Raw genomic sequence first — 72089 nt, 5'->3', positions numbered from 1 at the left:
GTAGTTTGCAAAATGGGGTCACTTGTGGGGGGGTTCCTAAATTTTAGCATCTTATGGTGCCTAGAAACCTACATGGTGCCTAAAAAATAATCTCATAAAAAGGAGGCTCCAAAATCAAGTAGGTGCTCCTTCTATTATGAAACCTGTGGTTTGGTCAACGTGCACACTAGGGCCACATATAGGATATTTATGAAAACAAAAGAATTGGGGGAATCAATTTTTAGTCACATTTCTCTAGTAAAATGTACTGTGTTCCTTAGAAAAATGTATTAAAATTGCAAATCTGCAAAAAAAATGAAATTTTGAAATTTCACCTACACTTTGTTTTAATTCCTGTGAAACACCTAAAGGGTTAACAAACTTCCAAAATGCTGCTTTGAATACTGTGAGGGGTGCAGTTTTTGAAATGGTATCATTTATGGGGGTGTCTCACATACAAGTCCCTCAAAGTCACATCAGAACTGAACTGGTCCCTAAAAAAATCAGTGTTTGAAATTTTCTTGAAAATTTGAGAATTTGCTATTCATATTGTAAGCCTCCTAGTGTCCAAAAAAATTAAAAGGAAGTTGAAATAATGATGGAAACATAAAGTAGACATATGGTCTATGTTAGTTATGAGTGGTATGATTATTTGTCTCACAAGCAGAAAATTTAACATTTTGCAAATTGCTAAATTTTCCATTTTTTTACGACATTTTGGTATTTTTCACAAAAAAACACAGACTGTATCGACCCAAATTTACCACTAATTTGAAGTACAATGTGTCACGAAAAAACAGTCTCAAAATCACTGGGATAAGTAAAAGCAAAAAAAAGTTATCCCCACTTAAGTGATACATGTCAGATTTGAAAAAAAGGGCTCTGTCAGGAACGCAAAAACTGGCTCTGTCAGGAAGGGGTTAAGGTTCTGCAATGACTTCTGTAAATCAAGTGTCCCAGTTTGATTCTTACCCTATGTCCTGGGTTGATGAGTTGGTAGAACATTTAGCCAATAGTCATTATCTCATGACACTTGATTTGACAAAAGGTTGTCGGCAGATTCCGTTAACAGAAGCTGCTAAGGCAAAAACAGCCTTCTCTACCCCAGAGGGTTTATTCAAGTATAAAGAACTCCCATTTGGTTTACATGGTGCCCCAGCAACCTTCCAGAGAGCTATGAATAAGTTGCTGCGGCCCCACAGAAAATATGCAGCTGACTGGGAGTCACACCTACAAAGGTAGAAGCTGTCTTAGAGTCTGCGGGTTTACTGCCAACCCTGAGAAATGTGCCATTTGTATCATTGAGGTCAAGTATTTGGGTTACATTGTGGGCAGAGGACAGGTTAAACCTCAGCCTAGTAAGGTAGAAGCAGTTCTCACCTGGTCTAAATCTAAATGCAAGTCACAACTTAGGACGGCTCCACTAACCAAATGTCTTAAAAAACAGCAAATAGGCAGCACTCACTCCATACATACTGTATAACTGACTTCGGTTTACTAAACCATCAACAGATATATCTTATGTTAATTATAGATATGAGGGGGGTGCCCCCGAGGTTTTGGTTTGCCAATTGAAAATGTATGTGTTGTTATGATGTGGGATAATTAGCTTGGTAGAGGGGTGTATTGGAGCAGTGTCTCAATACTAAATCAGCATCATCAGACAGCTTTTTGGTGAATAATTGAAATAATGAATCTTTATTGGCAGCACAAATGAACAGAATGAACATAAAATAATAAACACCTAGCCTAATTTAGAAGACCTGCTCACTTCTATGCCATTGTGCAACTAGTCTGCAAGCAAAAAGGCTGGGATGTAATAGTAGCGGAGTTAGGTCCGATTTTGGGAAATGTCCACTAAAATCAGACATTTTACAAAGATAGGCAATGTAATGTCATCCGAGTTCACCAAAAGTCAGAAGCTTTTAGCAGTGGAAAAAAAGTCAGATCCAGATGTTTTTACCCATTTTAATTATATAGCTCAAAAACAGTTCTATAAAATCTGACATAATCTGGTTTGTTTGGGTGGGTTATAATAAGCAATGTTATATTGGAGAACATTTGTAATAAATAAACATTTTTAAAATATATTTACTACCTTAAAATATGCAAAATAGTGACTGACCTGCCAACTGCTGCTGATTTATTCTGAGTGCCACCTCTTGCTTGTATTGTGCTGGACTCCCTGCTGAGAGTACATAGGGGACGGGCTCTGGCTGCTGGGTGATTACAGACATCTGGCTGTGGATGATAACAACACTAGGGGGCTGTCTGTTGGTGATATCGGGGGAGGCTAGTAGTTGTGCAGTGCAGGGTGCCAGCTGGTAATCAGGTGCAGGCTACTGGGGTGCTGGCAGGGGGGTAGCTCTGATGAAATTGTGCTGGGGTGCAAGTGGGGTCCCACTGATGTATGGGTGCAGGACAGGGTCAGTTGCAGGTGATTGCAGGCAGGGGTTGTTGGCAGGGTGCTGGTATACATCCCACTTACTGCAGCTGCTGACAGAGAAGGAGTATGCGGACACCGCCTCCTTATCTTAAGTACCAGGAGTGTCTATGGCGCTATTGGTATATCCTGTGCGTACTACATACCAGCTGCCTTTATGGTAGAGGGATGCTGCCCTCTTAACTGAACCAAACAAAACAATACCAATTAGGTGCTGGGTATATAAATAATGAATCAATTGAAACAATTAAAAAACAAACAAATTAATTACACAAGACATACATTAATAAATACTGCTCAAAGAGCAATCGGGCAAAAATAAACACAAATATCCTAAAATCACTGCTGACTCATAGGTGTGATCATTCCACAGAATGAAATTTTGATCCGTGAGCTAGAGTCCAAAGGTCCTTAAGCAATAATTATTAGCAATCAATTATAGGTGAGTGTCCCATTTGAACAAGTTGGTATCCGGGGTGTATCAGGTAGATCCAGATGTGGGTATCAGCATCCACAATAATCCTCCTAGCTGTCATTACTTTGAAGCAGCTAAATGTTTAGGAGGCACCTGGTTAGATTTGCTAAATTTCATCCATACAACCGCCTCCTTATTGTTTGGTGGGGGAACGTTCCCCATGCACTAGAATGATACGTTGGGAAAAATCAAACAGGTTTAAGTTTTCCCAACTACTGTAGTTGGACCAATCGTTTTACCTGTTTTTTCAGCATGTGGGAGCAAACAGCTAATTAACAGCTAATTATTTGTTTGCTACCACACACAGATATCATTCCAACCAAAATATTGGCTGGTTGGAAAAATATCGTTCTGGTGTATGGCCTGCATAAGTCTCTCATATACAGATTCAGCCACCCTCATCTATGCTGTCAATGGTGCTTGTCTCAACAACTTGTCACAGCATGCCTAGTCGCACGGTGGTGCTATAAGTCGCACAGCATGGAGTATGGCGTATGGTTTTACTGGATGAAGGCAATACCAGTGATCATCCACCAGATGTCGCTTTTGAAAATCACCATTGCGCATGCTTCAGATATCTAATTCAATACTATAGCGAAATAATCCACATTGCATGTGTGTGAAGTCCATTACAATGCACTATAAGAACTACTTTACTGTACTATACTGTACTGTACAGTAGGGCGGTGTGAAAAAATTGAGATATTCAAAACCGGCTAGTGTGGAAAAGTTGTGACTTAAGAAACGTGCAAAAACGTTTTGATCTGAGTCAACATCTTCTGTTCTGGCAAGAGACCTAAAGTTTTGCTTTTTAGGTGAAAATAATGAAACCTATGAAGAAGCTCCGATCTAGTTATAATTATGTCAGGATGTCAAGAGTGGTTCATTAATAAACTTTAGCATAGTAAAAGAGAGTACGAGCTTGTCCTAGTGCAAAGTGACTGACTTTGGAGGGAGAAAATAATCCCTGATAATTGACCCATTTTCATGGTCACAATTGTGAATATTGAGTGTTTTCTCCTGAACGTGTTTATAATAAAAGAAGCACAAATACTCTGAATGGAATTTCAGTGACACTGTGTAAAATATAACACTGCATAATGGCCAATAATCAGACCTGATCGCTGTACAAATTTGTTCTCAAAATGGGAAAAAAAATGCACTGCAGGTGGGGCAGATGTAACATGTGCAGAGAGAGTTAGATTTGTGTGAGTTATTTTGTTTCTGTGCAGGGTAAATACTGGCTACATTATTTTTACACTGCAATTTAGATTTCAGTTTCAACACACCCCACCCAAATGTAACTCTCTGCACATTACTTCTACCCAGTACTATTTTTCTAGAAAAATAGGTTCAGGAACTCCAGGTCTGCGGGTGGATCAATTAAATTAAAAAAAACATATATAATAGAGATAGGGAGGGAGAGATACAGATGGGTCAGGGTCCATCTTTGCAGGGGATGGCGCTGGCGTCGCCAGCCGCCATCCCCCGCCAGCGCCATGGCGATGGTGAGAAGGGGACGCGCGCGCACGAGAGGCGCGCGCGTCCCCTTCCGACGGCGCTTCGATCCGTTCCCCCGGGTCCCTGCCGGCTTGCCGGCGGTAACCCGGGGTCCCCGCCGCCTGCCCGCACCCCCCCTAACCCCCCCTAACCCTGTCCGTCTCCCTGAGGCGGAGACGGACAGGGTTTTCCGTCGCGCCAGCGACAGAGACTGAGACGCGCGTGCGCGTGAGACGCACGTGCGTCTCAGTCTCCTCGCTGGCGAGGCTGCTGGCGGGTCGCCAGCGCGTACGTTCTGGCGACCCGCCAGCAAGGATGTGATACATAACATACTGTAGATGTATATATTGTATTTAGAAACAAAGGCACTCACAGGTGACTTTAAAAATAAAACTTATCTTATGGAAAGTACATTTTCAGTTCCTGATGATGTCATATTTAATTAGAGGTTCAGGAACTGAGTTCCTGCTGGTTCCTGCTGAAAAATAGCACTGCTTCTACCCCACCTGCAGTGCAGCATTTTTTTGTCCATTTTGAGAACAAATTTGTACTGTGAACAGGTTTGAATAAGGGCCAAAAGGCAGTGATACAACAGTTCACAGATATCTACAAAGACCTTGCCAAAACCAAGATATCTACAGTCCACAGAATAGCCTCATTACCTTTTAACTAGTAATGTCCTACCAACCTTCTATATAATACCCCTTTTACACCAAAACGCCGGGTCGCACCTGGCTTTTTTAGACCCAGGTTCAAGCCGTGTGCGACCCGGCGTTTAGTGCCATTTACACCGGGCGGACAGCCCGACCCGCACCCGTGCCCCCCCGGAGCTTGGAGATGACAGCGCGATGTCATCTCCAAGCGCCAATCACCGCTGCGCGCCGCCGCCGGACCGGAACGCTGCTGGGGGCAGCCCAGCACTAAGGTAAGCTGCTAGGCTGCCCCCAGTCCCCGCGCACACTCCCCCCACTGTCGCACAGGAGGTGAATGGATGCCGCACACAGGCATCCGTTCACCTCCCTCCCCCGCCGCCGCTGCTGCTGCTGTCTGCAGGGTATAGCAGACAGCAGCGCCGGCTGTCAGTGACTGTCAGGCTGACAACCTGTCCAACTTGCGGACGCTGCGGTCCGCAGGTTGGACGTTCCCCATTCATGTAAATGGGAGCCGGGTCATCCGACCCGGCGTTCCCATTTACACCGCCCTCTACCCAGGTCCTAGCCGTGTTCTACCCAGGTCAGGACCTGGGTAGAAGTCCCGTGTAAAGGGACACGGCGTTAGGGATTTACACCGCCGAAGATCCGGGTCTGACCCGCCTCTGACCCGGATTTTTCGGTGGTGTAAAAGGGGTATAACAGGACAATAGCACATATGGAGTAAAACTGATTATATTTTTTTCGCAACTTTATATGAATTTAGGAATGTTTTGTGATAGTAATGCCAATCAAGTATTAAAAAAAAAAAACCTGCACTGTTTTTGAAATCTATAAATAAAAATAAAAAATACTATTTAGCATTTTTTTGGAGCACTGTGAGTGCGGTATGTTTTGTCTTATCAATAACAGTGTCTGGTTGTTAGAGCTTGCTAATTCCATCCCAGTGAGGAGGTAATTGGATTTATGCTGCTCTCTTTGCAGTTCATATACAAAGATAGACAATCCTGTGTACATAAATAAGAAATAACTGTTGCAGTCTGTTATTGGAAAAACAGTAACTGTTAAAATAAGTATTACACGTAACAGTGTAAACTGTCTAATCATGTATCATTTTACATATCACTTCTGTTTATTGACAGAAAAACAGTTTTGCTTCACGTATGCTGGGAACATGAATGGGCTGCATTACAGCATATAATTATAGTAGTGAATTATGCTACCAGATACCTGGAGGCTATACTCCTGCGTTATATGAAATCTAGCACTATTGCCAGAGAGCAACTAACCCTCTATACATGCCTGTGTACACCAATGGAGGTCTTAACAGACCAGGGTACCCCTATTGTTTCCAAACTTATGAAGGATTTGTGTTGATTGTTGAAGATAGACAGGATTACCAACTTGTACTAACTGCAAACCGATGGCTTGGTAGATTCTCTACAGGGTTAACCCCTTTGATCTCCTCTATGGGAGACTCTGGATCTCTAGTCAGGACTCTAACATTGTTCAGTTTGTGTCCCAATTGTATGGAAGTCTAAGGCAGATTGTACAACTCCTGAACGAACACATGGAAAGGGCTCAACAACATTTGAAACAAAGTTATGATGTCACCACTGTCAACTGGTCCTTTAAATCAGGAGATAAGGGGCTAATGCTTGTGCCCACTACATAATGTAAGATAACACGGAAAAAAAAATGATATAAAACTGGTGCTAGTGGGGAGCAGCTGCGTTTATCCTATGGAGACTATCCACTTCTCCAAAATACAGACAATTATCCTACCCTATTATTCAACATAATGTAAGATGTATGCTCAATGGCGAGGCCCTTATGAGATCACAGAGGCACACCATTCAATTACAAGGTCTGACAGAAGGATAGAAGGAGGGAGGTAAAATCTACCATGTAAACCTGTTACAACCTTGGAAGGGAAGTGCCAGTCAGCCCTCTTTAGTTGCAATAACAGCCTTATATACCTCAGAGGGCTTAATTCAGTACAAAATGCTGCCATTTGGTTTACATTGTGCCCCAGCAACCTTCCAGAGAGCTATGGATAAGTTGCTACAGCCCCACGGGAAATATTTAGACAATGTTGTTATTTTTTGCTCTGAATGGGAATCACACCTACCAAAGGTAGAGGCCTTATGAAAGTCTCTATGGGCACACAGGTTTACAACTGTAGCACTGTTATGGATACAAGGATTAGAAGACTCTTTTTGCACTAATAACCAGAGTTCGCCTGTTCAGAGTAGGGGGATATTACCCTTGGTCCCCAAAAAACGATACGTATACAAGATAATTTATACTCTAAACATAAGCGCTCTCCTTATGGACACACTAGGTGATGTATATACAGAGAATACTTCCCTTCTATGGTGTTTCCAGTGGTTGGTCCTCAATGCTAAAAGATCCGACTTCTCCCAATCTTTTACTCGGGACTTGAAATAGAAATTGGAAAAAACGAAAGAAAAAAAACAAATATGTAGGGTGGTATTTATCCAATCCAAATATTTCATATAAGTGGGTCAACTCAGGCGTACCAGGACTCACTATTGCAAATGATTAAAAAAGCATATCAAGCTTTCTTTAAAAGATAGGGTGGTGTACCCTTACTCACGATGGAATAGGAAACTTCACACCTATAGCGGTTTCTTTATACTTCTTTATTTCACATTCAAAAAAGTTTTTCCGCACACACATTAAAAATTTCATAAATGAATAAAAACTTGAAAAAACTGCTAAGTCCTCAGAGTAGGTGCAGTGTCACCACGGAGTCAACCCATCTGCTGAAAAATCTGGATCCCCAACAGATGTGGACACCCCCATGTACACTTCCTTCCTTCTCAATTAGTCCAAAGCAGGTATAAAAACACTAGTCAGGAGTCAACATGTTTCGAGATCCTTTCTCTTCCTCAGGACTCTGGCTAGTGTTCTTAGACTGATCAGTTTATATAGGTTGATGCTCCTTCTCTTCCGGTTCTCCCTGGCCTGAGTTCTAGCTAGCATCCCCAATTTTTCTCTATAATATAGGCGGAGTTCACAATACTGATGCACAACTTTCCTTATCCCCATATATGGCTCCTGTTACAAGGTTCCCCAAACCCCTCCATGGTTGCATGTCCAGATCTTCTGACGCGCAAACCACGTTGCCGACTGTCCGCTAACTTCCGGTGGCGTGTGACGTATGGCTTAGCGTCACTTCCGGGTCCGCTATCGGGTTGAGGGTGAACGTCATTTCCTGGTCTGGAATTGCTCCCGTTCCCCTGCCGCTGTATACAGGATCTTGTTGTAACAAGTGCCAGTGTTTCTTAAACACTTTCTCTAGTTCCCTGTGATTCTGGTCAAATTGGGTGAAAAAAGCAAATTGTAAACATTTGGTTTTATATTCTTCATCTTAAACTGTAGCACTGTGTCCCTATTTGTTACCAGATTTGGATTCCCAGGTCACGGAGCTTGGGTGATTTTTTTTTGGGGGGGGGAATCCCTTTACACCAAGCCGTGACATGTTAACCTGCCAATAACCTACTTTGTCGGTGTGAAAGTTTCCAATCCAATGATTAGTAGGCTTCCTCCTGTGATGATCACTGGTATCTTTTATAAATATTTTATTTTTAATTATACTTAAATGTGCTTTCAGTAAATTCAGTAGTGGATAATAGAAGCCATCTATAGTATTTACACAGGACACATCCTACAGTATTTGCATATTATAGTAAAGCAGAGCTGCTATACTACTTCCATACAGCCATCCGGAAATTAGCAGCTTACAGCCAGTAACTGCTTGGCTGCAGGGCAGTAGGGAATGTTTCCCAGCAGCTCTTATTTTGTGTAATTCACAACCAAAGCAGACAAGAGAAAAAAGGGAAACAAATGACCAGCGCTGTAGTGGATACCCAATCAAGGTTATCTTCAATGCAGTTTTCTATAAGACTCTCAGCAGATAATCTTCCTGTTGTTATTAGGAAGTAGACTTACAATTAAATTCGTTCAGGGGTGCCCGTAACGGTTTCTTTTCAAACAGCCCTCACACATGCAGGAGAATCGACATGCAGAAATAACGACATGAAATCAACTTACATGAAGTTTCAATCTCGCGTGCACATAAAAGGTTTCTTTGTTTGCCAAGTCAACGCAGACATCAGGGAACAGGTAACAGGGTCTTTATTCTTACACTTTCACAAATCCAACAACGACAAAACGGGGAATAAAAAGTGGAATGGAAGGTCCAGGCTGTGCAGGTGGGCGGATCGCTGGCCACACTTCTCCCTCACTCTGAAGCGTGCTGCAGACAACACCGCAGGTGGAAGGTCCAAGATAGTAGGTAGCGCCGTGTAGATCCGTCTCACTGAGCCTGGTGTATGTGCGGCTAAATCATCAACGCGTTTCGGATATATAACGATATCCTTTTTCAAGATGTGCCGCCATGAAGCCGGGAGCTGTTCTTATAGCACGCCTGAGTCAATCACGTGATCCTCAGCCGGCCAATGATGTATAACCTGTGTCCGGCTATATTCTAATGGCTACATTCTAACCTATCAATTAGGATAAAGTGCTATAGTGCCACAGAATATATATAACAATGTATAATTTAACCGGAGATACAAAAAAGTACAAAAGTATATAAAGTACAAAAGTGATACAAATTTATGAAAGCGAATATATTTAAAATAGATTAAAACAATATAATAAAAAGTTTTAAAAAACATACAATATTGCACACAAGTCATAGCAGCATATATATTGCACTTAAAAAATTGCTAAAACTCATACACAGCCGGACATTTGAGGAAAAAAATAGAGAAAAAGATAGAAGGGAGAGAATAAAACAGAATTAGTGGTATGCTAATATGATACCACCCACTCCCCCATCATATATCATATTAGCCATTTATACTCGTAATCCACGTTTAGTCCATTAGGGACCATGGTATTAAGCGTGAATATACATTTCATCTCTAATCTGGCTAAACGTTCCTCTATATCATTTTTTCTCCAGCTGGATTTACAGATTTTTATACCACAAAATGATTTCAGCCCTTTAACATCACACCCATGTATTTCCTTAAAATGCAAAGAAACATTGTGTAATTCATGGCCTTTTTTTATATTACGAATATGTTCGGATGAACGGTCTTTAAAATGTCTTCCTGTCCGTCCGACATATTGCTTGCCACAATGACATTCCAACAGATACACTACGTTCTTGGAATTACAGGTGATAAAATCATTTATGGTAAAACTTTCATTGTTGGTATTGGACTTATATTCTGTAATTTTTGGTGCAGTCTTACATGCTTTGCACATTTGGCAGGTGCCACAACGATAAAACCCTTTTGATAGCACTCTGGTGGTACGTTTAGGGACTGTTTGCGCACTTCTGACCAGAATATTATTGAGGTTATCAGCCCTGCGGTATGTGAATTTGGGGCGAGGTCCTATGAAATCTTTTAAGAGAGGATCCTTAGTTAGGACGCCCCAGTGCTTACTAATGAGTCTTTCCAATTGTGTATGTTGGGAAGTGTATTTTGTAATAAATCTCACTTCCCTACTTTCAGGTTTAACTGTTTTATTTTTGTTAATGGGAATGATCTCATGATTTTTGTTGTATGCTTCACATACCCAGGACTGATTATACCCTTTCTGGTAGAAGTTTTCTTTCATATCCTCAGCCTGGACTTCATAGTCAGTGGTCTTAGTACAATTCTTTCTTAGTCTATAAAATTGGCTGGATGGGATGCTCTTTATCCAGTTAGCATGATGGTTACTAGTACTACTTATATAAGAGCAACAGTCCGTGGGCTTAGTGTAGTTTTTTGTGCAAATTTTTGACTCATCAATAAAAATTGTGAGATCAAGGAAATTGACCGTGGTGGGGCTGATACTGTAGGTGAGCTCTATATTTTGATCATTATTATTTAAGTATGTACAGAACTCCTCCAGTCTATCATGACCTCCCCTCCAGACGAACAGGAGATCGTCGATATAACGAACCCATAGCACCAGGCTGGCACTCCATGGGTGGTTGGACCAAACTTGTTGGTCCTCCCACCTTGCCATGAACAAGTTAGCATAGCTGGGTGCCAGCCTGGTGCCCATCGCCGTCCCTGCCGTCTGGAGGTAAAAGTCGCCCTCGTACCAGAAAAAATTATTGTTTAAAATCATAGCAATCCCTTCTAAAATAAAATCTTTTTCCTTTCCATCCATTTTAGCCTCAGTGAGATGGTAATCTGTAGCTGCAATGCCATGATGGTGTTGGATTATTGTATAAAGAGCTCTTACGTCGGCAGTCACGAGCAAGTCGCCATCTTCCCATATAACACCTGATAATTTTTCTATGACAGCCGAAGTATCCTTTGTGTAGGATCTGGTATCTCTCACTAAAGGTTGTATCTTAGAATCTATAAAGTGGGATAAATTAGAGGTGATAGATCCCACCCCTGCTACAATAGGGCGACCGGGAGGGTTTACCGTGCTTTTGTGCACCTTAGGTAAAATATAGATAACAGGCACAGCTGGATGTTCAATATTAAGGTATTTTGCCTCCTCTTCTGTAATATTACCTAGAGAGAGGTACAGACTGATGAAGACATCCATTTTCTTTTGGATTTGGGCGGTGGGGTCTCCCCTAAGTTTCCTATAGGTTAGTTTATCAGCCAATTGATTGGCAATTTCCTTATGGTAATCTATTTTATTAAGGATAACTACCCCACCGCCCTTATCCGCCGGCTTGATCACTATATTCTCGTTATCTTTCAATGTTTTTATAGCCTTCCTTTGGCCCATGGTTAGATTGTTTTTATCCTTACTTTTGAAAGACATTTTGTTGAGATCTTCTTTAACTAGATTTTCAAAAACATCGACAAAGCTGCCTCGTTTGTGACGTGGATAGAATTTAGACTTACGTCTAAATACATTAATGGCACTTATTGGAATCTGATCGATTTCTTTATTATTTTCAAGAAAAAATCTTTTGAGGGCTAATTTCCTCACAAATCTTTGTAGATCTGTGAATACCTCAAATTTATCGGTGGTATTGGAGGGCGAGAATTTTAGTCCCTTTTCAAGGAGATCTTTCTCATCCGCAGTGAGGGTATAATTGCTAAGATTGTATATCTTAGAGATATTTTTATTCTTAGTGGTATCAATACTGGGATTTTCTGCATTGGTATTAGAGGGGTCAGGTTGTATGGTATTAGATGCCTGTCTCTTTAATTTTTTCCTTTTATTTTTGGACATACCTAATTTACATCCTGCTCTTTTACCTCTTTTCTTAGCGCCATTTTTCACGTATAGTGATTTCTTTGGGGGCGCTTCTCTAAAAAATAATCTCTATTGGTATCCTTATTGTGCCATTGTTTTCTATTAGTTCTTATTTCAGGTGAGTCATACCATTGATCTTCTTCAAACTCATCTATTTCTTGATGAGTTTGTGTGGGTTCAAAGTGATTGTGTCCCTTTTCTCTCCATATGGGTTGGGGAGCATCTCTGTAATTTTTGAATTTGGGATACGTATTAAATCTTTGTTGCCTAGGGGTATTACGATTATTTCTCTCTGAGACATAGGTTTTTTTATCCTGATAAATTTTATTTTCCTTCCTTTTTTGGGGAGTATTTGACATAATTTTGGTGGTATTTTTTACTTTATTTTGTATAATGGGAGGTTTTTCTCTTTTGGACAAGGACGTTTGTTTCTCTTCTTTATCACTATTTTTATCTCTCTTATCTCTATTGTATTTTTTCTGCTTTTTACTTCTTAGATCTTTTTCATTTTTTTCTATTTTATAAGTGATACGTTTCTCTAGTTCTTTATATTCCTCAGAGTTTTTAAATGGTTGTGCAAGGCTATATAGCACTTCAATTTCTTGTTCTGTAGCTTTAAGAGTTTTTTGCTTTTCTTGCACAATGTGTTCCATAAGAGAAAATGAACATGCGTCCAAAATCTTTTGCCATTCCTTCTACCGGACACAGGTTATACATCATTGGCCGGCTGAGGATCACGTGATTGACTCAGGCGTGCTATAAGAACAGCTCCCGGCTTCATGGCGGCACATCTTGAAAAAGGATATCGTTATATATCCGAAACGCGTTGATGATTTAGCCGCACATACACCAGGCTCAGTGAGACGGATCTACACGGCGCTACCTACTATCTTGGACCTTCCACCTGCGGTGTTGTCTGCAGCACGCTTCAGAGTGAGGGAGAAGTGTGGCCAGCGATCCGCCCACCTGCACAGCCTGGACCTTCCATTCCACTTTTTATTCCCCGTTTTGTCGTTGTTGGATTTGTGAAAGTGTAAGAATAAAGACCCTGTTACCTGTTCCCTGATGTCTGCGTTGACTTGGCAAACAAAGAAACCTTTTATGTGCACGCGAGATTGAAACTTCATGTAAGTTGATTTCATGTCGTTATTTCTGCATGTCGATTCTCCTGCATGTGTGAGGGCTGTTTGAAAAGAAACCGTTACGGGCACCCCTGAACGAATTTAATTGTAAGTCTACTTCCTAATAACAACAGGAAGATTATCTGCTGAGAGTCTTATAGAAAACTGCATTGAAGATAACCTTGATTGGGTATCCACTACAGCGCTGGTCATTTGTTTCCCTTTTTTCTCTTGTCTGTAACTACACTGGGGTTTCTTGCGTTAACCCCTTACAAGAGACCAGCAGCTAATTATCTTTTCAGCGCTGGGTACACACCAATCCTCCTTGTCACAACCAAAGCAGCCGGGCAGCAATCTCTACTAGTCTCACAAGAAACTCATAGGATAAACCCCCTGCTCAAGGGCCCCTAGAATTGTGGGGCCCTAGGGCCGCTGCCTAGTAAGCCCATGCGTTAAGATGGCACTGCTATAATGTACTGGTTTTTGCTGTAAAAATCTGTGGTGGTGCTGTCTAGATAGAGGATCCTTCTTGACTGACTTGGATTCTGATCTGGCACTATGGGGCCACACACAGTGCAATGTAGGGCAGTCTGGTGAGGAAAGATCAATCCTGCACAAAGAACCTGCTTATGTGGTCTGCTTGAAAATCAATCATTGTAAACCAATTAAGCCTTTTTCTATACAGTATATCCTGGAAATGGGGAAACTATCCTTCCTGACTCTGTCATGGCAATCCGATTCTTCTGTTTTTGCCTGTATTTATGTTCTATATTTATGCTCTGGGAATACAGTTGACAGTTTGATCTCTGCTGATTAGTACCAACAACATTAAACAATGTGGAGTTAATCATGTTACACCTGAATTTCTCTTCTCTAACAAGACAGCAAGTGATTTCCTTACTGCATTGCAAGAGATAACACAGTATGGGGTCCATAGAAATTAAATGCCAAAGGACTTATCTCTGACGTGCAGTAACTATAAGCTTCCACGACATTCAGCATTTGCCAAAATTTTACATATTGTAATTCAAAAGCAAAACTGTCTTTGGAAAGCTATTGGTAATTATGCAGTGATTCACTGACACACATAACCTAGCTCATTATTTAGAATGGGCCACTGCTGTTCATGGCAGTTATAGGGTTAATGCATGAATGTACTGTAGAGGAAGTACTACAGATTTTTACATTCTTCTGAAATCACTATTGTTTTCCACGTCAGCTGCAAAAGTCTCAATTAAAACCGGGAGATAAATTAACATGCCCGACTGGGTCCTTATTATGGAAATCTGATATACTGTACTGGGTGTCTGAGAGCTCCAAGTATACATTTTAGATCAGTGGTACATGTAATCCTTGCAGCACAGTATTAAATATACACAATGACATATTCTTGTATTATAGTGGACTTGTTATCTGCACAGAAATAAAATTTACATGGATATAATAAACAACATATTTTCTAGATTGTAATACATTTGTATTTAACATTTAAGCTACCCATTTAAACCTCTACTTAAAGCTGCAGTAACACAACATTTTCCCAAAGGCAGATAGAAGCTGAACAATTGTGTCACACAGGACTTCTTCGCAATGGCATACCTCCCAACATGACCCTCTCCAGGAGGGACACAATGTTCCGTTTCTGGACTTCCCTCTTAATTTATGATTGCAATCACCTGTGTGTAAATACTTTTCTTATGCTGGCCACACATCAGACCAACTTTCATCCAACTAGTCGGTTGGATGGAATATAAATCTGGTACTGGATGGGAGTTACACTGAGCCTCCCTTATGTTCTGGTTATAGGGTAATTACTGAAATGATCTGGACCATACAAGGAGGCTGTAATCCAGGCATTCCCAACATCGGTCCTCAGGGCACACTACTCTGCAAGTTATAGTGATATCCATGCTTCAGCACAGATGGTTAATTCAAAATAACTGAGGTACAAATTAACTCACCCGTGTAAGCATGGATAGCACTAAAACCTGGACTGTAAAGCTGGGCACACACTAATAGATATATCTGCAGATATCTACAGACAGATCAAGCAGCGTGTTTTCCCTTCACACTGCCCTTACTGACATTCACCCGACCATCAGCGGCTTGGTTGTATTGGCGGTCAGTACTTTGCCTGTACACAAACTCAATGCCATAATATATCAGGCATCGGTTGTGTTGCAGAGCCGACGTGATATATTTTGAACTATGCTGTTCACGGATATATTGCTCTTACACACTGGTTGATGGTATATCGATCTATTGACCGTTCAGTCAAACGGCCAATATGTCTGCCAGTGTGTACACACGTTTAAATTGGATGCAAGCCTAAAGCTTTATCTCTCCAATCTATCTGGTGAGAACAAAAATTTGGTAATGTATGGGACCATATAAGAATCGAACATTTTCTCCCAAAAACTGGAAAACAAACAATGGTCATTCAGAAAAATTGGTTAAATCAATTTGATTTAACAATTTTATACAAACAATTGTTTTTGAAAATTTTCCAGCAATTGGGAGCGAATGGTTGATTGTTGCATGCTCCCATACATTCCCGGGTTTTTGTTAGCACCAGATAGATTGGATATATAAATCTTTAGGTATGTACCCAGTTTAAGAGAGCCTTGAGGAACAAGGTTGGAAATACTTGCTGTAATCTCTTCCTGCCCATCTCTGTAGTGGCAGCTGTCACAGACATCCCCAGACGGGACACCCCCTGAATGGTGATGTGCAGTGTACACATGACTGTATTGCCTGCAAATGGCCGCTGCTCCATCTCTGGTCACTGGTGAAAATGGGACACTGAGCAATATGATTGCTGAGCAATATATTGCTAGCGATCATATTGCTCTGTGTGCACACAGCTTAAGTTTACTTTGTGTGCTAATGACAGCGCAACAGTGTACATCTTCTTGTGCAATATTTGTCCTACATAGGAGTGGTAATCCTTGGTGCACACTGTGCAGCAGTCTTAGGGCGCGGTCATATCTATACTAGGGATGTGCACCGGCCACTTTTCGGGTTTTGGGTTCTGATTACCTTGAGGTTTTGGGTTCTAATGGGTTTTTGGCAAAACACCTCCTAAGTGTTTTGTGTTTGGATTTTTTGGGTTCTGATTTTTTGTTAAAAAAGCATAAAAACTGCTAAAATCGCAGAATTTTGGTTTTTATTTTTTGCTCCTACGCTATATTAACCTCAATAACATTCATTTCCACTCATTTCCAGTCTAATCTGAACAGCTCACACCTTACAATATTGTTTTTAGGGCAAAAGGTTGCACCGAGGTAGCTGGATAACTATGATAAGCCACACAAGTGTGTGGCACAAACACTAGACTGATATGGCACACTTAGCATCCCCTCTAGGCTGATACTGCACACCTAGAATTACCCCAGGACTGATATGGCACAGGTAGCATCCCCCCTGGACTGATACGGCACACCTAGCATCACCCCTGGACTGATATGGCACGCTTAGCATCACCCCTGGAGTAATACAGCACACTTGGCAGCACCCCATGAATTATACAGCAGACTTGGCTCACCCCAGGAATTATTTGGCAGACTTGGCTGACCCCTGGACTGATACGTCACCCCATGAATTGGCAGACTTGGCTTACCCCAGGAATTATACGGCACAGATGGTGGCACCCCTGACCTGATACAGCACACATGGAATTATACGGCACAGATGGCGGCACCCCTGGACTGATACGGCACACATGGCGGCAGGCATGGAATTATACGGCAGTAAAAATAAAAATTTGTATTATTTTCATTATAAAAAAGGAGCAGCACACCTTACTTAGCAACACGCCATGAATTATACCGCACTCTCGGCTCACCCTTGGACTACAGCGCATTTAACAGCCCTTGCAGTAAAAAAAAAAAAAAAAAAACACCTATTTTTATTTTCATAAAAAAAAAGGGCAGCTCCCCTGGTCTGATATGGGACAAATGGGGCACCCCTGGAATTATACGGCACACATGCAGGCACCCCAGGACTGATACAGGACACATGAGGGCACCCATGGAATTATATGGCACACATGCGGGCAGCCCTGGACTGACACAGGACACAAGGGGGCACCCATAGAATTATACGGCACACATGCGGGCACCCCTGGACTGATACAGCACACATGTGGGCACCCCTGGACAATTACAGCACACATGTGGGCACCCCTGGATGGATACAGTACAAATGTGGGCACCCTGGACTGATGCAGCACACATGCGGGCACCCTGGACTGATGCTGTGCACTGGCAGCAGTCATTTAAGAAATTATTTTTTTTTGCTGAATTAAAATAATGTAGCCCCCTCTGTAGCACTAGCAGCAGCCCCCTATGCATAAATCACCCCCCCCCCCCCCCAGCATGTCATCCCCCCCACTCCGCTCAGCAGACAGCACGGACACATCCGTGCTGTCTGAAATCACCAGCCTGTTTGAAAATGGCGCCGACCGCCGGGAACTATATATCCCCAGGTCTCGCGAGAATCTGACAGCTGGAAGATGACGTCCGGCCTCGTTTTGAACTCAGAAAAATGGCGGCGACCATCGAACTCCCTGGATCCGGCCTCGGATCAGGTAAGTTCGTGGGGGTTCGGATCTCTAGGATCCGAACCCGCTCATCTCTAATCCATACATATATTTGTTATGACATAGTTAAATTATTATTTTGAATTTCAGAGAGTGTACCAAATAACATTTTAATTACATGCTACTCATGAATCAGGCACTCAGTGGTCCCTTTATTAGATACACGTTCCTAGCACTGATTAGGACCAATAATGACACCAGAGCAGTGTAAATTCTTCATGGCATGGGTTAAACACAAATGTGTACTCACTAACCTAGCCTATAATCTCTCCAAATAGCCTACACTTGTCTACTTTTGAAAAGGAATTTCAGGGAGATTGTGAAGGTAACACCTAAAAGCGTAGACATGTACTGCTATATCTGAGAGGTGTCTTATAAAATGACCATGTAAACCTCTATTATCTTCCAGAAGGTGCTAAATAAATAACAAGTAGATTCTGCTTGGTCACCCATAGCTACATCCCATGTGAAATAGAACACCCATCTTAGTAAATTTTTACCTATAGTACATACATGTCAATAAATAATTCACACTGAGATAAAGGTTGTCTAAAGCTGTGTACACAGGGGGGCTATAGGGGCTGAAATCGCTGGAAATATGGTCGCAGGCGACCATATTGCCAGTGATGGGATAAATCGCCGGGTGCCGCTCCCGTTTTCAGCCCCTTTCTAGACCAGCTGATTACCTCTGCGGCACCGCCGGCAGAGGTTCCCTTTCATCAGCGACCATCTCTGGTCGCTGATGAAAAGGAGAAACTGAGCAATATATTGCTCAGCCATATATTGCTAGCAATATATGGCTGAGCAATATATCTCCCCCGTGTGTACGGGGCTTAAGTCCTGAACACACTGCAATCCTGTGTGTGTGTCATACTGAAGGTGCGTACACACGGGGGCAATTTTGTACAATATCGCGGGAAATATGGTCGCTAAGCGACCAGATTGCCCACGATGGGAGTGTGCACCGGTGATATATCGCCAGGTGCGCGCTCCCGTTTTTACCCCTGTAGTGATCGCTGGTCGCAGAAACATGCTCCTGCGACCAGCTGATAACCACTGCCGGACTCCCCCGGCAGTTTCTTTTTCATCAGCGACCATCTCTGGTCGCTGATGAAAAGGAGAAACTGAGCAATATATCTTCCCCGTGTGTACGGGGCTTTAAACTACTTTGTCAAGTGCCTCTCAGTGATAAGCCTGGAAAGGAGAAGTAGGTATGTTGTGTCAGGGGCGAGGACAGGTGAGTAACGGCATATTTCGAACAGGTTTGAATAATGGACTGGGCTAAAGGGACACAATTAGAATTAGGCTCCAGTCCCCTCCTGGCAGCCCATATATCTATTCTTTTGATCTCCCCATTATGCTCACTTCACTAGGAAGTAGGTGGGATGTGGGATAGGTCATAGGTTCCGATTTATGTTTTTGCTGGTGGGTGCTTAATCCAAAAATATAGGGGAGTGGCTTCATGGGAAAGGGGCGTGGCCACAAAATAATACTGATTTATATTACGCAGCACAGTTGTCTCCAATATTCACATTATAGCAACAGTGCCAAATACATAAATGCCCCCACAGTGCAGGTACATAAATGCCCACGCAGTACCTGTTGTTATGTTGTCTACTATGGCACAAGGAGCAACGGCTGGTAGATAAATGCAGGTGGTCAGGCGTGAGCCCGTAGCCGGGACCGCCGGTTAGGACGGCCACAGCGGAAGCTACTCTAACTCTATTGAGTCCCTGAGGCAGATGGTAAGCCTGCAAACCTAGGCTTCACCTGTGGCCGCTGTGTCCGAAGGAGCGAGTTAGGCCCGCTCCAACCCCGATGCAGCCAGGTCTTATGTATGGACAAGGGGTAAACGATCGCCACAGGGTACCCAAGAGGACTGCTAACTACAGGGCCTAGCTGAGAGTGGACCCCTGACTGCCGGCACCAGGCCAAACCGGGATGCGACCAAGTTGCAGACACAATACAAAGGGAAGAGGAGTCCCCAGCAGGCTACGACCAGGAACGGCGACTCCTCAAAACCAGGATGGCAAATAGAGGATACTTCCTACCTGAAAAGATGTTAAGAAAGACAAAAAGGGTACAAGAAAGAGGGTAAAGAATAAACCCACAGAAGGATTTGGCCACGGCGGACTACAGGAAATAAGGTGAAGGAAAATACTGAACCCACGGAGGGGTACGGCCACGACGGCCACGGGAGGTGTATGAAAGAGACAAGAAAGAACCCACGGAGGGGCACTGCCACGGCGGGCCACTGGAGGAAGGAAGATAGACCGAGGCTCCACTGGAGCACTTACGTGACCCACGAGAAGATGGAGACAGTGGGCCAAACGCAGGCTCAGGCTGAAGCAGGTCTTCGGGTAGGAGCAGGAAGCTGACAGGACACTCCAGGGAAGGCAGGGAGAAGCTGACGCTGGAGACACAAGGAGCTGGACACAGGACTTGTGGGCTGGAAGCCACGGGGACCGGAAAGCAAAGGCTCAAGTAAGCATAAGCTATAACCGGCGTCTGTGCCCAGCAGACGCCGGCTATTTATTTTGAATTTCGCGCCGCCTGACTTACGTCAGGCGCGCGCGTCATCTGCCGCCGGGCGGAAGCTCTAGGACTTTGCCTAGCAACGTCCCGACGCTCCGCTTCAAAGGGAGGCTTGAGACGCTGCCGGGCAACGTCCCCGGCCGCGTCACAGAGAACAACATCCGCCATCCGTCCGGGTGCATCGCAGCCCGGACGGCGGCGTGTAACACCTGTGCCAGCAACAAGGGAGGGGGAGTGCAGTGGGACATGGGCGGGTGGGCCGCTGCTGAGCAGGTGGGTGCTCATCAATTTCCTTGGGTGCTGGGGCACTCAAGCACACACAGAATCGGCACCTATGGGATAGGTGCCTAGTTTTCTGGGGTTGTGGGGCACTACACAAAAAATTTTGTCTTCAGTATTTAAAGCAGCACTAATATAAAAAGTGTTGGGCTTAAACTAGTGTCCATTTATAATATTTTGAATCCACTTTTGCTTCATAATGTACCTCTATGAGACTATTTAGTGCATGTGTCCAGTGGGTTGTTATAAGCGTCAATATAACCCTCCAAAATGACCCATTGCATTCGGTACACAATGCTCTGCTCCTGGACTTCCCTGGTAATTTATGATAGCCAGCACCTGTGTGGAACTAGCTAATTGACGAGAAGGGTGTTTCAACACAGGTGATGGCAATCATACATTACCAGGGACGTCCAGGAACAGAGCATTGTGTACCGAATGCAATGGGTCATGTTGGAGGGTATGCCATTGTTGTCACAGAGGGAGTGCAAACAACTACAGCAAGCACATTAATTACCTTACATTTGGTAGCATTTTGCATAGGAAATAAATTGATGGTAGTCTATCTTCTCTGACCCAATCAAAAATGTCAGTCATCACCATATTCATTCCCATTGCATTACTAAAATGATAAAAATTTCCAGGTTTATGTAAAAGGTATTGGATACCATAAAAAGTGCTCTACTACACAGAGCAAGCTTATGAGGAATGCACTATAGCATATGTTCCCAAACACGGTCCTCAAGGCACCCTAAAGGTCCAGGTATAAAGTATATCCATGCTTGGCCACAGGTGACTTAATTAGTAACTCAGTCAGTCTTAAGGTGCCCACACACGCACCGATCCCGGCGGTGCGATGCTATACGATGGGGTGCGCGCTCCCGCGGCACCCCATCGCACAGTACAAAAAGTATGTGCTGCACATACTTTTTGTACTAGCTCTTTCTAGCATAGCATTGCATCGTATGCACAAGGCATACGATGCGATGCTATGTGTGCTAGTTAAGCCCACAATGCACGCCGGGATCGGTGCGTGTGTGGGCACCTTTATTTCACCATCTGTGCTGAGCTATGGATATACCTAAATACTGGACCATTGGGGTGCCTTGAGGACCACGTTTGGGAACCTCTGCCCTATAGCATGGATGGGGAACCTTCGGCCCTCCAGATGTTGTTTAAACTACACATCCCAGAATGCCCTGCAATAGTTTTAGCATGGCCTAATAGCAAAACTGTACCAGGGCCTGCTGGGATGTGTAGTTCAACAACAGCTGGAGGGCCAAAGGTTCCCCATCCCTGCCCTATAGAAACAGCATATTACAAGATACAAATAATGGCAATATTATATGCAGGCGGTGTAAATACATTGGCAATTCCTCAGACATACATAACTGTACATGTATTACTACTTAGTAATTTGTATTATTAAATAAAGCTGTACGGCACACCCCAGGGTACCTAGTGCCTTTTCCTATAATGACTTTTAATCAATCTTTACAGAAAGCAGGGAATGTGTATGCAACACATTTACTTGCATAATGCATGAGGTATATACAGTTCCGGAGTGAGAATGTGCTAATACACAGCGCCAGATCAAACTTATGCAGCCCACACACGCATCGATTTTAGAATGCGTTTTGTACTTTTAAAGTACAAAACGCATAGTGCGTACAATTATCGGGGTGTATTCGTGCGGCGTGTGCGACGCGATGCTGTGCTATGCGCGTTCCCGGGGGCCGATTTTAGATGTCCAAAAAAGTATGTGCAGCAGGTACTTTTTTGGACATTATCGCATAGCATCGGGCTCAGCATTATACAGGCATACGAGCCGATGCTATACGATGGTTTTTTTTTTTTTTTTTTGGGAAATAATTACATACAAATTGGTATCAACAACTTTATTGCAGGTTTAAAACATGTGAACTCGAACAAAATAAAGGTCAGAAAAAGCCAGTGAAAAAATGTGCTTAAATCGCACAGCATCGCATCGCAGACAGCATAATAACCATCACATCGGGTCATGCTTAATTCTGGCAGAAAAATTGTAAAGAACCATTGTACAGCCAAAAACGCATAGCACTGAGATTGGTGCGTGTGTGGGCACCATAACTAAAATAGAAAACAAAAGTCTACAGAACTGACAAATAAAACAAATCAAACTTCTCTCTGGCCCTGATTCAGAGCTGACACAGTCATCAAATTTGCAGATTACTGCAAGTGGTTAGCCACCGCTAGGGTGACAAACTCATCCCTTTAATCCGGGACACATATAAATTACACAGGTTATGTGGCTGGCTTTCACCTGGTTTTAAACTGCCACACCTCAAGACTCCATTTCACCTGGTTTGAAACTGCCACAGAACCTGTGTAGTTGATATGTGTCCCGGATTAAAGGGATGAGTTGGTCACCATAGTCACCGCCCAGACAGAAAGAAAACCATCCCACTGCAAATTTGGCTATCCCCTATCCTGCTGCACATCCATATGCAATTCACTCACCACAAATTATTTTCCATTTGTGCAAATGAAAAGGTGGCCATACATCTACAGATGGATTGTCAGATTGGGCTGGTTGGTACAAAAACCTGGTAGTAGCTGAATGGCAGTTTGGCAGTTTTCCAGCATTTCAAAGCAAATGGTCAACTGTCATATACTCTCATCCATTACCAGGATTTTTTTCCAACCAGCCCAATCTGGCAGTTGATCTGTAGATGTATGGCCAGCTCATACCTCCCAACTTTATCAATCTGAGAATAGGGCCACTGAAAAGTGGGCGTGGTGTATGTAAATGAGGGCGTGGATTATGCAAATTAGTCTGCGCCCCATTTTCGGTCGCGAATAGAGCGTCTACTCTGTCAGATTGGGGGGGGGGGGGGGGGGGGGAACGACTCCCAACTGCCCCCCCTCCTGCAGCGGGACACTGCCGGCCGCGGGAGGGAAACGGGAACATCCCCAAAAACCGGGACGTTCCCGGGTTTAGCGGGACAGTTGGGAGGTATGCCAGCTTGCGGTCCAGCAGCCAATCAACTGGTGGCTGCTGGACCGCAGGCGCCTATTGGCTAGCGCGTTCCAGCAGGAGATGTGAATTTTAAACAGCAGCACCGTCTGCCGGACACAGCGTGAGGAGGTGCGCCGATAGAGGCTGCCGCTGCAGCGGATCGATGCCTCACAAGGGGAAGGGGACATGCCCTGGGTCTGCCTCTCGCCATCCCGACCCCAATGTGCTGCAGGAGGGGGCAGCGGCAGCGACAGCTACAGGATCTGTATTGCCTCCGGGCTCCCCTTCTGAACTTACGCCCCTGACTCCCACGCTCCCTGTTCCACACTACTCCCTCCCACCCTCACTCCACACTATTACTCCCACCCTCCCTGCTCTGCACTATCACTCCCACCCTCCCTGCTCTGCACTATCACTCCCATCCAGCCTCCCTGCTCTGCAATATCACTCTCACCCTCCCTGCTCCGAACTATTACTCCCACCTTCCCTCCCTGCAAGCAATTTCAGTCCCCATTGGCAACGAGCAATTTCAGTCCCCCTTGGCATCGAGCATGAAGCCCCTGGCATTGAGCATGTAGGTAAGTAGCACTTATGTGTTAAATGTGTAATGGGCATTACGGTTTGTTAAATAGTATGTGATGGGCACTACGGTGTTATATAGTATGTAATGGGCATTAAGGTGTTTTTTATAGTATGCGATGTGCATTACAGTGTTTTATATAGTATGCGATGGGCATTGTGGTGCATTATATAGTATGCAATGGGCATCGTGTGTGGCCTTATGTGTAATCGGCATTTTGGCATGTGGCTTTATGTGTAATTGGTATTACAAAGTTTGCTAAAATGTGCAATGGGCATTACGTGTGTGGTATAATGTTGGGCCCTGCCCACTTTTCACTGTGCAGGAGCCTCACCTACTACAAATTTTCTATGTAATGCCATGTATAGTATATTTGCTATGTAATGCTATGTATAGTATATTGGCTATGTACAGTATATTGGCTATGTAATCTTGTGAATAATGGCTATGTACAGTATATTAGCTATATACTGTATATAATGCTGTGAATATTGGCTATGTATAGTATATTGGCTATGTCATGCTATTTACAGTATATTGCCTATGTATAGTATATTGCAGGCATTCCCAACCACGGTCCTCAAGGCACACCAACAGTGCAGGTTTTGTAGATATCCAGGCTTGGGCACAGGTGACTTAATTAGTATCTGAGAGATCCTGATTAAACCATCTGTGCTGAAGCCTGGATATCACTAAAACCTGCACTGTTGGTGTGCCTTGAGGACCGTGGTTGGGAATGCCAGGTATATTGGCTATGTAATGCTATGTACAGTATATTGTCTATGTAATACTGTGAATATTGGCTATGTAAGGCTATGTACTGTATATTACCTATATACTCTATATAATGCTGTGAATATTGGTTATGTACAGTATATTGGCTATGTATAATATATTGGCTATGTAATGCTATGTACAGTATATTGGCTAGGTATAGTATATTGGCTATGTAATGCTATGTACAGTATATTGGCTATGTAATGCTGTGAATATTGGCTATGTAAGGCTATGTACAGTATATTAGCTATAACTGTATATAATGCAGTGAATATTGGCTATGTACAGTATATTGGCTATGTAATATCAGGTTCAGTATATTGGCTATGTAATGCTATGTATAGTATATTGGCTATATAATGCTGTGAATATTGGTTATGTACAGTATATTGGCTATGTATAGTATATTGGCTATGTAATGCTATGTACAGTATATTGGCTAGGTATAGTATATTGGCTATGTAATGTTATGCACAGTATTTTGGCTATGTACAGTATATTGGCTATGTAATGCTGTGAATATTGGCTATGTAAGGCTATGTACAGTATATTAGCTATACACTGTATATAATGCAGTGAATATTGGCCATGTACAGTATATTGGCTATGTAATATCAGGTACAGTATATTGGCTATGTAATGCTATGTATAGTATATTGGCTATGTAATGATGTGAATATTGGCCATGTATAGTATATTGGCTATGTATAGTATATTGACTATGTACAGTATATTGGCTATGTATAGTATATTGGCTATGAAATGATGTGAATATTGGCCATGTATAGTATATTGGCTATGTATAGTATATTGGCTATGTACAGTATATTGCCTTTGTAATGCTATTTACAGTATATTGGCTATGTATAGTATATTGTATTGGATATGTAAGGCCCCATACACACCAGAAAGATTAATGCAAGATTAGGGTACAATTCGTCGTTCGTAACGACGGTTGTGCATGAATCTTATCACTATCGTTTGTTTTTTACTCACGATTGTGGTCGTTAACGATTGGATGCACGCTCCCGTCAGCTCGTATGTCGCATTGGCGGTTTTGCCTCCTGCAGCAGAATCAGCCGATCCGCCCGCAGATTGTGTGTTGATCATATGCACATCGTTAGCACATTAAGTGTGTTTCCGTCGTCGCGACCATCCATCCGATCCGTGTTTTCGCACGAGTTCCTGGACACTCCTACCGCAGCCATATTGCCCCGTGGATGCAGCAGCGAGGGAGCACACTTCTACTGCGCGCACCTGACAGCAGGTAAGCAGGCCACCGCTGACCTCAACACCCCACCTGGGTCCCCGCTGCCCATACCAGGCCACCGGTGACCTCAACACCCCACCTGGGTCCCCGCTGCCCATACCAGGCCACCGCTGACCTCAACACCCCACCTGGGTCCCCGCTGCCCATACCAGGCCACCGCTGACCTCAACACCCCACCTGGGTCCCCGCTGCCCATACCAGGCCACCGCTGACCTCAACACCCCACCTGGGTCCCCGCTGCCCATACCAGGCCACCGCTGACCTCAACACCCCACCTGGGTCCCCGCTGCCCATACCAGGCCACCGCTGACCTCAACACCCCACCTGGGTCCCCGCTGCCCATACCAGGCCACCGCTGACCTCAACACCCCACCTGGGTCCCCGCTGCCCACCAATAAAGGTGCCCAGATGTATTATGCCAGCCCAGCCGCCAATCTTCCCCTGCGGCCTACCTACCAAATATTATGCTACCACCACTAAATGTAATGTAAAGATGATAAATGTATAGAAATATGATTTATTAAAATTTCTTAAATGTATAAAAACAAAACATTTATTTTTATTAATTATATACAGTTTAATGAAACATATAATTTTAACTACTATTTATATTAACCAAACTATTGACATTTGAAAAATATGTACATAGACTATTGTCAAATTTTTTTTTTTTTTGGCAGGAATGTCCCAGGCACTGGTCAAAGAACAGGAGTTTGTGGAGGCATTCATAGAGAAATACCGCGAACTTGAATGCCTCTGGAAGACAAAGTCGAAAGACTATAGTAATAAAATCAAAAGAGCTCAAGCGCTGCAAGATCTCCTTGAATTTAGCAAGAGCTACAACCCAGAGGCTGATACGGAATGGGTCCGTAAAAAGATCCAGAATTTGCGGACTGTGTTTCTTAAAGAACATAAAAAAATACAGTCTTCCAAAAGGTCCGGTGCTGGTGCAGGAGAGGTGTATGAGACGTCGCTGTGGTACTACCACTTGCTGACCTTCACACTCAGCCAGGAGGTGCCAAGGCGAGGGCTCTGCCTGATGGTGGAAGGCGAGGCGGATGACGTGACAGCGGCCATGGATGAAAGTTCCCAGCCGTTATCAGTAAGTACTGGTCCAATGTGTATATCACCCCTTTGCCCCATTTCTTTCTTTCAATCATTTTTTTGTTCCTTTATCCAAAAAGATTTTAAATGTGGTCTTCCTGCCAGGGGACAGCACCAACACCATTGAAATATGCCTTATATTGGTCCCTGACCTGTTTGGCTCGTGCTGTCCCCCGGTACTGCTGGGCCGGCATCTCCAGGGACACAATTGGGGCAACCTCCCTGGGATCATCTGGGTCCTCCGGCGGTGCTGGTCCTGCCGGGCGATGTGCCCTTTCTTTGCGGCGAAGTAAATTGTGCAGGACGCAGCACGCCATGACGGCCCAGTCAATTTTATCCAGCCGGAGGTTGATGGCTGTGTGGAAAATGCGGAATCTGCTGGCCATTATCCCGAATGCACTTTCCACAAGCCGGCGTGCCCTGGAGAGCCTGTAGTTGAACACCCGTTTGTCGTGGTCCAGTACACGCTTGGCATAGGGCTTCATGATGTGTTCATGAAGCCCAAATGCCTCGTCCGCAACAAATACAAAGTTCAGCCCATGCTTGGTTTGTTGAGCTGTGGGCAAGTGCATGGTGTTGGAGGCGAGCCTGTGGTAGAACTTGGTGTCCTTCAAAGTTCCACCATCTGAGGCCCGACCATTCCTGCCGACATCCACAAAGAGGAACTCGTAGTTCGCATTGACCACAGCCATCAGCACAATACTGAAGTACCCCTTGTAGTTGAAGTAGTACGAACCGCTGTGGGGTGGCTGATTGATCCGGACGTGTTTCCCATCGATGGCTCCTCCACAATTAGGAAAGTTCCACGCCTCATCAAATTCAGCAGCGATGTTTTGCCACTCCTGAACGGTGTTGGGGAACTGAAAAAAAGAGAAGGTGATGTTAACTAATTGTTGTTGTTTTCTTTTCCACAGACAACAAGTACAGAGATAGAGGTGGTCCACACCTCAACCCCTAATCCAACCCCAGAGCCACAAGACTCATCGGGAACAATCTATGGAGTTCCGGAAACCCCCACCCCGCCTCAACTATTTGGCAAAAAGAAAAAACGCAGAACCAAGGCAGTTCCTGAACAAGAAACCGATGATATTCTGGTTCGAGCCGAAGAGGTGCTGCGTAGGCCATCTGATCAGTTTGACACCTTTGGAAAGTACATGGCTGATGGCTTACGGAAGCTACATCCGGACCAACAGATGGCGTTCGAACGCGTCACAAGCGAACTCCTGTTTATGGGCCGACAGGGCCGCCTGTCAATCAAAACCACACTGATGGGGCTTCTTCCATTGCACCAGACGCTGCAACAGATGCCTGCCGTACCCTCACCAGCCATTGCATCATTGCCTTTAAACACCCCGCCCATTAGACAATCCTGTACCCAACCTCAGACCCCACCCCGGTACAGTCACATGTATACAACATTGTTGGGAGACAGCACGAACCTGGATGATACACCGGTTTTGCAAGATTTATGACCGCATCCCATACAATTATTTCGCAGTTGGCATGGAGTAGTATGTAACACGGTGCTTGTGGCGGAGATAATGGCCATGCTGACTTGTTGCATACTTGTAGAACAATGGGGCCGGGACCATTGTATATGCAGTATGCAACAGGTAATCATGAGTCCCTTTCTTTATCTGCGCTACAAGCGCCGTCTCTCTACTGCTCCATACTGCAAGGCAATGAGGCACTGGTTTGGTTTTAAGTTAAAATAATTTTAGTAGTTATGGCACTTTGCCTATGTTTTATATGCTATGTGTGTTCTTTCTATAGGTCCATGCTTGGAGCAGTATGGCACATGGTGCATGTTGTGCAGACAATGAAAGGACCTTCATGCTACAGTGGCGCAGAGTGCAGAGCAATGGGGCCGGGACCACTACTTCTGCACTATGCGCCATGGATGCATGAGGGTGCTTTTGTTGTCCGCGCTACATGCGTCGTCTGCCATACTGTCCCTTGCCGCACGGCAATGAAGCATTTGAAATGCCTTGTTATTTTTAGGGCAATTTGCCTATGTTTTATATGCTATGTGTGTTCTTTCTATAGGTCCATGCTTGGAGCAGTATGGCACATGGTGCATGTTGTGCAGACAATGAAAGGACCTTCATGCTACAGTGGCGCAGAGTGCAGAGCAATGGGGCCGGGACCACTACTTCTGCACTATGCGCCATGGATGCATGAGGGTGCTTTTGTTGTCCGCGCTACATGCGTCGTCTGCCATACTGTCCCTTGCCGCACGGCAATGAAGCATTTGAAATGCCTTGTTATTTTTAGGGCAATTTGCCTATGTTTTATATGCTATGTGTGTTCTTTCTATAGGTCCATGCTTGGAGCAGTATGGCACATGGTGCATGTTGTGCAGACAATGAAAGGACCTTCATGCTACAGTGGCGCAGAGTGCAGAGCAATGGGGCCGGGACCACTACTTCTGCACTATGCGCCATGGATGCATGAGGGTGCTTTTGTTGTCCGCGCTACATGCGTCGTCTGCCATACTGTCCCTTGCCGCACGGCAATGAAGCATTTGAAATGCCTTGTTATTTTTAGGGCAATTTGCCTATGTTTTATATGCTATGTGTGTTCTTTCTATAGGTCCATGCTTGGAGCAGTATGGCACATGGTGCATGTTGTGCAGACAATGAAAGGACCTTCATGCTACAGTGGCGCAGAGTGCAGAGCAATGGGGCCGGGACCACTACTTCTGCACTATGCGCCATGGATGCATGAGGGTGCTTTTGTTGTCCGCGCTACATGCGTCGTCTGCCATACTGCCCCCTTGCTGCATTCCAGTCAATTAATATAATGTTCTTGCAATATTTAAATAAACAACATTACTATATAAGCATTTAGGATAACAATATTTAAATCAACACAAAGCACTTTTAAAAATTATGTGTACTCAATGTGCTGTATGACACATGGTACTTGTGGTACAGACAAAGGACATGGCCACGTGGCACATAGTGCATATCAATGGTGCCAGGACTATTGCATCTGCACTATGCATCACGTGAGGTGGAGGGGACATGCATTATCTGCACAAGCACCATGTGTCATACTGAGATCTACCTCATGTCCGAACAAAGACAATACATTTGCTTTATATTTTTGATATTTGCATAACTTTTTTGGCAATTTTTATATTTATACTGTAAAAAAAAAAAAAAATTATCAGTATTTGTGAAACTCACAGTTACATTATTTAAATAAAAAAGGGGTACTTATGTAGTATCTGGGCTGCCGATTTTGTGATTGTATGCCTTACCTTAAGGCATACAATCAGATGCGATGCGATGCGATTCGATGCGATTTTGCATAGGATTCAATGTTAAGAAGGTCCTGTTCAATTCCCCACTATCCAAGTGGGCATAGAGTTGATTTTATATAGCGTGGCGAGCGCAGCGAGCCACCGAGCCCGAAGCGTGGCGAGCGAAGCGAGCCCCGCGAGGGGACGCATATTTCTTAAAAAGTATTCTGTGTCCCCTCGCGGGGCTCGATACGCTCGCCACGCTTCGGGCTCGGTGGCTCGCTACGCTCGCCACAGGTTTATATCCAACTCCATGCCCACTTGGATAGTGGGGAAAGGAAAAGGACCCCTTTTTCCCATTGAATTCTATGTTAAAATGGACTCAGACCATTTTAACATTGAATCCTATGGAAAAATCTTGACCATCGCATCGCATATGATTTGGTCGCATGCGATGCGATACGATGCGATGCGATCCGATCCGATTTCTAAATCGGAAGCCCAGATACTACATAAGTACCAAAAAAGGTTATCTTTTCACTACAAGTGTGTGGTATATTTTTCCTTACCTTGCAATACTGATGCTGCAGGACCTTCACGATGGCTTTACAGGTCTCCGGGATGATGAGTCCCAACGCTTGCGGGGAGATGATGGATCCAAACTTGAGGTCCGCCAGCGATCGTCCTGTAGCCAGGAAACGGAGGCTCACCACCAGCCGGTCCTCAGCAGGGATAGCCATCCGGTACTTGGTATCCTGCTTCTGGATGTGGGGGGTGACCAGACGCAGCAGCTCCTGGAAGGTCTCATCGTCCATGCGAAGGAAATTGCGATAATCCTGGGGATTATTCTCGCGAATCTCCATCAGCAGGGGCATATGAGACCGCGCTTGTCGTCCCAGGAGCCACTGCTTGGTCCAGCAGGATCGAGCCTTCCTACGCTGGGCCCTCATCCTCCTCACCCTGAGCACAACGTAGGAAAGCAGGAAATCTTGCTGGAACGAATCCATAATTCAAAAAAGCAAAATGGGGGAAAAAAACACACTTTGTTCAGCAATGCAAAAACAAAGCAGCCAAAAATAGCAATGTGCAGCGTTCTGCAGGAATGCAAAAACAAAGCAGGCAAAAATAGCAATGTGCAGCATTCAGCAGGAATGCAAAAACAAAGCAGACAAAAATAGCAATGTGCAGCGTTCAGCAGGTATACACCAAGCCTCACTAGTCACAAAGCAGAAATGAGGTCCTGCAAAATGGCTCCTAGTCTTGTTACCCTCCTCTGCTAGCCCAGCCCATAATTCTTTGTGTTCTTTTGTCCCCCCCTTGTCTCCCCTCTGGTAGCCCGGCCCTTTATTTACATTCCAAAAACGACCGTGACCAGTGCACTCACGATGCACTCACGATCCGCACATCCGACTGTCGTACGACCATCATGTGCGATGTCGTATCGTGAGTACATCGTTAGTAAATCGCATGGAACATAGAACACGATCGTTAGCACATCGTTAAAAGGCCACGGGAGAGCGCCGCAGGAAAGTGCACACAAAATCGTTAGCCGATCGTTAGCCGATCCTGATCTTTCTGGTGTGTATGGGGCCTAAGGCTATGTATAGTATATTGGCTATGTATAGTATATTGGCTATGTAATGATGTGAATAATGGCTATCTAAGGCTATGTACAGTATATTGGCTATGTACAGTATATTGGCTATGTAATGATGTGAATAATGGCTATCTAAGGCTATGTACAGTATATGAGCTATAAACTGTATATAATGCTGTGAATATTGGCCATGCACAGTATATTGGCTTTGTATAGTATATTGTATTGGATATGTAATGCTATTTACAGTATATTGGCTATGTAATGCTATTTTAAGTTTATTGGCTATGTACAGTATATTGGCTATGTAATGCTATTTACAGTATATTGGCTATGTACAGTACATTATATTGGCTATGTACAGTATATTAACTGTATACTGTATATAATGCTGTGAATATTGGCCATGTACAGTATATTGACTATATATAGTATATTGGATATGTAATGATATTTACAGTATATTGGCTATGTAATGCTATTTACAGTATACTGGCTATGTACAGTATATTGGATATGTAATGATAGTTACAGTATATTGGCTATGTAATGCTATTTACAGTATACTGGCTATGTACAGTATATTTTCTATGTAATGCTGTGAATAATGGCTATGTACAATATATTGACTATGTACAGTATATTGGCTATGTAATGCTATGAATAATGGCTATGTAAGGCTATGTACAGTATATTGGCTATATACAATATATTGGCTATGTAATGCCATGTATAGTTTATTGGTTATGTAATGCTGTGAATAATGGCTATGTAAGGCTATACACAGTATATTAGCTATGTACAGTACATTATATTTACTATGTAAGGCTATGTACAGTATATTAGCTATATACTGTATATATAATGCTGTGAATATTGGCTATGTAATGTGGAGTGAGGAAAGATACAGTGGTTACAGTATGTACCAGCAGCTGCATGCAGGGAGAGACATTGCACTCTATTGGAACCCTGCTGACACCTCTCCCAGTGCTGGGGGCAGCGCCTCCTGCCTCCTCACCTCATTCATTAATAGCACGGCAGCACGCTACATAAAGGACACAGGGAATTCAGCTGCTCGCACACTCCTCCAGCTGCAGCACAGGAGGAAGAGCTCCGAGCTTGGCTGGCTGTTACTTTCTGCCCCTGCCTGCCTCTATGATGCCACCTACTTGTACCTGCCATGGTGCCTGAGCATGACCTTTCCTGTGCCACCAGTCTTCTGCCAGCTGACCCCAGCAGTCGTGTATACAGCTGCCTCAGCATAACATGTAAGTTTATTTCCCATCAGTTCCTTACAGTACTATTTAGCATGTATATATTTACTGCATTTTTCTGTTTTATAGCAACGCATGCATGCCTGTGATATAAACATACTGTATACGGTAACACAGTGTTATTGTATTATTAACTGTATATTGTGCACATACAGTAGTTCATCATTGCAGTGAAATAAGTGCTTATACTGTATAGTCTTATCGCTGCACTCATTGTTTTATATTGATCTATGTTAGTTCTGTTATGTTACGATACAAACTGAAGCAGCACACACCCTGCATGCACGAGTGCCGTGTCACTGGGGTAATACCAGAGCTAGTGAGAGTACAATCACTCCTCTGTGGGGGAAAGTCACTGTACAGCATCTGTGTCATTATTACTCCTAGAACCAGTTTATCCCACAGTAAATACACCACAACGTTACAGTTCCACTCCCACTTCTATCTCTGATAAGAGGACATATGTTTTATTATGTGTAATGTGGCACTTCGTCCAACATATGGCAAAATAAAGTATACAAATGATATCATCATTCAGAATAAAAATGTGTGTGTATATGTGTGATATATATATATATATATATATATATATATACACACACACACACACACACACACACACACACACACACATGCTGCGCTATAGAAGAAACTGTAAATAAATATATTTATTTATTTACAGTTTATTATATAGCACAGCATATTACGTTGTGCTTTACAATTGGAATATATATATATATATATATATATATATATATATATATATATATATATATATATATATATATATATGCAGAATTACAATGTGGTGGATAATCAGCGCTAATTAGATCCTTCCATTCCACCTAAAAGGGCCGAAAGAGCAATGACAATCTCTGGCCAAAAGTTCACTAAGTTCAAACAGATTCCAGACTGCAGCTACCGCCAAACAAATCCCAGGACTCGGAGGGAGAACTGATATCTGTTAAAACAGGGAACAGGAGGAGCGCTCAAACCAAGGGCGGGGCTTGGTGACGTCTCCTCCTTCTGTGCCTGGCTCCTATACTTGCATACCTGACCCTCTCCATGAGGGAGAAAATGCTCTGTTCCTGGACTTCCCTGGTAATGTATGATTGCCAGCACCTGTGGGGAGCTAGGTTAGTGATAAGAAAGGTGATTCACCACAGGTGATGGTAATCAAACATTACCAGGGAAGTCCAGGAACAGAGCATTTTCTCCCTCATAGAGAGGGTCAGGTAGGCAAGTATGCTGGCTACCCCACCTGCGTCTGTTCCTGGCTGTGTTTCTGACACACTGCATCCACGGGCTGTGTATGCGGCAGGCGTTTGCGTTCCACAGCAGTGCCCCGGACGGTGGTAGAAGATTTCCTAGTCCGTCAATTTTGGACCTTGTGATAAAACTACTACAGTGAGGAGGCACAGGCAGCTGGGTGGGAGAGTGAGAACACAGGCAGGTGGCAAGACAGCCAGACGTGCTCCCTCTTCAATCTCCTAGACTGGAGTGAAGATGACGCCCGCCTAGCCGTCCCTATATAGGGTTCTGATCTTGCGAGCTCCGGAAAGGTGCGCTTCGAGCCTGGGCGGGAAAACCCGAACAGGCTCGTTAGCGCGTTTGGATTGGGGGTGTTCGGGGGTGCTCGGATTCCCCCAGTCCGAATGCACTCATCCCTAGTGATAACCAGGGTACTCTTTACCTAGCACGGCGCCCGCGATTACAATCGCGGGCATCGGGGGTAAAAAATCGCGGGCATCGCGGGTAAATCAAAAACGGGTGCGACGCGATGCCCGCGATTTTCCCATAGGGATCAATGTTAAAAGTCAGATTGGTCGCGATTTTAGCGTTAATTGGCTCAATGCCCGCGATTTTTACATAGGAAACAATGTTAAATGGGCCACAGAGCCCTAATAGTCCCCCTGAAGTGTGAAATGGCCCCCACAATTTTTAACGCCACCCCACGATCAACGTGAACCCGAAGCGTGGCGAGCGCAGCGAGCCCGCGAGGGGCGGCGGTACGCGTCCTCCGACCTTTTCATACCCCCACTATCCACGTCGGCGTGGAGTTGAGAATAGAATAGTGTGGCGAGCGCAGCGAGCCACCGAGCCCGAAGCGTGGCGAGCCCCGCGAGGGGACGCGGATACCTTCACAGGTAAACGCGTCCCCTCGCGGGCTTCACAGGTGTCCGCGTCGCCGCGGACACCTGTGAAGCCCGTGAGGGGACGCGTATAACTGTGAAGGTATCCGCGTCCGCTCGCCACGCTTCGGGCTCGGTGGCTCGCTGCGCTCGCCACACTATTCTATTCTCAACTCCACGCCGACGTGGATAGTGGGGGTATGAAAAGGTCGGAGGACGCGTACCGCCGCCCCTCGCGGGCTCGCTGCGCTCGCCACGCTTCGGGTTCACGTTGATCGTGGGGTGGCGTTAAAAATTGTGGGGGCCATTTCACACTTCAGGGGGACTATTAGGGCTCTGTGGCCCATTTAACATTGATTCCTATGTAAAAATCGCGACCAATCTGACTTTTAACACTAAAATCGCGACCAATCTGATTTTTAACATTGGTCCCTATGGGAAATCGCGGCCATCGCGGGCATCGCATCGCACCCGTTTTTTAGTGCATGCGATGGTCGCGATGGTCGCCGTGCTAGGTAAAGAGTACCATAACCAGCATACACACACTGATAGTTCACTGCATTCTGTGTTGCCGTTAATACAACTTGGCTATAACATCTCTAATAATACTGAAATCGGACAACTGACAGCTGGGAAGCTATGGATATCCCCCTCATGCGCCCATCCCTAGCTCATCACCATAATTAAGGAAATGACTACGCCACTCACTTGCATATCTGAGCTATATGCAATTTAAAATGCAACATTCACATTTACAAAATGAGCTACTAAGTATAATTATATGTCTTTACTTTTTATAGAGCTAATAAATAATTCTACTGCCTTAATTACATTTTCACTTTCCATATGATTACAGAGAAAAATATGCTGTGAATGTAAGCATGGATGCCACTTTGGAAAGTATTAAAACCATACTTACTGCTACCTGACTCCCTCCACGAGTGAGAAAATGCTCTGCTCCTGGACTGCCGTCACCTGTGGGGAGCTAGGGAATTGATAAGAAAGGTGTTTCACCTGCAATCATACATTACCAGGGAAGTCCAGGAACAGAGCATTTTCTCCCTGATGGAGAGGGTCAGGTAGGCAAGTAGTATAAAACTTTGTGGATATAACCGGTGTTCCTCTGCATTCATGTGATCGGGACTCATACAGAAATAACAATATCTCATGCTTCTTTTTATACAAATTCTGCAATTATAATAAACTGGCTGATTATATCTGTAGTTCAGCACAGCTTACTGCAGGCATTCCCAACCACGGTCCTCAAGGCACACCAACAGTGCAGGTTTTAGTGATATCCAGGCTTCGGCACAGATGGTTTAATCAGAATCCCTCAGATACTAATTAAGTCTCCTGTGCTCCAGCCTGGATATCTACAAAACCTGCACTGTTGGTGTGCCTTGAGGACAGTGGTTGGGAATGCCAGGCTTACTGTGTTTGGAAAGTGTAGGAGGTCCAAATAAGATGTATCACGGTGATTTGGTCTATAGTACAACATTCATATCTGCTTCATTCTCATTATTACGCAAAGGCGGTATTAATCAAAGCCTAAAGAGCGACAATATTGTGAGAGATAAAGTCATGGTTGCCTACCTGACCCTCTCCTTCAGTGCATACTTGCCTACCTGACCCTCTCCATCAGGGAGAAAATGCTCTGTTCCTGGACTTCCCTGGTCATGTATGATTGCCATCACCTGTGGGGAGCTAGGTAATTGATAAGAAAAGCATTTCACCACAGGTGATGGCAATCCTACATTACCAGGGAAGTCCAGGAACAGAGCATTTTCTCACTGAAGCATACTTGCCTACCTGACCCTCTCCATCAGGGAGAAAATGCTCTGTTCCTGGGCTTCCCAGGTCATGTAGGATTGCCAACACCTGTGGGGAGCTAGGTAATTGATAAGAAAAGCATTTCACCACAGGTGATGGCAATCATACATAACCAGGGAAGTCCAGAAACAGAGCATTTTCTCCCGCATGGAGAGGGTCAGTTAGGCAAGTATGCTTCAGTGAGAAAATGCTCTGTTACAGGACTTCCCTGGTAATGTAGGATTGCCATCACCTGTGGTGAAATGCTTTTCTTATCAATTCTAAGCAACCATGGATAAAGTTCCAACCAATCAGCTCCTGTAATTTTTCAATCACAGCTTGTAAAATGTAAATTAGAAGCTTAATAGTATTTTATCTCTCGCAACTGTCTCCCTCTTTCAACATTCATGAATCACTGAAATATCTAGGGTTAAAATAAATGACTAATGCTGCAAAAAACATGTTGGGAGGGGGGGGGGGGGATTTATGAATGCATGCAGAGAGATACATTGGAGCATAGTTGCCGACTTTTATGCTGCCCTCTCCGGGAGAGGGCAGCCAGTCAGCTCACTGAAGTAGGGGGGCGGGACCATCACCGGGAGGGGAAAGGGCAGTTTGGGGCGGAGCCACGGGCGGGTTGCTCTATCGGGGGCGTGGCTATAGCAAAAGCGTCATTCTAGCCCCGCTCACGCAGTGCAATGTCGGTATTTCAGTCATTGCATTGCGGGGGCGGGGCCAAAATGACGCGATCGCGTCATTTTACCCGCGGGTGATGGATATGCTGGAGGGTTGCCCCCCTTTCCGGGGGGGCCGGGAGGGGGACCCGATTTCTCGGACTCTCCCGGCCATTCCGGGAGGGTTGGCAACCCTGCATTGGGAGAGAAATAAAGTACTAAGCATTCAGCTCCTGGTACATTGGAGAGAAATAAAGTACTAAGCAATCCGACTCATTTTTCAAACAGAGCTTTTAAAATAAGTGTTGGAAGCTGGCTGGTTAGTGCGTTATAGCTCTACATTGTATTTCTAGTTTCTACCCATGAATTTATAAATTACCCCCTTAGTATCAATTAATTAATTCAGTCAAGTTAATTCAGTTTGTAAATTAGTAATAAAACTGGGCAACAGAGTTGCAGGTAAAATGGGTGAGTGATCAGTATGGCCCTTGTGTAACTCCAAATACATGTCTAAATTTACCATCATTCTATTATATGATTTTACGGGTAACGCTCATCATCACTGTAAATCATCTCGCCGAGTATAACGCACAAGCATAAACATTGCTCATTTTAAATTCTGCCACTAGACAGTGAGGTGTTCATGAGTTCACGTGTCAACAGGTAAACCGCTTGAGGAAAGAAACATTTTAGGCTTCTGGTGGACCTGGTGGGAATAGCCCTGTAGTCTGCCTGATGGCAGCAGTTTAAACAAGCCATGGCCAGGATGTAGTTGGTGGCCTTGTGCAAGTGCATACACACTCGCCATGGCCAGGATGTAGTTGGTGAACCTGGTGCAAGTGCATACACACTCGCCATGGCCAGGATGTACAGTAGTTGGTGAACCTGGTGCAAGTGCATACACACTCGCCATGGCCAGGATGCAGTTGGTGAACCTGGTGCAAGTGCATACACACTCGCCATGGCCAGGATGTAGTTGGTGAACCTGGTGCAAGTGCATACACACTCTCCGATGCCTGCCCTGAGATGAGCGACGAGTGTGTATGCACTTGCACCAGGTTCCTGACATTGCCAATATCGGCTAGTGTGGATTGGCCGTTAATGATCTGTCCAATCTGTCTGGTGGGAAGCAAAATCTGGTAATGTATGGGAAAAATGCTCCCAAATGCTGGGAAACAGTTAGAAATTATTGTTTGAATACAGTAAACCTGTTAACTCCTAAAACTTTACCGGTAATTTGTCTGAATTACAATTATCTGCTTTGTAGTATTTTGGGAGCAAATGGTTGATTGACCTTTGCTCCCATGCATCACCAGATTTGTGTTCACACCAGACAGACTGGATAGATAAATCTTTAGGTGCCTCTACATTGGGAGGCACAGGCTAAAAGCTGGTGCATGCTTTTACCCTTTCATCCGTACAGATTTGCTTCAGCGAATGGCCTAATTACTAGCTGCACGGATGTAATTAGCTGGCACACTCTGAGGCATGTTTTAGGCCTATATACTTAGCTTTCTAGATAACACTACTACTTTTTGTGTTTATGTGATCCAACTTTTCTGATTTTGTGCCTCTGATTGTTTATTGCTGATTTAGGCTCCCATTTATCATATAATATTTGTGGTTAATTAGTTTTCGGAGGTTAGTCACAAATATTAAGTACAGCACCTCCGGAATGTATGACAGAGGGACCACAGGAGGAATCTCCAATAATGGCTTTGATACCTCCTGTCCAGCTCACAGCCTCACCCCCATAGGTTTCTATGGGGGGGGGGATGCGTTGCTGTCCGATGTACCAATATCCGGAATGTGAAGCATTCCGTATATCGGATACCGGAGCTACTGCCATTCCGACTATGGTCTACTTACAGCAGCTCTGGCCAGGCAGCGCTGACAGAGTGGTGAGCCAGGGACAACACTGAAGGGAAGTGAGGGAAGGGGGGATACTTTGTTCTCACTAACAGTATCAAATGCATATATATAATTTTTTTATTACTGCTATTTTAATCGTTTATTGTAATTGACATTCGCTGCTATATAAATTTGTTATTTCTTAACTAATATAATGAAAAATATTAATTAAACCATTGTACTAGCCAATTGATCCAATTTATAGATTGATAAAGCTTTAGCGCTCCACCACCCCTTTTCTTTTCTGTGTATTTGTATTGTGGACTAGACACCCCCTAGTGTGAGCTGCTTGACCATACATCTCAGGCGCCGGTCTTTTTCCAGCTTTGCTGGGAAATAGTTGTTGTCTTGTTCTATAAGGGGGGCACGAACTAGAAATGGGTCCCGAGCCCCACAATTTCTAGTGGCATCCCTGCTGCCAGGTAATGTTGGCCCTTCCATCAGACCTTGGCCTAAGTTATTAGGGTACTGCTTTCCTAGCACGGCCCCCATCTCAGTGATTGTATGCCTTAAGTTTAAGGTACTTAAGGCATACAATCAACGCGATGGACCCGATTTTTTTCATCTCATGGATCTTATGCATACATAAGATGCATGAGATCCATGAGATAAAAAAATCATGAGCCCCCAATAACCATTGTTAACGCCACCAGCACTATCAACGCCAACCCGAAGCGTGGCGAGCGGCGGCGGTACGCGTCCTCCGACCTTTTCATACCCCCACTATCCACGTCGGCGTGGAGTTGATTTTATATAGTGTGGCGAGCGCAGTGAGCCACTAGCTCGAAGCGTGGCGAGCGCACGCGGACTACTTTACATGTATTCCGCGTCCGCTCGACACACTATATAAAATCAACTCCACGCTGACGTGGATAGTGGGGGTAAGAAAAGGTCGGAGGACGCGTACCGCCGCCCCTCGTGGGCTCGCTGCGCTCGCCACGCTTCGGGTTGGCGTCAATAGTGGGGTGGTGTTAACAATGGGGGGGGGGGGGGGGGCTATTTCACCCATGAGGGGGGGGGGGGTTAGCAATTAAAATTGGGGTTTTGGGGGCTTTTTAAATTGATTCCAATGTAAAAATCTTGTTGATTGCATCATCTCATGCATCTTATGCCGCACAAACACATGAGATGCATGAGATGCTTGAGATATCAGCCCCACACATACAATCTAGATCGTGGGCGCCGTGCTAGGAAAGCAGTACCGTTATTAGTTCCCCCCCTCTCTCAGTGCCACTGTACAGATCACGCATGCGCAGACACCTGCATTACATGGACTCAGAGGCGGATTTTCCACAAGGCAACCTAGACACTTCTCTAGGTTCCAAGAGGCCCTAAAAAAAGATATGCTGGCTGCCCAAAAAATTCCCAGAGGAGCATTGCCTGACTACCACGTGACATTTTGACATCATGTGGACCTGCGTGCACTCTGAAAGTCCCTTTAATGTTCTTTTAGAAAAAAATGTTTGCTAACATACAGTGGATGAAACCATTTTTTGTGTCCAATCAGTTTACATGTGACACAGGTATTAGGCCTACTTCCAAAAGAACGAGAAGCTGATTTAGATTTGTACGCAATGCCCATGTTCACACAACTGAGCATTTATAGGTAAACTGCTCGTGCCAAGGAAAAAATATAGTGCTAAGGATTGTTGGAGGGTGGAGGAACCCAAACCGTTATCTTGCCCAAGACCCCACGAGGTCTAAATCCTTTTGGAGACTCTGGCTGTAATGCTTAATGCATCCAGCTAATAGGATTGCATATTGCAATGGGATACTGAGTGGTAAGATACCGTCCAGATCGCATTGGATATGCCATCCACAATAAATAGGCCCCCTTAAGTTTTCAGCGTATTCTAAGCTACGTTGTCAGCGTTGCCCAATGGCTACCTAGTGTAGTGTCTCCGCAACAGTGAGAGGTGGAGTGGGGGACTGCTTTTAATTGATTCCCATAAATGGGTGAGTAGGGGTCCTAGTACGTTGCTTTGCCCAGGGCCTAAAATGATGCTTTGACAGCCCTGATATTAGCCTGAAGCGTATATGTTTCAACAAATCTGCCCCTTTTTTTTTTACATGAGCTATTTATTTAAAAAAACAAACTGGCTTTGACTTTTAAATGATTGTGTCTTCAAAACATTAGGCACACTGGCCCCATAATCTGGAAGGAAGCAAAAATAATTTTTAGTTGAATACAACTCACTCTCCTTCCTATCTCACTCTTCTCTCCCTCCCTTTTCAGTCTCCACTCCCTTGCCTTCCACTGTCTCCCCGATGTCACTTTCCCCTCCCTCACATTCCACTCTCCTTCCCATATCACTCTACCTCCCATTTGACTCTCCTCTCCTTCCCATCTCACTCTCCTATCCCTACCATTCCACTCTCCTTCCCATGTCCCTCTATTCTCTATCCCATCTTACAGTACTTTCCTCTCCTTCCCATCTCAAAAGCTGGTGATTCCCTCCGCAGCGCTGACCTGGCGTGTGACTATTAGAACATGTGAAAATGCGGTAAAAACCCTGTTAATGGGTTTTTACTGCAATTTTGCTTTAGAGCATCTCCCCCTATTTAAGATACAGGACATAGGACCAGATTCTGTAAGCTTCAAAAGTGATAAAATGAAGAGTGATAAACAGCCAGCCAATCAGCACCTGCCTGACATGTGTCAAACACAGTCTGTGACATGGCAGATAGGAGCTGATTGGCTGGCTGTTTATCACTCTTCATTTCATCACTTTTGAAGCTTACAGAATCTGGCCCATAATTCTTTTAATACTGTATATAACTACAGAAGTTGGTGGTGCACTATAGAGTTAACAACAGCAACTATTGAACACTAGCAGTCTCTACAGCTGTATTTCCAGTCCACAAAAACAAAAAATCAAAGGGACACCTGAAATAATGTTCTCAATGCTTAGTGTCAAATAATCAAGGTTGCGAGTCTATTATTTCTAATTAATGTTTTATTGACTTTGAAATGTTGTGTTACCTTGAGAAATGTATTATTCCATTTATTCAGTGTTTACAACACTATCAACTAAATAATTAGAATAGCTTTTCAGGGCAGGAGCCTGAATGGTGGAGGTGAGTCACCCAACCTAAACAGACCCCCCGCTACTCTGTGCCCCATAGCGTGTGTATCCACAAATATAAGTTTACAACTGCAAAATCCTTTAGAGCAATGCTTAAACCTATTTATAAATTATACACATTTTACAAAAGAATACAAAAAAAACAATGTCAAATAAAACAATTAACAACATAGGGTATGACTCAGTCCTGATCTCTGCTGTGCGAATTTGCAGGGGTCTGCGATCAGATAGTTGCCTCCCAGACAGAGTGAAAAGTTGCCCCGTGCAAGTCCTGAATGATTAATAGTCAGCTCTAAATCCAGATGCAACTCACTCACCAATGAAAGATTTTCCCAGGCTGTGCAAGTGCGCGTAACCACGACCCTTACACAAGTCTATGACAAAGACTGGCTGATCGAGGCCGGAGCTGATGTCACACACCCTCCCTGAAAACGATTGGGCACGCCTGCATTTTACCTGACACTCCCAGAAAGCAGCCGGTTACCACCCTCAAAAGATGGCATCGGTCATGTTGTGAGGGGATCGTAAATAAAGTAGTCACTGATTTTTTTACGCTATTTGGCCTCACGCATGTGTGCTACAATCTGTATGCATGCGCAGTTGTTCAATAATCAATCAGCTTGCGAATTCACACAACAGTGATCGGATCTGAATTACCCTCCTAGTCCACAAAGCAATAAATGTAGCGAAGTAATTCCTACTAATAGCAAAGGCTAACATTATTTTATTGGCACACATTTTATGATCGTATGGAGAGAGCAGTTAGACAAAGGCAGAAAGAGGTTAGTAAAATAATAGGGTGAAACTTTTTTAAAGCGCCAATCATATACACGTGACAATCAAACTGGTTTTGCATTGTAAATGATTGCCGTTTTAAAAAAACTGGAGATTTCTCACCAAATCTCTCACTTTTGGATCCTATTAAATGTCACCCTCACCAAAATAATTTCTGTAGGTAAGGAAAATTGGGGTAATAGATAACTGTCCTATTTTTCTACTGGACAACATTGTGAGGCATACTACTGTACTTCATAATATGCTTTCTTATGCTGGCCATTCATTCTCTGCTTCTCAATCACCGTGTTTACCCACTTCTTCTCAAAATCATTCTTCTAGGAGAAAAAAAAAACGGAGGCAAAACTAATCTATTATGACATAGCCAAGTGAGCATCTCCGCTATTAAATTGTCTGCAATCCTACAAACTACATCGTTCAGTCACGCAGTACATACCTATCCATCTCAGAATGTATTCCTGATATCTCATCAAAGCTTTGAATGCTGCTGAGTGTTCCGCATACACATTATCAGCTGCTGTTCTTATGTATCTCACCATATTCCAGCTGTCTCTATGCCAAAGCCTAACTGTCACAATTGAGATTTCAAAACAAAATTTTTCCTCAAAGTTGCTTGACAAATTGGGGGAAATTTACTAAAGGAAATTTGTAAAAAATAGGTGTATTTGTATCCAGAAATACACTTATTTTTTACATTTACTATCCCGAAAATACGGCAATTCGTATTGATAGCACATCAATACGACTACGAATTGCCGTATTTTCGGGATAGTAAATGTCAAAAATAAGTGTATTTCTGGATACAAATACACCTATTTTTTTACAAATTTCCTTTAGTAAATGTCCCCCTTTATGTAGTCCTCTTACAGTTGTTTGCACTGATTTCCTGTCCTGTGGTAGATTTCAGTGCTCTGTTAAGGGGCATACACCAGGGGCGATGTGAGGGCTACATCGCTTAGAAATTAAGGGCCTTATTCTCGTTCACTCTTTCCGACAAAATCCTTCTTAGATGGACAAAACCATGTGCACTGCAGGGGAGCAGATGTAACTTTTGCAGAGAGAATTAGATTTGGGTGGGGTTTTACTTCAAAGTGAGATCTATATTGCAGTGTAAAAATAATGCAGCCAGTATTTTCCCTGCACAGAAACAAAATAACTCACCCAAATCTAATTCTCTCTGCACATTTTACATCTGCCCCCCTGCAGTGCACATGGTTTTGTCCACTCCGTGTGTATGCCACTCTGCAACTATACAGTCAATACCTAGTGTTCTCAGTGTTCTCTCAGCAGAAAAGGTCCAAGAAGGGGGCGGGCAGCTGACATCCTGCAACGCCAGCCACCCGCTCCCGGTAGGCAGCTGCCCACCTGCATTTGCAGGGGGATGCCCAGTGGCTTCCTGGGTGCACCCAGCATTTTCGTGGCTACGTCCCGGAAACGCGCATGCTCCAGCCCCCTGCACATGTTCATATTCTCAGCATCGGTCCCTGGTGTGAATGCACCAGTGACCGATGCAATCATGCCTTTGGTACCATCAAAGGAAATATGGAGCAGAAGGTTTAAGTAAGTCAGAGAAGGAAGGGCAAATGAGGGAAGAGGGCCCAGTTTGTGAGAGCTTGCATTCTAATGGGTTTTGCTTTTCCATGATCTGAGTCCCTGTTTATCCAGCTGCTTTATGCATGTTTATCCTCCACACATCCTGTAACTACATTGTGAGGCCAGATGTACTAAATTGAGAGTGATGAAGCACCAACTGACCAGCTCCTAACTGTCAAACACAGCCTGAAACATGACCGCAAGGAGCTCATTGGCTGATGTTGTCTCTTCATTTTATCACTTTTCATGGATTAGTACATCCGGGCGATATATACCTTTTCATTGCTAAATTTGTAGTTCCTTCCTGTACTTGTATATACTATATTTCCTGTATTACCTCCCACCTTCATATAGTGCACTCTGCTTTCCTATCCTACCTCCATCATAGCCAGCTACAGTATACATGACACCTTCCTCCTTCCTTCCTTCCTGGCAGGTAACTGGAAGCTGCAGCAGCTGTAGAAAGGTTATTACAGGATGAAGCATTCTGTGATGTTACAGGCTAGGCATATTATGTCACAGTATACACAGCAATGCTGCTGAGTTACAGCTACCATATACAGTACCTATACATTTTATACATCAATTTTAACTGGATTTATATGGACTTGTAGTAAAAAAAAAGAAAGAAGAGAATATTGTGTAAAAATCAGGACATAAAAAAACACTAGTATCTTTTAATCATATGGAGCGCTGGTCCCCTGTATTGATGAATTTCAGGATCCCATGGGCATAGAGAATACTGTCCAGAAAAAGAACATAGAGGGAAGCTCCATAGTGCACAATACTTTTGTTTAAAAACAAAAAAACAAAAAAAAAGCCTTTTGCATTGCAGATTGTGCTTGTCTATTGCCTGCCTAGTGTAGACACTATAGAGGTCTTATACCAAACCCATTTGGGACACAGGATAAAAAAATCTTATAGTAAATATAAAAACCGGTGGTACTTGTTTAGTTTCACGGCGGCAGCTCTACGCTACACTGACAACGTAGCCTAACCTACGTTGTCAGCGTAGCAGGCGCCGCCATGAAAGTACACTGGGAGCAGGGTGGGTGCTTCCTTGTATACTTACCAATCCCCACGGGCGTCAGTCACGGGCGGCAGCTTTCAGTCCCCCTCCTCCGGCAGTCACTCTCCGGCGCCAGCAATGTATGTAATTCAGCACATTGCCGCTGGGGGAGCATCTCATGGTTTCCCTTCTCCCCCAGCGGCACTACACTAATTGCGTACATTGTACGCTGGCAGTGCCGGAGAAGGGGGACTGAATGATGGTGCCATGGAGTGACTGCCATCGGTAGATCGCAGGGACCTAGTGGACGCGGGGCCGGAGGAGGGTAAGTATAACGCACAACACACACACATTTCCCCCACTATCCACGTCATACCCCTAGTATCCACGTCGGCGTGGAGTTGATTTTATAATGTGTGGCGAGGCACCGAGCCCGAAGCATGGCGAACTGACACGTGTCCGCGTCCCCTCGTGGGGCTCGCTGCGCTCGCCGCACTTCGGCCTCAGTGGCTGCGTTCAACACACTTTATAAAGTCAACAAAGGAACTATACTGATGTGAATCGTGTAGTTTTGCAACCTTTTAGCCCCCTCCCACAATCCACCCATGAATTGCTGCGTTGGAGTGGCATGGAGGCGAGGCTTGGTGACATCAGCCTTGTCCCGCCCTCCTGGCAGCATATCTGGTCTCCTCTCTGGGCTTCTCCGGAGAAGAGAAAAAGAAAGTAGGTAAGTATCCCATACTGTAGGCTGGTATGGCAGGCCGACCCCAGAAGGAGGCACCCATAGTATGTGCCTAGTGATAAATCCACCATTGACTTGGACTCTAAAGTAATCAGTGCAGCTCAAATATAAGAATGCTTACAGCCGGCTTTACACATCTGCCATGTACATTGTACATACAGAAACAGAATCATCTGATGCACATCACTTGATCATCGGTCTTCTGAATGAGTTTATGGTATTGCAGACTGAGCAGCTCTCCTGACACACTGTGGGCTATCCAGCTGCAAGTTATTCATAGGGCAGTATTCAATGAGGCTGATTCGCCATGTTCTACGGCAAATGTGTGCTATTTTCATGCTCTAAGGTGAATCTTTTTACTGAAAAAGTGATACACCCTATTCAACGTGCAATATTCGCCGACGGTGAACAGTGAATGACGGACAATTCGCTGTCTGATAATCGCCGCAATTTGCTGTGGTTTTTCAATGTGATTCGACGTGAGTGTATTCAATGATCAGATGGCGAATTGCTTTCTAAGTGTTATTTGCTGTGTGTCACCGTGTAGCAATCGCCATCTTTTTACGCTTCTGCTGCCTGTGTCCCCGGGAGCCCTGCTTCTGCCCCACAGTGTCCGGCGCAGGCAGGGAGGCTTCCATCTCCCTGCCTTCCGCCATCCCCCGGCACCCGCAGGGGTTAAGAATACCAGTCGGGCAGCGAGCCCCTGCGGCATTGAATATGGTGACAGGGAGGGCTGGCAGTGAATGCTCCAGCCTTCCGGAACACGGCAGGATTCGCTGCACATGCCGAGTATTCTCATTGAATACTGCCCATAGAGTCATATTTTGAAATGGCCCAATTCATCTGCATTTGTCTAATCCCCCATTACATCCCACATACGCCTACAATCTGTTAACAAATAAATCCTTTGTGTGAGCTCTGCCACTGATAGATCACTATCCCTGCACAATATGGCTTTGGCACATATGCATTGACTAAAGTCATCATCGACAATGTGGTTGTGCAGAATTCTACCATCTATACTGTGTATTTGTAGTTATAAAATTAATATACAGTGCTGTATGACATGTAAATTATATCTAACATGGTAGCATAGTGGTCGTGGGTTAATTCCCAACTAGGTCACTTGTGAATGATTGATACTAAATAAATAAAAACTAATAATAGATGGCACCATGAAATAATGCACAGAGACTCAAAGCATTCGCCTGAGCATTAGACCAACATACGTCAAGCCTGATTCATATGCTCTGTGGACATGATCGTATCAAAATGATGATTTAAATATTTCCATCTAATCCTGAAAATGACCTCTGACATGTACAGAAAATAACCGTAACCAGGTAACTGGTAAATAATGAAAAATAGTCACTTGGAGGCACAAATCTGTTTTTTTTTTTTAATGACTGTCTCTGCGAGCTGTTTGCAGTTATGCTTGAGAGAAGAGAAATAAGTGGAACCTTGCTCCATTGAGTTCCCCTGAAATTAAGCTCTATTCCTAAGTACTTTGATATTCATTTCCATGCAAAAGGCCATCACATCTGCTCATTAAAACTATGGCCAACCTGTGGCATTATGTCTGGGACTGGCAGGATGAAATCTACAGGATTTCTCTAATAAATCTTCCCTTTCACAATCCGTATATAGTAAATCCTAAAATATTTTTCCTAGACTTTGTCAGGTACAGTAAGTGAACACAATTATCTGGAATCGTGCATCACTACTTCATCTATAACTCTTATGCTATCCCCATTTCTTTTAGAACTTTTAATCTGTGCATCTATTTATACATAGTAATTACATTCTATATAGTGCATTATTGGTGGTGTTATGCAGCGTTGTGCTAGAACACCAATGTATAAATTAGTGCTGAAGTGTTATTTGTCATCATTGGTGCTGTATGATTTGCTGTTTCTAGTTTTATAGGAAATGTGAATGTATGCTAGCAATTCAGACTTCATATGATCGTTTTAGCAAATTCTGCTAAAAGTACTGAAGATCCTACAAAATTATTAAGGCAATAATGTATCCCCTAATTTTAATATATAAGGCAGTCATTGGTTAAAATTAGATTATTCACAAATTAGGGAATATTGCAACCATCCCTTGTGAAATTTACAAATGTGTCACTTCCATGACCATTAAACACCACAAAGCCACAATTTATTACTTATGTTAAAACAATAATTTATGCTATAACAATATTCCATAATAGGTTGATATTTGTAATAAAGGGACGAGTGAAGGGAATCATGTAACACACATGACTTCAGTAGGGTTACCACCTCATCTCTTTAATTATGGACACCTATTAATTACACACTTTCTGTGGTTGATTAAAAACAGGGGAAACTGAGTCTTGAAGCCAGCCAGCCACAGAACCTGGAGCACTAGTCACTAGGTTTATCTTTAAAGCAGCAATTCGTTTAGGTTGGTTTTTCCAGGTTGGTTTTTCCTTTTGAACTAATTGCACCTTTAAATCTCTAGATTATAACCTGTAAATTGTGCTGGTTTCCACAAATCTTGGGCTACAGTATTTAGCTCTTTCTCTGACTTTGAATATATGTGACATCACAACTGCCGGTATAAAATAATTTTTAATATGAAAAAGTTTCTACACCCATAAATGCCATTAGTAATGTGCACATGATTTATCATGGTTAGGCACTAGACTAGTGGTAGTCAATAAACCTGTTACATATAATATCATTTTATATATCACAATTGTTTTACATTTTGGCAGATCTTCTGCTGTGTCAAATATTTGGGAATTTAGCTTGGAAATTTGCCTTTTGGGGATTATTCAGACCTGATTGCTGCTCTGCTAAGTTCCAGAACCCTGCGATCAGGTATACGCCACCCCACCAGAGAAATGCCACCACGTGCAAGCCAGCGAACTGCTTAGCTGGATTGGTGATTCACTGCAAATCCATTCGCATGCTGCTCACCATCAAATGATTTTTCCACTATGTGCAGACTGTACGTTGCCCAGGAGTCCGGACTTACTCGGTGGCTGCAATAGAAGCAGTTGGATCGGGCCAGAGCTGACGTCACATGACTTCCCCTCAAACGTCTCGGTACACCTGTGGTTTCCCTGACACTCCCAGAAAGCGTCCGATTGCCACCACCAAACGCCGTCTTCCCGTCAATCAACTTGTGTACAGCCAATGGTGAAACAAGCAGCAGGATTTTATCGCAGGACGGCCTCGCGTAGGTGCGCTAAGATCCATTACACATGCGCAATCTATCAGTATTCATCCAGCCTGCATATACGCAGCTGTGCAGTAATGTCTAAATAATGTATCCTAACTCAGTGGGGGAAATTTACTAAGATGGGAATTCTACTTCACATGGGATGTTGCTATGGGCAACCAATAAGAATCTACCTCTTATTTATTTAGCAACCTCTAAGATAGTAGACAGGATCTGATTGATTGCCCATAGCAACATCCCATGTGAAGTAGAATTCCCATCTTAGTAAATTTCCCGCAGTATATCCTAACAGACAACCCTGGCTGTGCAGCATTAGTGTGACTTTCTTTACTTTGAACAATATTATGTTTAGCGTTGTAATAAGGCAGCAGCTGTTCAATGGAAATAATGGGCTGTGAAAAGAAATGTTTTTACAACCTCTGAAACCATTTCCCGGCAAAGAACACAAATAATCACATTTTGGAGAATTCAATCTCATGGAAAGAACAGATTGGTACTTTGACATAGTGAGCTTTTTATTTTTGCATACTGTTTTACGGCGTGGCATATGAAGACTCAGCTGGCATGGTGTTGTTATATTGGTGATCCACACACACTGAGAGAGAGTAAAACTACCACGAAATGAGTCTCTGACAAATGGTGTTCTGAATCACAAAGCAACAAACCATAGAGTAGCAGGAGATACTTAGCTTCCCTACTGTAGACCATCAAATCTATTCCTTCAGCAGAGCAGGTGTAGTGCAATTAGCTTAGGGCTGCCTTGTTTGTTTATTTTGTGGGCTTACATTATTCCGCGTACTGTAATGAGTGTGCATTATTAGCGGAACATTATACGTATTGGTAATGTAACATTAACAGCTTTTCTGGTTTATTTTGAAAGTAAAATTTACTTGGAACTGTCAATAAATTGTATGTGTTACTCGTATTGGCTCTGGTGAGGTTTGTAAATTCTGTGAGTTTGTGATAGATACAATGCACATATGACAATATTACTATTATACATTAGACTGGTTCTACAAAAAAAAAAAAAAATCAGGTTTTTACAACACAAATAAGAATGTCCGAAAAAGGATAGTCACAGAGAAGTAAACGCTTACACGTATTATTCTTGCTTGTAAGATATGTCAAGAATCTCTCTAGTCTATCTGTCTTTAAGAGAAACCCGACATTTTTCTAGGCTGTCTGCAAAAGAGATCCAGCATCTGGTTTGTCTTTCTGTAAGCAAAACCCAGCATCTCACTAGGCTTTCTGTAAGTCAGGAGGCCCTGGTGGAAGGAGGGGGGTGTAAATGACATTATGCATACAGATGGAGCCACTCTCGTTTAGCGGGGGTCTGACTGTTGGATAGCCAGCCGACGAAGGGGAGGCACAAGATGCTTGTGTGTCCCCTTCCGATGGAGCTCCCCGCTGCCTCCCCGTCGCTGTCCACTGGTCCGTGCCACCTCCCCGCACAACCTTCTAACCCTGCCCATCTCCCTGAAGCGGAGACGGGCAGGGTTCCTGCCACCCGCCACCGGAAAACAGACACGCGTGCGTGTGAGACGCATGCGCATCCCAGTTAGATGGAGCTCCTCTCTACGCCGGCAATCGCCAGAGGGGATATTCTCGCGATTCCCGGGGCTGGCTGAGAGGAGCTCCATCTGTACCACTAAACTTGACCCATTCCAGGAGGGACAAACTGCTTTCTACCTGGACTTTACTCTTAATGTAAGGTTAGTGTCATCTGTGCATGGCCAGTGTAAGGTCTCATGACACCCTAGGCAAAACAGCAATCTACTGTCCTCACCCCAGCCCCACACCCAACCAATTCCTACATCATAGCCACTGCAATGAAATGGTGGAGGTGGGATCTTACTAGTAGTGTTCCAGCCACCACCTGTATTAAGTACAACAAGCATGTCTTTCTCATAGATTTCCTTAATTTTGTGATAGGCAGACCTGTCGTTTTGCCCAGATCCTGGCGCCCTAAGCAGCTACCTTAAGCTGCATAATGGTAGAGAAGGCCCTTCACCTGTGTTTAACTCTTTAATTGATAATAAAGGTGTTTCAGCACTGCTGATTGTAGTTATAACTTTAGAAGGAAGTCCCGGTAGACAGCATTTTGTCCCTCCTGGAATGGGTCATGTTGGGTGGGATGGATTGTGTAAATTAAATTTAAACTTGTGGTGTATATTAGATTTAGATTGAATAATGCCTGAGTGCTATATATAACTCCACTCAACTATTTTATTGTGTAGTGGAACAAAGACAACTTAAAAAACCTTAAAATACACATAGAAAAATAAAATCAGTACTTGTTTCCTAGAACGGCGCCCACTAAGCTATTTGCTTAGTGGACTATTCTGCGTAGTGAAATCGCATCGCATGGGCCATTTTAGTGCCATGCGATGTGCGATGCGATTTTTTTCATTTAATTTATTCACTGCTCTGTGTGCCCCATGGCATCGCATCTCCCGCAAAATCGCATGCAATCACATGCGATTTTATAGGGTATGCGATGGCATTACATTAGGTATACAATAATATGGTTGTATAGGTCCTAAAGAGTTTTTACGCACCCCCCCCCCCCATTATCCACACCACCCCGAAGCGTGGCGAGCGCAGCGGTACGCATCCTCCGACTTTTTCATACCCCCACTATTCACGTAGGCGAGCGCAGCGAGCCACCGTGCCTGAAGCGTGGCGAGGGGACGCGGAATACATGTAACGTAATCCGCGTCCCCTCGCTGCGCTTCGGGCACGGTGGCTCGCTGCACTCTCCACACTATAAACAATATACTCCACGCCGACGTGGATAGTGGGGGTATGAAAAAGACGGAGGACGCGTTCCGCCGCCGCTCGCCACACTTCCGGGTGGCGTGGATAGGGTAAAACCTATTTTTAGGGCATACAATCATTGTATAGCTAATGTCATGGCATCGCACACCCTATAAATTCATATGCGATTGCGTGGGAGGTGCGATGCGATATAGTGGGGAAAAAAGACCATTGAAAAAATGACATTGAAAAATCGCATCGCCACACCGCAATGCGATTTCCCTACGGTGCCGTACGTAGAATATCTGGGCGCCGTTCTAGGAAACAAGTACCATAAAATCTATAACTTCTTGTCACATGTATGAATAACAGAAACCTCTGTACTACATACACAGTGGGACAAGACTCAGGAGGACTGTGAGTGTGTGTGTGTCTAGACTCTCATTAGATAACCGGTTAAACAGGACCATACACCCAGATGGAGAGGAGGAGAATCTGGAATACCTGTGCCACTTGCAGCTCTCGTGGGATACAGTCACTAGGTCGACAAGCATTGGGTCAACATGACTGAAGGTCGAAGGTAGGATATTTCATGCCCTACCATTCACTAGGGTGTGATGGGAGAGTAAAATAGAGTGCCGAGCATAGCGAGGCACCGTTCCCGAAGCATGGCAAGCGGACGCTGTGCTACGTTTCAGTGTCCATGTAGACGGTGTCAACATTCAGGACCAAAAAAAAACCAAAACTGTCGACCTACCCCATTTCGACCTAATGACCCTGTCGATCTAACCCATGTCGACCTTCCTGCATATCAACCTTAATGCATGTTGACCTAGTGGCAGCGGTGTAGCTAGGTGTCATGGTGCCCGGAGCAAGGGCATATTTCGCGCCCCCCCCCCCCCCGGTAATGAATTGGGGGCGTGGCTAACATGTGTTGGCATGTTACATTTGAAAATAAAAAACTTAAAAAACACTGTAACCAGGGCTATTTTTCAGCAGGCTCCAGCAGGAACTGAGGCCCTTATTCTAGTTCACTCTTTCTAACAAAACCATGTGCACTGCAGGTGAGGCAGGTGTAAAACCGCACCCAAATCTAATTATCTCTGCACAAGTAACACCTGCCTCACCTGCAGTGCACATGGTTTTGTCCATCTAAAGGTGAGTACACACGGGTGCAATTTCATGTAAAAGCGCTGGGAATATAGTCGCTGATAAATCGCCAGTTGCGCGCTCCCGCGTGCACTGCCTAATGGTCGCTGGTCGCAGGAGCATGCTCCTGCGACCAGCGGCTTTCCCCGGGATCGCTGTGCCGGGAGGTCAGCGCCGGGAAGATCAGCGTTGATCTTCCCAGCCCCGTGCCGCTGCTCCCTCCCTCCTCCCATCAAAGTGACAGCAGCAGCGTCTGCTGCCGCTGCGCTCCCCCTCCGCCCTGTAGCAGTGTCTCCTTTTCATCGCTGATGAAAAGGAGACACTGAGCAATATGATTGCTGGGGATATATTGCTAGCAATATATCCCCAGCAATCATATTACCCCGTGTGTACACAGCATTAGAAATATTTTGTCAGAAAGGGTGAACTAGAATAAGGGCCTCAGTTCCTGCTGGAGCCTGCTGAAAAATAGCCCTGACTTTAACGGAATCTGCTGCGCTATATAAGACACTGTAACGGAATCTGCTGCACTATATAAGAACCTATAACGGAATCTTCTGCGCTATATAAGACACTGTAACGGAATCTGCTGCGCTATATAAGACGCTGTAACGGAATCTGCTGCGCTATATAAGACGCTGTAACGGAATCTGCTGCTCTATATGACACACTGTAACGGAATCTGCTGCGCTATATAAGACGCTGTAACGGAATCTGCTGCGCTATATAAGACGCTGTAACGGAATCTGCTGCGCTATATAAGAGACTAACGGAATCTGCTGCGCTATATAAGACACTGTAACGGAATCTGCTGCGCTATATAAGACACTGTAACGGAATCTGCTGCGCTATATAAGATGCTGTAAATAAATACAGCATCCCCTCCCCCGGGCCCCAACAATCCCCCAAACCCCAAGTTTATAATACCAAGTTTATAACATCATTAATTAGCTGTATATCAAAAAAAAATCCACCTTCACCTTGAATAAGGATCACTGATTGCAGCAGGTCCAGGGCAGCACGGGCGGCAGCATAACTCCTTCTCCTCCTCCAGGCTACAGCCAGCGCTTGGGATGGCTGATGACGCTGCTGTAGCCAGGGAAGAGGGTAGCATGGGCAGGTGACTCTGGGAGGAGTCTGGAGTTATGCTGCGCTGCGCTGCCCGGAAGCCGGCCCGAGCAGCAGCAGCAACAGAGAGCAGTGAGTTAGCCGCCCGGCCTCACCGCCCGGTCCGTGACGTTTGGACCGGGTGACCAGGGCAGCCACCGGCGCACGCTGCCTGTTAGTACTACTATTCTTAAGATCTAGTGCACGGATCATTTGCGGAGGGGGGCGGGCCAGCAGCGCCATTTGACCAATCGGCGCCCGGAGCGTGAGCTCCAGTGGCTCCGCCCTCCCTACGCCTCTGCCTAGTGGTGTCGACCTAGTTGCTGTCCATACCTGCACTCGCCACAATCCTATCTTTCCTATGATTAGAAAGCTTATGAAACCTAATACTGGGTGCTGCTGGGAAAAGGGGGCCATAGTTACAGAATGCCCTGTGCCCCCTTCCCTTAATCTGTCTATGTACGCAACACATATTGGTCACTGAAGCAGAGTCATTGGCTGACAACTGATTCCACCACATTCTTATCTCTGACTGGTGACTTGAATAAAAACCAGGCTTTCAAAGCTGGCACTATGGTCACTTGAAATGACCTTTTATTAATTATCTTTTATAAGTACACTTGTGAAGCTAGGTGAAACAAAGTCTATTTTATAGTGTATATTGATGTATTATAGAGCACTTTTGGATGTCCAGTATTATTCACAGGTATATTACAGCTCTCATTGAGAAACTTTTGGTTATAGAACTTTCTTGATATTCAAAAAAGCACAATTGCTTAATTCACCCATTTCCCTCTGCTACTTCATATCTTAAAATATTTTGTTAGCTTTAGATCAGATTCAGATTCTGGCTCTGTTTCTGTTGATTTTGAATTGATTAAACTCCTGCTGTATATGGTAGTTATATAACTAGGTGGTTGCTTTATCTCACCGACAGCTCAAATATCTGATTTCCACTTTAAGGATATGGCTGATTGCGCATATATTTACAGGATTCATTGCATGTTTTTTTTGTTGGGCCTGCAAGCAAGTCTTAAACTGAATGTGAATTGAATCATCAATGTTACAAGCATACTTTATTTATACAAATAGGAATCCACGGGGAATAAATTTGCATTGTTTGAGTTAATGAAATTCTATGCTTTGCTTCGATTAACCCAGTGTTTGCTGAGTTACTACTTTTTATATTCTTGAGGTGTCTTGTTAATTTATTATGGGGTGTAAAGGTAATATCACAGAAAACCACATTCCAAATCTAAAGCAGTTCTCACTTTCTCACTTTCTCAGTAAATCTAACTAAACTGTGATTTCCCCAAAGATATTTCAGATATTTCTCCAAAGCTGTTACCATGTAGTTTAAAAAAAAAAAAGCATAAATAGAAGTAAAATACAGTAAGTATTGAACACCTCAACATTTTTCTAAGTAAATATATATGTAATGGTTATATGATATTGAAATTTGCACTAAATGTCAGAAATAATCCATGCAATTCACACATGTCAAGAAATCAAACCAAAGTTGTCCATAAATTAAGTTATATGTACTAATGAGAGATGACACAGCCAAAAAGTATTAAACACATAAAGAAAGGGTGGTGCAAAAATACACGGAGAGCCAATACACCAGCTGAAATCTGTAATTAGAAAGCAATCCTGCCTCTTTAAGGTATATAAGCTGGTTCAGTCTCAATTTATGGATTACAGAAACGTGTCTCATTTACAGGGTGTCACTTATGAAACTTCTCTTAATGGGTAGAAAGTAAACAAAGTGCCTGATTCAGACCTGCTTGCTAGGCTGCATATATTCGCTGCCTAGCAAGCAGGTCAACGCCACCCGATTGAACACATGCCTCCACCCCCACCAAGTGAATCCCCGCAATAGCATTTTAGCGGATGTGTACACTTACTTATCCACACCCATGTGGACGCACAGAGGAAAAATCATTCAATGGTCGCTATACTTAGTTTTATCCTGGACAGAGATTGCCGAAATGGGGGCGGGTACTGACGTCATGTGACATTAGCCACCCATCCTCTTTCATGGTGGTACACCCAGTATTTCTAAAGGTGTGCCCATAAAATGGTGGCCGGTCCCCTGCGTCTGCCCCTGAGTGTGAAACTCACCAAAGGCGTTCGCTCTGGGATTTTGCACATGCGCATATTTGCACATGCAGAAACCCCAAACATTGGCTGTGGTAGCACATGTCTGAATCTCCCCATAAGAGCACTCTCATGACATTTGTCCCCTCATTGTTCCCATGAGAATTGTTGTGGCCATAATTTAGACGTGGAAAGAACATAACTTCTCCATAAACCAGCCGCAACCAGGCTCTCCTCGCAAGATTTCTGACAGAGGAGTGAAATTATTTATCATAAAAGTTATCCCAGAACCACTTGCGGAGGGCTTCAGAAAGACCTGGAATTAACAGGTACAATTGTTTCAAAGAGAACAATATGTATTGCACCCAATTGCCATGGTCTGTATGCATGCTCCCCACGCAAGACTCCATTGCTGAAGAAAAGAGCATGTTGTATTGTAGCTCATTTCAAGTTTGCTGTACAACATTTGGACAAACCTGTGTTATAATGGGAGAATATAATCTGGTCAGATGAAACCAAAATGGAACTCTTTGGATGCAATAGTACCACTTTGTTTTTAGGAGGAATGGAAATCACCCTAAAAACACCTACCAACAGTGAATTTTTCAGTTGGGAACATCGTAGTGTATCTTCCAGCATTTGGTACTGGCATTTTTCACATAATCGAAGGAAGAATGTATGAAAAAAGGTACTGAGACATTCTTGTTAAAAACCTGCCATCTACCAGGATGCTGGAGATTAAATGAGGGTGGACATTTCAGCAAGACAATGATCCCAAACAGCCAAGGACGCTCACAATTAGTTTCAGAGAAAGAACATAAAGCTGCTAGAATGGCCCAGCCAATCACCTGACTTGAATTCTTGAAAATCTCTGGAAAGAACTAAACATTACAGTTCATAATAGAGGCTCACCGAACCTTCACAATTTAAAGACTGTTTGTGTGGAAGAATGGACCAAAATCACACCTGAGCAATGTATGCGACTAGTTTCTCCATACAGAAAGCAGCTTGAAGCTGTCACTATTAACAAAGGCTTTTGTACAAAGTATTAAATAAATTTCAGTAAGTGTGTTCAATACTTTTTTCCCTGTGTCCTTTCACATTAATACACATAACTTAATTTATGGACATCTATGGTTTGATTTTCTTGCATGTGTGGATTTAAGGGGGTTGCAGCATCATATCGCTTTGTGACAATTGGGTGATATGGCTACATTGGGTGTCTGACAATTCAAAAGGCTGTAGATTAATATGATTTTTTTTTAGACCCGTACCCAATGATTTCCAAACACAACTCTGTATTGTTACGCGATGGACTGGAATAATCATTAGTCTGCCTCATTGGCTACAGCATTTCTCTGATTTTATGATTGGTGACAAACTCCGCATTATCCCAGCTAGTGTGTACAAGGAGTTATTTTTTAATGTTTACCAGTGGACTTGTATTAACCTACATAGGGATTATTTAGTCGGCATTTCATTCTCCTTGATGCCTTAAATGCTGCAAAGGTGGACATTTTCCAATTGTGGTTGTGTCCTTTGTCTCAAAGTTAAGCATTTTACTTTGAACCATTTGGTGACATATTTACTTATTATCTCCACATGGACTATTTTGTGAATTACCCTTGAGACTACACTCTATCCTTTCTTGGGTTGGATAGTTTACAGCAGTGGTAGCCAACTCCAGTCCTCGAGAGCTACCAACAGTTCACGTTTGCTAGATCACCTAGCTGGCGCACAGGTGCATTCATTACTCACTGATACATTATAAATGATCCACAGGTGGAGCTAATTACTTCACTTGTAATTCTGTGAGGAGACCTGGAAAACCTTAACTGTTGGTAGCTCTCGAGTACTGGAGTTGGCTAACCCTGTATTACAGGGTTTGCAAGCAGCTCTGTGTCCATCCTGGACCTTCAACTGTTACTTTATTTAAAGTCACATTTTTCAGATGGACTGGATGGAGTAGCAAAAGAATCTAAGATTTGGGGGTATTTTTGAGATTTGACAAAGCTATGTTGTCTTGTTACACGAGATTTAACAACACCTAGTCCATAGGCACTTTCACTCTAGAGAATGACAGAAAGTGTGTTATGGATAACGCCCTGCCCAATTCAACTAATGATAATGGCTTGTCCTCCCATACTGTAACTTTACTCTTACCATCCCTACTGCCTCTCGACTAATTGTGCTGATGAGTGCCTTCCTGCATATTAGCTGTGTGCAGAAGGAACATGCGATATGATAATGTTCTTGTACATTCTCTTTGATGGTTTTTCTTTGTCTTCCCATTACTGTCAACTTCACAGGTGTATCTAATACAAATGTAATTTGTTCCTTTCTTGTTTTCACCCTGCTGTGGATGCATCCGTTTACTGGGTCTAATTTAGACCTGTTAGAAATTTTTGCAGATGGACAAAACCATTTTGCACTACAGGCGGGGCAAATATTATGTGTGCAGAGAGTTACATTGCTGATGAAAATTGGGGCGTGGCTTGTGGTTCATTCATAAGACGTTTACCATCAAATACATGCATATCTGGCCTGGAGCTGACATCACACACCCTCCCCCAAAACGCTTGGGCTTGCCTGCGTTTCCCTAGGCACACCTAGAGTTTTTTTTCGGCATGCCAAGTTTTTTCTTAGCACTCCCACTAAATGGCCGGTTACCACCCCCAGACGCCTACTCTCTGTCCATCACCTTGTGAACAGCCAGCAAAGGACAAAAGTAGCAAGAGTTCTTCACTAGCAGGACCCATACGCATGCACAGATAATGGTTCCCTGTGCAAATTTGTGGTCTGAATCAGGCCTCTTATGCCATTCTAAATTCATAACAATGATAAAAAGTAGTTGTATGTCAACACATTTACTAGCTGTGCTGTAAAGTCTGGTGAAATGATTCATATCTGTGTCATGGCTGGGAGCACACACCATTAACTCTAGCTAGAAACAGACCAATGCTGTTAAAGCAATTTTACTCGCTGTCTAATAGGAATGTCCAAATGTGAAGGTCAATTACTCTGTTTAGACAGCTTTTGTTTAGGGCTGTGTAAGACATCACTATTCATATGTGTATAACAAAGCAGAGAGTGACATCTGTCAATTTATAGTAATGCTAAAAAAAACTAAATATTCCTAAATCCCAATACAGGGCCCAGGAGATGAGATTGTGCTGGAAGGAAGTTCTGAAATAGAACCATTAAGGCATTTGCGATGGATTTCTCAATGACAGCCCTAGAGATAATTTCCTAGTTTAAACTTCAAGAAGTTTGTCTGTCTAATTTACTTAGATTTATAAGCAATACGTTAATTAAGAAAAAGGTTAAAGGTTATTTTTCTATATTGTTTGTACGCTATATTGTCTGTAATGCCAATAAATCATCATCATTAACATGTGAAATGAGATACTTTTGCATCTTGGTAGTTAGTTACAACAGCATCCGGTACTGACAGTGAGATGTTTTGTCGGTTCCCAAGCTAAATATAAGCAAGAACAAAAGACAATTGTGAAAAATCAAGTCAATGAAATAGCATATAGCTGATACTAACTAATTCAAGCTAGCCTTTACATTATTCAAAAGATCCAGAGGAGAAAGGGGATATTCAGATGATGATCTTCCCCTTGGCCATTAGAGGGTTACTAGCATTAATGCAAACTACTTTAATGTGTATGCTATGTGCAATACTTTTTACCAAAATATTTGTAAAACATTTAGCACTTGCAAGAGAAAACAATTTTTTTTTACCTAAGGTCAGGAAATGATATATAAAATCTTGTGGGACTGCCATGCTATAGATTCCTATCCTTATGTCTGCCTCCTATTATCCCTATAGATTATAAGATTGCGAGCAGGTCCCTCCTACCTTTATATCGGTCACTTACTACCCAGATTGTTTTATTACTGTTGTTTACAATTGTAAAGTGCAACAGAAGAAGCTGTGCTATATAAGAAACTGTAAATAAATACATATAACACAGGAATGGCCGTGAGTCTCCCGAAAATCGGGTCCCCCTCCCGGCCCCCCGGAAGGGTGGACAACCCTCCCGGATTCAGGGGGGACCCCCCGCTGCGCCCACGATCGCGGCATTTCAATGCCACAATCCGTGGGTCTCGGAGGAGGGGGCGGAGCTAAAATGGCAAAATCGCGTCATTTTAGCCCTGCCCCTCCACGGAGATCCGTGAATTCATCTGTTTAACACAATGGGGCGGGGCTTAGTGATGTCACGCTCAAGCCCCACCCCCCAAGCAGCTGCTGAAACTCTCCTTGGGGCTTCTCCTGGAGAGGAGAATATAAAAATCGGCAACCCTGATATAACATTGCCTGACTTTGTGAAACAGATAGCCCAATATATACTATTTTCTCTCTCTCTCTCTCTCTCTCTCTCTCTCTCTCTCTCTCTCTCTCTCTCTCTCTCTCTCTCTCTCTCTCTCTCTCTCTCTCTCTCTCTCTCTCTCTCTCTATATATAATCAGGGGCCATCTGTGGCCGGGACCCGCATATCTGTCTGCTGTCCCAGTGCTTCTCCTCCTGCTTCTCCTGCTAATGAAAAAAATTATGCTCACAAAAGGCTGCCCCTAACAGCAGACCATTTTTTAACATGTTAGAGGAGGTCACGCCTACATTCCTTAAAAACTGTCTGCTCTAAGGGGGCGGACATTTTGTGTGGGAGATTTTTTATTAGCAGCAGCCAGGAGGAGTGGCAGGACCACAGAAGCGGAGGCAAGTGGAGTCCTGGCCACAGACGCCGAGGCATGTGGAGGATTAGGCAGGTCAGCACAGAAATAGCCCCCGCAGACCCCCGGCACCCACACTTACTCAACACCTCCCCACCACCATGGGGTCTACAGGGCTATTGGTATGCAACTGGTCTCTACCTACCTCCTAGCCTGCAGCCAGACCGTGAATGGCTGACCGCATGCTGATTGGTGAATGACTGGAGCTATCCACCAATCAGAGTGCTGACAGCCAGTCACTGAATGATAGCATGTAGAGAGATGGTGCAGGACCACCGGACGTGCATGTTATGACTTTTCATTTATTGATTTTTGTTAATGGCTAGTTAGTGGCCCCAGTACATTGCTTGCTCATGGCCTACAATGCTGTCAAGAGGGCCCTGACAATAATAAATAAACCTTTTCTGAGCTTAATATGGCTGATAAGTGTAGTATATTCATAGCAGCTAGGTTGATATATGGCGGTCAGACATGGAGTGATATTAGGGGAATATTGGAAATTGTACCACTTTCACCAGCTTTTTAACCTAATAATGATGTAAGTGCTAATGCACTATCTCACAATATTGTTCTAAATATTGAAACCCAGTTGGATGAGACCCGCACCCTCATGTGATGTGGCCAAACATATCTCAGCAGATTGCATTGATTATTTGTACTCACAGTATTAAAACTCTCAAACATACGTTTGTGAATAATTTAAGGAACATTTGGATATTAGATTCCTTGTTGTTATTATAAGCTGAATATTTATACTTATCGGAGACTGGAAATTGTTATTATAATTCCTTTACATACAAATTTGAACTTGTAGGAAGGTTTCAGAAATTCTCTGTTTGCTATGAAAGTGTGGGGTGGTTGTCATATCGTAAATACAAAGTAAATTGAAAACCTTAACAAAATTATAACGACATCACAATAAAACGATAGCAAGAAAATATTAAAATGACACAATATATGCATGGCCACTTACTAGGTTTACATTGTTCCAGTATTTATTCCCAAAATCCATCAACATCCTACCAATGAATAATTTTCTATTTGTAACATATCTTTTCTGCTGACAAATCCTTCGAAAAATTGCCAGAGTTGTACAGAACATGTACTTAATTCTAAACGAAAACAAACTGCTTATATTTTACTGACAATTCTAAAGTTCTGCTTCCATCTCGCTCGCTATAAAGTCCTTATTAAGAATCTGAAGTACTGTTATACTCAGGGAGTTTTATCTTGTCTGCTTTCTTGTGAAAGGATCTGCACTGTTGCTTACCATTGCTAGTTTAGATGGCCCTACTGCTTTTCCTAAGATAAAATGTTAATGCTAATTTAAATACATTTTGATCACACTTCAAAGACATGTCATGCCGAGATGAAATGAAAATAAAAGACAAGTAGATGGAGGATGAAGACTCCACAGCTTAACGCCAGTGGCACAGTCTAGTCTATTTTAAGCAAGCTTATTAACAAAAGCTATATGCCAAAGACTTTTTTTTTTCACACTGTAATGATTATTCTGTGCTATTTACATGAGGAGTCTTCATGGTAATTGTGCATTTTAATCACTTTTAGATATACAATATATACTGTATTTCATTATAAATGGCACTCCAAACTCCAATTAAACTTCAAACCCCAATATGCTGCATTAACCCGTTGGTGTATTGAATTGCAACATTTTGGACCATTCTACTTCTGTGATTATGAATGAAAAGTAACTGCTGGAATAGTTCCAACGCTTCAGAACCTTTACATTTATTTGTCAGGGAACGTACAGTAAAGGTTCTGAAATGCTGGAACTGTTTCAGTTATTACTCGTCAATAGTTGTACCCGGAGTGCTGCTACTTACCCTACCCAGCGTAGACTGTGCCACTACTGTAGTGGACTGGGGCTCTAGAGGGCAGAAGATACAAATTCAATGAAAGTGTTTCAATACACATTTGAAGTTAAGAAGCTGAGTCGACCAACGTGTTTCGTCTCAGATGAGACTTCATCAGGGGTTTAACAAAGGTCACTGTGGTAAATTGAAACAGGTAAGTATATTCTGAGATTGAGGGTTGAAGTGGTCAAGGTCATACAGAATGGGACTTTATATTCCTAAATTCAGTGGTGATCACCTTTCAGTATGATATGTCCATGTTCAATATAATTGATCAAAAAACATGATTCACAGACGTTGTCTCCTTTAAGCAGAGAAAGAAGTTCCCAGTAAAATGGAGCTTTATAGAAGATTCAAAATGGTTTTAAATTCAGGGTATTCAACCTGTATTAATTTAACAGAAAATAATTTATAACAGGCTACAATTCAGTCCAATAGTGCATCACCTCACAGTGGGGATATGTGTGTTCAAGGAGGTTCTGCTAGTGAAAAGCGAAAAAAAATCGGGTGCAATGTCTCCAGTATTTATCAATTTTCTTGAGGTTGGCACTCCCAATAGAAATTTGGATAGTTACTTAATAAATCTATAGAAATATATAAAGAGAGCGCAAATTCAAATAATAAAATAACAATCAGGATTTATTATGCATATAAAAATACACTTGTAAATAATTAGATCATAAAATTATTATTACACATGAAACATAAAACATAGCAATTCTACAATAATAGATACCTTCTCATGCACATTTAGCTTAATTATGCAAGCTGAATTCGTTTTAGAGCACTGTTTGTCCTGTTTGGGCTCAGGGAAGCTGTTAATTCACACTAAAAATTAATTTAACCTTGTATATTAATATTGGGAATAATGTGCCTAGGGAATTAATTACCGTTAAGTTAAAGCAATAAGACAGAGCTGGAGTTCTCAGAATCAGCCCATTGAGGGTATTAAGTCGACCTCTGTGATGATACTGTGACTGTCTCCCAGTTACCTCCCACCTGGAGGGAGCTATGCAAGCTCTGGATACACATGTTGGGAGCATTTTGTTAGGACTCTGAGGGGATTCCAGACAAGAGGTTACCAGGAAGGACAGGCCATGATCCTAACCCTAACTCTGTTAATCCCTCCAGAGGTTATAGGCACCTGCCGAGCTAATACTTCACCTATAATAGCCACATTCAAAGGGTTGAATTAGGTTCACCCCAACCCCGGTGCCACCAGGACTTTGCAAGGAAACAAGGTGCCCAACAGCTCCAAAGCGGACAAGAAGGAAACTAACTAAAACACATAGAAATGGGAAACAAAGTAAAATGTGGCATGGCTGTCCTCCACGGGATGGGATCCTCCAACAGACCAACGTACAATTTTATAATTAGTAACCCCTACATAGGTCAGAAACACCAGGGAGCTGAGTGGAAGAATATGGGAGCAATCCTCCACTTGACTCCCAGGAATGCAACAATGCAAGAAGATGTTATGCAAATAACTAATTCCTCACACCCACACTTGTAACTATAGAAACACAGCAGGATGTAAACACAGTATGTCCTGGCTAATGGCATACATGCAACAATGCATGAAGATGTTAATAATACACAATATAACCCGTGTGGTGCTGGATGGCAAAACCCCTAATAAGAGAGAACATATAACTCTGCACAGATAAACTCTAACAGGGATCAGCAGAAATACTAAAGATGGATAAACCAGCACTTAGATTAATCCTCTGCAGAATGGAAAGCACCAGGAACACTGGACCAAGGCAGGGTCAGGAGGGCTTAGGAATATGGCTGAAGACCAGAGAACAGATTCAGACAGACTGCACCAAGACAGGGAAACAGACTAGGACATGCTGCACTAGGAGAATCAACGGTATCTGGGTGAAAGGCAGCATGGGAGATAAAGGGAACACTTTAATCAGAATAGCTAAGGCTGACAAGAGGACTTACTGCAGGTGAGCAGCCTGAGACAAGGCTTAGAGCTAATGGTCTAATTATACAACAGCTGCACATTGAGGACACAGGAGTCAGGCTGCATTTACACAGACCCGCCAGAGGCGGCTCATAAGGGTCAAACCTGCTGGCGGATACAGAGATGGTATTCTATTACCTCCCAACTGGAGGGAGCCTTGTGGGCTCTGGAGATGATCCCCAGGATGTTCAGCATGTCTCGACCTGGCAAACAGTGGTAATGTTACTAGCTCCCGGACCTCCAAACCGGCTCTGAGTGAGTGCATCGGGATCTGCTGCCAAATATGACGTAACCTCTTCCCAACACCCTCTTTGTCTTGTGACAATGGTCAGAGAAGGGGGAGCACAATGTTCTAGTTATGCCCCTTGTGCTACTACAGGATAACCATACATCTTTGAACAATGTAATGGTACTTTACTATGATAATGTCCCTCACAAACTTCTCACAAACTTCAGTATTTTTCCTAAATAAACTTAAAAAAGGCAAAGTGCAATATTGCCAGATAAGCAGTTATTTTATTTTTCCGATTGCATTCAAATTAAGTAATACTTAGTTTGCATATAAGTGGATAACTTGATGGTAGATATGGTAGGCTTATGTACGATCCTAAACTGTATATTTTATGTTTTGTATATTGGGCACACTACATAGGTTACAATGGGAGGTGAAAGCAATGGAGATACTATTTACTTTGATAGATACAAAGTACAAAATGCAATATGCAAGCAACACATCGCCCACAGAATCATCAGTTCCTCACATTGTTTCTCTCACCCACAAAAGTACCAGGTGAGGCAGCCAAATACTACTAATATATAAAAATATATTATTTTTATGACACATAAATGCTTTAGAAGGAGAGCAGAGCTGGTACAAGTAGTCCTATTTCTAAAGGCGTGTATAGAGGTTCTTGTATGAGAATTTACAGACACCCATTCCCTATCTATAGAAAAAGTGGCAAAAAAGTGAGCAGTGCCTCCTGTGGTAATAATCAGACGGAATCGATTCATAATACTTCTTCTCAAATAAAAGAGTCTCCTTAGAATGATACAATGTGTCCTTCTGTATTCTCCATTTAGGCCCTTATTCAGATCTGATCGTAGTACAAATTTGTTCTCCATGTGCACTGCAGGTGGGGCAGATGTAACATGTATAGAGAGAGTTAGATTTGTGTGAGTTATTTTGTTTCTGTGCAGGGTAAATACTAGCTGCTTTATTAAATACTAGCTGCATACATAAACAAAAAATCCTATGATAATGAATTAAAGGGAGAATACAGAGGAACACATTGAACCATTCTAAGGAGACTCCTATATTTGAGACGAAGTATAAGGAATCGATTCCTACCACAGGAGGCGTTGCCACTTTTTCTATTGATTGTACTGTTGTTGGAGAGGTTAGGGAAAACATCTTGGGAATTTTGGTTGTGTGCAGCCACCTTGCATAATTTGTCTGAATATACCCACCATTTTTTGCTATATTGACCCATTCCCTATCTGTTGAAGGTGTGAAGGCTAAATCTACCCAATATTTCAAAAATGGAAAATTAACGTACACAAATAGATCTTTTAGTTTTGGCATCAAATCGATGCATTTTTTTAAACAAATCCTATGGGCAAAGAAATATCCAGAACTAGTAATGGAAGATTCGACATCTCTAGCTGTTAATCTTCATTGATGTTCAAATTGAGCAAAAAAGCCTATAGCTTTTGTAAAAAACTATTTTGAACGATTGTGATAATACAATAAGTCTACATACAGTATATTAGAGGCTTCAACAAAGTTTTTTCCAAGGGGGGGATAAAAAAATGATTCTAATATTTGACTGCAAAACTCATTTTGATCTTAAAAACGACCTTTAGCAGCCAGAGATTGTTCAACATAAATGTTATCCTAATAGCACTACCTTTAATTCTGGTGTGTTCACTTCTCTTTGTGTTAATTCAGAGGGATTACAATTCGGCTTTTTTAGTTCTATAATGATGCATTCTTTAGAATTCAATAAAGGTCAAGATATATACCCATAAAGTTACAATCTTTGCCTTACACAAGAATAATGTTGAAATAGTATCAAATGTACCTTACAACCATTTATTTCAGATTGCTCTATTTTAATCGATGTTCCCTTCCTCTTTCTCCATTTATTAATATAGTGGATGATTTGCCATTCTTTCTTGCATCCCCTACTGTGAGACTATTCTGGCATGCTCGCCCCTTAGCATCTAACATTATAATCCAGGTAGTTAATAATGTCTCTGTATGCCTAATTTGCTCCACTAGTCTTAATTTTTCATCATTATATTGCTAATGAGCAGATTTGTTTTAAAATTCTTACTGTGCTGTATGCAAACAGTTTACTGTGCTAATGGATACAGTCAATCTTGTTGGGAGGTGTATTTAACTATTTCTAGTGTTATAGATTCAGAATACATCACTCAGTTATGTTCTTCAGTTATGCTATTACTTTCTATTAAAAATGATTCAGAAATAGTTGTCAAAACTATGTTTAATATTAAAAAAAGAAAGCAGTGGCAAAAGTGAAACTGTATCTGTCTTCACTAAATTAATTTTAGACATTCTTCCAAGCGATTCCAAGAGGACAGTCCCGGTTTCAAAATGTCTGCCACTTAAAAACACCATTTGAATGTTGTTTTTGTGTAAAAATGTGGAATGGGAACTTGACCATTCCGGATTACCATTGGCCAATGTTATATCATTTGATGATATTATACTGTATATTTCCCGGGGACAGCTGACCTATTTTGCGGGAAAGTCTCTATATAATTGCCTCTGTGAAAAGGATGTTCCCAATACTTTTTGTTAATTGCCTCAGAGTGATAATAACACCAGAAAGAACTGAAACATATATATATTTTTTGCCTATACTAAAGGAGACAATCGCTGGATCAGATATCTCAACAACCTAAAATGTAGAAATCTTATAGACCAGGCTGTGGGTTTAATATAACAAATAAAATAAATGTGATTAAATTACTAACTGAAAGTGTCACTTTGCTGCTGCACAATTGGGAGATCACTAGTTTGCTGATTTATTTCATATAAGTGGCTTATTCTTAAGAAAATGTTTCTCTTTTAAACTCTCTCCACAAAATGACTGGCACATTTGGCGCACAATGTGTATGGCTTTTAACCCTAGAATTTCTGCATCCAGAAACACAGTTCTAAGTGGAACAGCAGCTGCTAATTCAGACAATACCAACTGCCTGCAATTAAAAGCCTAGGGCGTAGATGGCAAAAATAAAAGTCTCCCAAGTTGGGAATAATCTTCAACAGGGCTGTGCCATCCTCTGCTACTGAAGCAGAAAAACATTGAAATGCTCTCAGTTTTATACAAAACAAAAATAGCCTGCTGTTGGCAGTTTGTTAATAGAAAAAAAAGACATGACTGCTTCCAATTCTGTGTATGAGATATTATGGGGGAAGGGGGGTATAATAGGTAGAGAGTGATATGCACAGGGTCGACACTGGAAAAAGGTCCAAACATGTAAAAGGTTGACACAGAAAAGGTCTGCATCAGTATTTTACTTGCTTTTGGTGTCAGTGTTGACACCTGAGCACATGGCCACCAATTACTGTACTGCTCCACAACCGTTGTGCTCAGATCACTTTACAGTTCCCAATCGGAGTCTGCCTGGATGGTAAAGTGAAAAAATGTACAAAAATACCCCAAAACTATCATATTGTTCTTTACCTGTGTAAAGAAATGACATTGGGGTAGTTGACGCAATTTTGGTAGTTAATTTATAAAAATTAATTTGGACCCTCTTACTTGATTGGTGTGAGTCACTGGACATTGGTCCTTATTTTGATTGACTTGCAAGGCTGCGAGTTTCGCAGTCTTGCAAGTCCCCCAAATGCCGCCCGCACAATTGTCACAATTCCAAAAATAGGAACGTTTAACGTTTTACTATATTCCCCAATTCAGTCACGTCATATTTTGTGAATACTAATTTGTTTAATTTTTCTTTAATATACATAGTTTTATGTCCAGCATTCCAGAAACCAGATCCTTCTCCATTAATCGCTGTTTGCACATGCGCAGTAAGACAACAGTGCTATTGAAACTTGGAAATATACATTTTATGGAGCCTGGTACATTGCACAGTTTAACAGGCTGGTTTCCTAGAATATCCTGTAGAAGTATATTTATAAATATGCCCCATACTAATTTTCCATGAGCTCATCTTGCAGAGAATATTGCACATTTAGCTAGGTACACACTTTAAAATGGACAACACTGTAGAACTTGGTATACCAGTGTTTGAAGAACAGCACTGAAGATAACACATTTATACCTCTTCTTCTGTTACAGATTACGGTTTTGAAATGCAGGAAGTCTCATGCTTGGACGCTGAGAAGCAATACATCATGCCTGTTATTCTCTCTGCTATTTTCTACACCATTATGTTAACTCACATGAAGCCTCCAGATAAAGCCATTTCTGCTAAATGAACCAAATCAGTCAGAGCTGTTGTAAGAGTTATGTATGGCTTATAAATGTTCCAAAAACAATGGCTGCTGACCAAGCTGTTTTGGCTTCTACTAGTGTCTAAATTACAAACCATTAGTTAATGTAATGTTTTTCTAGCCTTAGAAATCAAGCTTGGGTTAGACCTATTATTAACATATTAAGGCGACCCATACTTGGTTTCTGGGGCTGAAAGAACCTAGCTACAGAAAAACGTCCTGTCGTTCATTTCTACAAGAGAAGAATGTGAATGGACCAGACTGAAATGTGCGCAACATGAATTTTGTTTCATATATCTTCACAAATAACTACCAATCAATAATCAAGCAGCCCAACACCATAGAGGATGTTCTTATCTCCAGTGTACAGAACAGAATCACAGACTTTGTTCACTGTATAATGTTTCTTCCTGTCATTAGCACAGCAGTAATGGTATGTACTGTCAATATGCAATTATTCAAGTTCATTAGCACCTCCTGTGTCATTGAGAGTTTTCAATAAAGAACAATTACCATATAATTTTTTACATCTCCCACGTGTAAGCATTCTACTTGAATATAAGAAACCAGAGAAACACTACAGGGTATATTCATTGCGGTCGGCGAGTGGGTTTGTATAAACAAGCCATCCATGCTGTCTAACCTCCTTGCTGGCTGCTCACCGTTTTCTATGTTCTGGGGAAATCCTCACTGTCAGAGGATGGGGAAGACTCCCCGAATGACACGGTTCACCGCAAAGGCAGCGAGCCCGCTGCATATAGTTGCGAGCCTTGCCGTTTTGACAGCCACACTTGGGGGGTGGGTTGAATACTGTGGGCAGGTTATGACTTCAAGCAATAGGCACTGCTCACCATCATAGAACATTATGTTTAAGAAAGCACTGTCACATCCATGAAAAGAAAATAGAGAAACAGTTGGAGATATGAGAGAAGAAAAGCTCAGGGAAGAAAATGTAAATACTCAGATGAATATGTCAAAATAGAGATGCTATTGGAGGGCAAAATAACTACCAAGCTCTTCTAAACATGAAGTATAGGGGGAGAATAGTAGAGGACAGAAAACAGATATTTGGAGGACATCCACTGCTATTGTAATTGAAGGGGAAGAGATTTAATGAGAGTAGAAAGAAGGAACAGGGGCAGACTAGATGGGCCAAGTGGTTCTCGTCTGCCATCAAATTCTATGTTTCTAACCGAGAGGTAGGCAGTCAGTAGAGGGCAGTATCATGCAGACCAAAAGTAAAAAG

The 72089-nt window shown here is 43.1% G+C and overlaps 1 protein-coding gene and 1 long non-coding RNA gene across 2 annotated transcripts; both read left to right on the top strand.

Moving 5' to 3' along the window:
* The first annotated feature begins 27072 nt into the window (after window positions 1-27072).
* Window positions 27073-30759, top strand: LOC146064378 (uncharacterized). Its single transcript, XM_083177816.1, has 2 exons — window positions 27073-27572; window positions 28489-30759. The coding sequence occupies exons 1-2, from the start codon at window positions 27153-27155 to the stop codon at window positions 29044-29046; spliced, it is 978 nt and encodes a 325-aa protein (XP_083033942.1). The 5' UTR covers window positions 27073-27152; the 3' UTR covers window positions 29047-30759.
* Window positions 30760-33478: 2719 nt separating this feature from the next.
* On the top strand, window positions 33479-71363 carry LOC146062691 (uncharacterized). Its single transcript, XR_014471468.1, has 2 exons — window positions 33479-33686; window positions 70689-71363. It is a non-coding gene; the product is annotated as an uncharacterized LOC146062691 (long non-coding RNA).
* The last annotated feature ends 726 nt before the right edge of the window (window positions 71364-72089 follow it).

This window comes from Crinia signifera, chromosome 3, assembly GCF_055691185.1.
Source record: "Crinia signifera chromosome 3, ASM5569118v1, whole genome shotgun sequence".
Classification (NCBI taxonomy): Eukaryota; Metazoa; Chordata; class Amphibia; order Anura; family Myobatrachidae; genus Crinia; species Crinia signifera.
Note: the sequence above shows the minus strand (reverse complement) of the source record. Positions and strands in the feature narration are given on the sequence as shown.

What these genes read in the sequence shown, in the direction of transcription:
- LOC146064378 (XM_083177816.1), top strand. Translation starts at nt 27,153, where the DNA reads ATGTCCCAGGCACTGGTCAAAGAACAGGAGTTTGTGGAGGCATTCATA. An exon ending in AAAGTTCCCAGCCGTTATCA is followed by an intron (nt 27,573 to 28,488) that starts GTAAGTACTGGT and finishes TCTTTTCCACAG; the next exon opens with ACAACAAGTACAGAGATAGA.